At 60.9% G+C, this 65992-nt stretch overlaps 7 protein-coding genes across 10 annotated transcripts in view; 6 read left to right on the top strand and 1 right to left on the bottom strand.

Annotated features, from left to right (window-relative positions):
* The window catches only part of PLCD3 (phospholipase C delta 3), a 12341-nt gene extending 10686 nt beyond the window's left edge, over window positions 1-1655 (top strand). For both annotated transcript variants that reach the window (XM_032134418.1, XM_032134417.1), the window contains exons 15-16: window positions 777-926; window positions 1007-1655. In XM_032134418.1, coding sequence (XP_031990309.1) covers window positions 777-926; window positions 1007-1095 — 239 coding nt within the window. In that variant the 3' untranslated portion in view covers window positions 1096-1655. The remainder of the gene's footprint in view (window positions 1-776; window positions 927-1006) is intronic.
* Window positions 1621-19984, bottom strand: NMT1 (N-myristoyltransferase 1). The gene is made up of 12 exons (XM_032134419.1): window positions 19600-19984; window positions 13441-13555; window positions 12074-12218; window positions 9804-9922; window positions 9208-9299; window positions 8502-8618; window positions 7582-7752; window positions 7118-7226; window positions 5952-6122; window positions 5540-5707; window positions 4991-5128; window positions 1621-3215 (listed from the first exon to the last, which is right to left on the bottom strand). The coding sequence occupies exons 1-12, from the start codon at window positions 19827-19829 to the stop codon at window positions 3195-3197; spliced, it is 1596 nt and encodes a 531-aa protein (XP_031990310.1). The 5' UTR covers window positions 19830-19984; the 3' UTR covers window positions 1621-3194.
* DCAKD (dephospho-CoA kinase domain containing) lies at window positions 19936-29147 on the top strand. 3 transcript variants are annotated; one of them, XM_032134420.1, is made up of 6 exons: window positions 19936-20149; window positions 21549-21654; window positions 23361-23478; window positions 25498-25701; window positions 27504-27591; window positions 28047-29147. In XM_032134420.1, exons 1-6 carry the CDS (start codon window positions 19944-19946, stop codon window positions 28330-28332), a joined length of 1008 nt encoding a protein of 335 aa, XP_031990311.1. In that variant the 5' UTR covers window positions 19936-19943; the 3' UTR covers window positions 28333-29147. The 3 variants fall into 3 exon arrangements, with proteins under 3 accessions (XP_031990311.1, XP_031990313.1, XP_031990312.1); XM_032134422.1 differs by lacking the exon at window positions 21549-21654 and having other exon boundaries at window positions 20044-20149; XM_032134421.1 differs by lacking the exon at window positions 19936-20149 and having other exon boundaries at window positions 21571-21658.
* Window positions 29148-35510: 6363 nt separating this feature from the next.
* On the top strand, window positions 35511-41824 carry C1QL1 (complement C1q like 1). Its single transcript, XM_032091701.1, has 2 exons — window positions 35511-36208; window positions 41115-41824. Exons 1-2 carry the CDS (start codon window positions 35648-35650, stop codon window positions 41292-41294), a joined length of 741 nt encoding a protein of 246 aa, XP_031947592.1. The 5' UTR covers window positions 35511-35647; the 3' UTR covers window positions 41295-41824.
* An 804-nt stretch (window positions 41825-42628) lies between these two features.
* Window positions 42629-52395, top strand: KIF18B (kinesin family member 18B). The gene is made up of 10 exons (XM_032091680.1): window positions 42629-45822; window positions 46341-46718; window positions 47771-47925; window positions 48404-48508; window positions 48761-48871; window positions 49493-49690; window positions 49799-49975; window positions 50313-50440; window positions 50685-50998; window positions 51724-52395. Exons 1-10 carry the CDS (start codon window positions 45792-45794, stop codon window positions 52359-52361), a joined length of 2235 nt encoding a protein of 744 aa, XP_031947571.1. The 5' UTR covers window positions 42629-45791; the 3' UTR covers window positions 52362-52395.
* An 898-nt stretch (window positions 52396-53293) lies between these two features.
* On the top strand, window positions 53294-54538 carry FAM187A (family with sequence similarity 187 member A). The gene has a single exon (XM_032134103.1). The coding sequence runs from the start codon at window positions 53294-53296 to the stop codon at window positions 54536-54538; it is 1245 nt and encodes a 414-aa protein (XP_031989994.1).
* Window positions 54539-59553: 5015 nt separating this feature from the next.
* GFAP (glial fibrillary acidic protein) lies at window positions 59554-65103 on the top strand. Its single transcript, XM_032091681.1, has 9 exons — window positions 59554-60041; window positions 60523-60583; window positions 61014-61109; window positions 61177-61338; window positions 61633-61758; window positions 61954-62174; window positions 62365-62408; window positions 63068-63153; window positions 63460-65103. The coding sequence occupies exons 1-9, from the start codon at window positions 59575-59577 to the stop codon at window positions 63499-63501; spliced, it is 1305 nt and encodes a 434-aa protein (XP_031947572.1). The 5' UTR covers window positions 59554-59574; the 3' UTR covers window positions 63502-65103.
* The last annotated feature ends 889 nt before the right edge of the window (window positions 65104-65992 follow it).

Raw genomic sequence — 65992 nt, 5'->3', positions numbered from 1 at the left:
AGTATGACCGCCGTTCCCCCAGATTACCCCGCCATGGCCCCAGTGTTACTCCCGTTCTCCCAGTATAGCCCAGCCCAACCCCAGTGTAACCGCCATTCCTCCAGTATATCCCATCAGAGTCCCAGTATGATCCCATCCCTCCAGTATACTCCACCACAGTCACTGTACAACCCCCATTCTCCCAGTATAGCCCAGTCCAGCACCAATATGGTCCCATTTCCCCCAGTATACCCCATCATGGCTCCAGTATGACCCCTATTCCCCCAGTATGACCCCTGTTCCCCCACTACACCCCACTGCAGGCACAGTAGGACCCCTTTTCCCCAGCACACCCCATTGTGGCCCCAGCATGTCTCCTGTTCCCCTACTGTGATCCCAATTCCCCCAGTATACTCCACCACAGCTCCAGTATGACCCCCTTTTCCCCAGCACACCCCATTGTGGCCCCAGTATCACCCCCACTCCCCCAGCCTGCCCCAGCCCCCACATCCCCCAGTGCAGGACAGCAGCTCAGCCAGGGCAGGGGCAGTGCACAGGGGGGTCCTGCTGGGCCCTGTGGGGCACTGGGTGGCCCTGGTGGCCCCAGTATCCCTGGTGGCAGCACTGGGGACCACGCCGGTCCCTGCAGGGTGGGGCACTGCCCCAGCATCAGCACGGGGGGGTCCCTGGTCCCCGCAGGGTGGTGGTAGCCCCAGTAGCAGCACAGGGGGGTCCCTGGTCCCCGCAGGGCGGGTGCTGGTCCCGGTGGCCGCACCCACCCCCCGCCGGTGCCGCAGGTTTCAACCCGCGCTGGGAGGAGACGCTGCGGTTCCAGGTGCGGGCGCCCGAGCTGGCGCTGGTGCGCTTCGTGGTGGAGGACTACGACAGCACCTCCTGCAACGACTTCGTGGGGCAGTTCACGCTGCCGCTGCCCAGCATGCGCCAAGGTGGGTGCGGGTGCCACCCCGCTGCCCTCCGGGGACGGGGACAGCCCCCTGCCACCCGCTGAGCCCCCCTCTGTCCCCAGGGTACCGCCACATCCACCTGCTCTCCAAGGACGGCGCGTCCCTGTCCCCCGCCACGCTTTTTGTGCACGTTCGATGCAAGAGCCTGTGAGGTGCCCACAGGAGGGACATCCTCGTGTCCCCAAGGTGCCCATGGGAGGGACATCGTGTCTCCGTGCAGGGGACAACAGGCTCCTCCATGGATGGGCACGCTGCGTGGGGACAGTCTGGGGACACCCCTCACCTGTCTGTGCTGACAGCAGGGCTGGGAGGACCCAAAGGGGTGGGGGCTCCCCTCCCTGTTCCCCAGTGCCACCCAATCTGCTGGTGCCCTGCTCCTCCCCTCCTTGAGGGGACAGAGATGCTGTGACAACCAGGATGGGTTCATTGGCCCAATGACAGCCCAGCACAGCCCCACAGGGGTGACAGGGGTGACATGGGTGACAGCAACCCCCAAATGTCACCAGTCCTGGCCATGCTTGATCTCAGCCCCTCTCTTGGGGTGCAAGGACGGTGCCATCGCCATGGAGTCCCTGAGGGGACCCTGCCACCACACACACTCCATTGTGCCCGGGTGGGGACACATTCCCGACCTCTGCCCTGGTACCAGCAACAGTCACAGATTTACACCCTGGGATCAAGCCAGTCGAATAAAGGTTTTATTTTAACAGAGCCTGTCCCAGTGTCCCTGTCACGCCCCAGGGCCCATCGTGGGTGGATCAGGGCTGAACCCACCCCCAAACCAGTGGTGCCCTGGGGAGCTGCCAAGCACCCATGGGTGCTGCACCCATGGAAGCTGGGGGGATTCATTGGAGCAGCCCTCAAACCTGCCATGGGGACAGGGGAAGGATCCCACTGGGTGTCCCCCACCCGCACCCAGCCTTCCCTAGCCCAGGACAGCAGGGACACAGCAGGGGACACAGAGGTACTTGCATAGGTGACACAGGACCCCAAGCAGGGGGGGATGTGATGGCACTGCCAGGGGGGATGTGATGGGCTCCTGGTCCCCACCGAGGCCCCACAGGTCCAGGCTGGGGTGGGCACAGGCTCTCAGGGTCCTTGGTGCCGTGGGGTGTGACAGGGACACGCAGGGACAGGGAGGCGTGGGAGTGCATAGACGGGGTCTTGGCCTTGGTGTGCAGCTTTGGAAACCTTTGGCTGGGCAGGCAGGAGAATCTCGGAGCTCTGGGTGGACAAGGTTCATGGCATGGCAGGAGGCTGTCCGGGCACTCCTTTCCCAAAAGATCTCGATGGGATGAAGGTTTTCCATGAAAACATTTCCTTTCTCTCGGCGGATCCCACGGCACAAGGTGACAGCGGGAGCTGGTGGTGGAGGCACCGGGGTGGGTGGGGAGGCTGAAGCTCCGGGGTGATGCTGTATCCGTATTTCCATGCTTCCAGAGAAAAGCAGCTGAGCAGAGAGGCTGGAAGTGTGGCAGGGGCAATGGAGCATCCGCCGGTGCCCGCAGCCCCACGGGGGAGGCTGAGGGGAAGGAGCCCCAGGAGTCCCAGCAGAGCGGGGTGTGCCAGACACGCTCCGGAGCCGAATGCCCCCCGGATCTTTGGGCGCTGCTGCTCCTCGGTTCAGCACTCGCCCCGTCGAGCAAGAAGGGTTGGAGTCTCCGTGGCTGGGCAGGAGATGGGACAAGGCATCGCTTGCACAAATAGCCCTTGGAAAGGAATCTCGACGTGCTCCCGAGCCCGCGGGGAGGGGCCCTGTTTAACGGAGTCAGGAGCAAACCGGGGGCAAAGAGCCGAGCAGGGGAGAGCCCGAAGCACTCTCGGGGCAGGTGGGAGGGTTTGGCCACTGGCCACCATGTCCCAGTGCTCCAGCACGCCGGCGCCGCAGCATCAGCCTCAGCTGTCCCCATGCAGAAAAGTCCCGGTCCAGCGGCCCAGTGGTGACCTTCAGCAGCCGAATGCAACTCATGGCAGTTGGGAACAGGAAAGATTTAAAATATATATAATATATACTTTTATTATTCACCCGTGAAATCCATTATATGCCAATCATGATCTAGTTTCAGCAGTTACATTCCCTTGATCATGTCTTTACGAGGATGCAATTAAACCAAACAAGGAGACGGCTGACGGCAGCGGGGGCGGCGGCTCCAGTCCCCCTCTCCCGGCGCAGGTCCAGCTTTGGCAGAATGGATGAGGGCAGCACCTCGGCAGGCCCGGCTCCTCCACGCTCTCCTGGCAAGGGCTCCCTTACTGCAGCACCAATCCGACCTGGGAGCAATGGAAATGGAGTCAGGACGTGTCCTCTGCTCCGATCCCAGCTCCGCGTGGACGCAGCTGGGAGGGCTCAGTGCTGTCTGTGTGGGTTTCCCCACTGCTTTTGGGATATTTGAGAGCAGCAAAGCCCTGGGTTTGTGGCTGAATGGGCACATGGGCCCTGCCCAGCTCTGATCTGGGGAGGTGACCAATGCTTGGGGTGTGACAAACCCCATCAGGTTATGAGACAGCCTTGATTCATGAGCCAAAGATGTTTCTTTCTGAGCTCATGATGAGTAGAGGGATGGAACACCTCTCCTATGAGCTGGGGTTGTTCAGCCTGGAGAAGGCTGCAGGGAGGCCTCAGAGCCCCTTCCAGTGCCTAAAAGGGCTCCAAGAGGGACTTTGGACAAGGGCCTGGAGTGACAGGACAAAGGGCAATGGCTTCTCACTGCCAGATGGGATACTGGGAAGGAATTCCTCCCTGGGAGGGTGGGCAGGCCCTGGCATAGGGTGCCCAGAGCAGCTGGGGCTGCCCCTGGATCCCTGGCAGTGTCTAAGGCCAGGTTGGATGGGGCTTGGAACCACCTGGGACAGTGGAAGGTGTCGCTGCCTGTGACAGGGGTGGAACAAGGTACTCTTTTAAGGCCCCCTCCAACCCAAACCATTTTGTGACTTGGGAGAAGCTGCTTCCCAAGAGCCTGGTCCTGGACATGTCCCTGCACAGGCAGCTGGCACTGCTGGGGACTCTCCAGAATGTGCTGGTGGCTGGTCGTGCGCTCTGACCCAGTGGACCCAGAGGCAGCCCCACCACAGGAAGCATTCCCAGCATCAGGCTCTCCCACCCACCAGCGCTCCCAGGGATTGCTGACACCTCCTGGGGACCTCCCGGGGCATCCTAGGAGGCTCAGCAAGTGAGTGAAGCTGTTTTAGGGCACATAGGCTTGTGCCCAGAGACAGACCTGGCTTCACACCAGGGAATCAAAGCCCTGTGACTGCCATCAAGGCATTAATTAGCTGTTAAGGCATTAATTAGCTGTGATGTAGCTGGGCAGATTCTGGTTCTCAAGCACCATCCTCTGCAAGGTGACTGTGGACTGGAGAGACGCTGAATCACGTCTTTGGGGTGGAGGGACAGTAGCAAGCAGGTGCTGCCTCAGAATGGCCCAGGGCAGGCAGAGCGGGCTGCAGCACAGCTCTGGGAGCAGGTCAGTGGGGAACAGGCTGCTGGCCCTCCAGGCTGCTGGCCCTCCAGGCTGCTGGCCCTGGGGACAAATGACATCCTGGGATCCCGTGGCTCAGCCCCCTGCATGTAGTGGCAGAGCTCCTTTGTCACAGGTCCTGCTCCAGCCTGTCTGTTCTCCCCAGAGGGGTGGCTGCTTCTCCCACCCCACCAGGACACACTGGCACCCAGGGCTGTGCAGTGACAGCCAGGTCCTGTGTGCGATCACAGGCAATTGTCACAACCCCCGGTGTCACATCCCTCTGCTGTCTCCTCTGTGCCTGGCCTCCTTCCTCAGAGAGAAGAGGTTGGTGTGAGGGGAAGGACTGAACCTGCACTAGTCCAGGAATAAAATCAGCTTTGGAAGATGAGCGTGGAAGGATTTTCCCCAGGGACACATGCTCTGTGCAGGCACAGGGGGATGGCACAGGGAGCTGACACTGGATTCACCCATCACCGTGTGCGACACTGCGAGGGCACCGGCTGGGCTGGGAATGCCAAGGTGTGGGTGACACCAAACTCATGTCCCCAGGGCTATGGGGATGAGGCCCCTCTTCACAGCACTGACCTTCTCTGGTGCCATGCTGGGACACTTCCAATTGTACAGGTAATACTGCAGGTTCCCGTCCCCGATCCCGAACTTCAGCTTCTCCAGGAAGGTTTTGTTTTCCATGAGATCCAGTGCATTGAAGACGTCAAATCCTTTCTGCACAGGGAATACATGAAGCCATCAGTTCCTGCTTTTGTGCTGGGGAGCTCCTCCCACCTGTGAGCAGCCTGGCCCCCTCTCCTGCCCAGCTTTGAACCCCAGAAAAAGGGAAGAGCTCAGCCTTGGTGTCCCCAGCCTCAAACCAGCTACTACAGGACTGTTTGCTGTAGGACATGAGTAACACCCTGAGCTCAGCCCACCATGAGCTGCACGGTTCAGAGCACCTCTGCATCCCTCTCCTGGGTGGCAGATCCTTTAGGATTTGGATTTCTACAGCCCTGGGAACAAGCCCTTCCCACAAACCCAAGGGTGGCGAGCCTGCAGCAAGCTGCCCAGTGAGTTTCCTGGTGAGCTCCTGGTGAGCTGCCCAGTGTCCCACGGTGCCAGCACATCCCTGCCATCCCTCACCGACTTGGCGAGGATGAGCGCGTCACTCATGAGGTCGATGAGAGGCGTCTTGGTGTGAACGTTGTAGAAGGAATAAGCAGCTTTCAGGCTCTTGTGAGTCGGGTGGTTCATGATGGTGGAGGGCAGCGTGTAGAAGCTCAGGAAGTCTGTCACCTCTCCCGGGGCACTCTGGAAGGCAGAAGGGACATCACAACATGTCAGGCTGGCATAAAGCCTGGCCAGAGCCTTAGAGGGGCTCTGCCAGTTGGAGTGATGGGTGCAGGGAGACTCAGGGTATCTCAGGATGGAGGCACCATCCTCCAGCAAACTCCCATCCCGGAGGGGCATGGAGCCCCTTCCTGATCACTCCCACAGCTCCAGTGGAGACAGAAGTGCAGGAGAACACCCCTCCCATCCTGCTCCTGCCCCTCACCTCTACCACAAAGGTGTCGATGATGTTCTCCTGAGGTAAGAACCAGTGCTCCACCTCCTCTCGGCTCATCACAGGGGTCAGGTGGAACTGCTTCAGGTACTCGGTCAAGAGCTTGTGCACAGCAGAGATGTCCTTGTGCTCCATGGGCCGCAAGCCGGGAGTCTTGGGAGTCTACAGAAAGTGGGACAAGTTGTTTCGTTGCTTGCACAGTGGTTTTCATCACCCAAGGGCTCTCCAGCAAGCAGCACAGAGATGCTCTCTGCTTAGATCAGCCCATTTTCAGCCCCCCAGCCCTGCGTGCCCAGCAAAGGATGGATGTGATTGGCCGTGACACCGATGGCAAAGATCACAGAGAGCACAGCATGTCCCAAATCCCCAAGCACCAGGTCAGGTCCCACTAATGACACAAACTCTCTGCTTCCCTCCAGGTTCCTGTTCCCCCCCCACAGCGGGCACGGGCTGGGAGATGTGTCCCAGGCTCCACAAGATGTTACTCCCAGTTGGCCTCAATTACTAATCTAGGGTTGGGATGGTTCAGCAAGCCCAGATCCGTTTTAGGGCTGAGTTTCTGTGCAAAAACCAGTAGCTCCAGCCCAGCAACTGCTGCCTGTGTGGCTGTGGGAGGCAGGAGCTGGGAGCTGCCCAGCATGAAAGCAGCACTTTCCACCCCAAGGGGCAGCTCTGGCTGACTGAAAGGAGCCAACAAGGTCGGGGAAGGTGGTGGCAATTTTAATGCATTGTTTGTTTTTTTCTCTTCCATCTCCAGCTGGGGAACTTCCCCAGCAGGACAACTGCAGTGCCAGAACTGATCAGTGTGACTGAAGAATGAGGGACTAATCCAATCCAAGGTCACACCGAGGCTGTGTTTGGACAGATGAAGGCTGTCACATCTGCCTGCTTGTTTAACCAGGACGACAGGCTGTGACTCACCAGCAAACAAAAGCTCACAGGGTCCTCTAACTGCAAGAATTTGCCCTTAAAATGCAGGTACCCAAGCAAAAATACATAAAGATTAAATAAAGCACAACTGCTTGACAGAGTCATTTACTACATGGAACAAACCCTGGCTCTCCAGGCAGAGGACGTGACCTCGACCAGGATGTTTGTGCCTCTCCCCCTGCCCAGCAAGGAGCAATCCCTGAGCTCTGCTCCTGGCTGGCACCCACCTCGGGCAGCCGGTAAAGCTTCGTGGTACGTTGCATAGTCATGTTCCTGCTCAGGTGGGAAAATTTGACCTCGATGAGTTTCCGAGGATTCAGGGAGCGGTGCCAATACCTGCAGAAACACACTGGCAGTGGGAGACTCGTTCTGGGGCAGCGGGGCGGCCACGGGGCACGAGGTTCCCATGGCTGCCGCGAGGGCAAGTGAGAACATCAGGCCAGCAGCTCCCCACAGAGAGAAACACGGTTCTGAAGTGCTTGTGCTGCCAAAGCCTCCTCTCCTGTGTTACATGAGCAGCTTTAGCAAAGCCACTGCACTTAATCCTGGAAGGACAGCGTGGGAGGAGAAACCTGGGCTGGGATCACTCTTTCCTGTCCCGGGGAATCCCACACACACTACTGGCCACACAGGGGACCTCCGGAAGGGAAGGTCTGCACACAGAAATCTTGGGAGAGCCACAGACACTCACCTGCAAGTCCCCACAGGCTTTGGCAGCACCACTCCCGCAGTGTAAACAGCCTGGAAGATCCCCTCCAGATGCACCCTCCTCGTGATCTCACGGATCAGAACCGGAGCCACCCGTTTCGAGCGCAGCTTTTTGTGGACACACAGGAAGTTTATCTCCACCATCTTCTTCTCTCTTGGGCAAGAAACAATGCAGAACATGAGGCTTGACTGTCCTGACCTGGGAGGATCAGACCAACGCCCCGGGCAAGCTACCTCCAAACCCTCTCAAGGGAATGAGGAATCAAGGCCTCAGGGAAGGGGCAGGGGCTGGGTTTGGAGAACCCTCCCTTAAGCTGTTACCCCGGGATTCCCACAGAAAGTGGTCTGAATCTGTGTCAGGGCAGGGTCAGGTTGCACATTAGGGAAAGGTTCTTCCCCCAGAGAGTGGCTGGGCACTGCTCAGGGAATCTCCTGGGAAGAGGCTCCCCAGGGAATGGTCAAAGCCTCAAGGCTGCCAGAGCTCCAGGAGAGTTTGGACAACACTCTCAGGCACTGGGTGGGATTGTTAGGCTGCCCTGTGCAGGGCTAGAAGTTGGACTGGATGATCCTTGGAGATCCCTTCCAGCTCAGGATATTCTATGATCCTCCATCTCCATCTAGCCCTGGATGATTTCTGTAAGCCAGAGCTCTAAGTTAACCTAACTCATTGAGGAAAACATCCTTCACAGTAGTTAACTACAAGATGTTCCTGCCCAGAACCTCCCTGCCGATCTTAAATATCCCCCATCTTCCCCTCCAAGCAGCAAAACATCTCCAAAGCTGAAGGGTGCAGGTCTGGCTGTGGGCTGGGGAAGACAATGTAGCCAGACCCCCTCAGCACTCCCAGAAAGCCCCAGGTGTCAGCAAGGGGCAGGGTGAGAAACGCAGCAGAGCAGCACTCACGTGTCATAGATGTGGATGGTGGCTGGAATCGCGCTGATAAATCCCACCAGCTTCTTGCTGGAGACCACTCGGACCCCACAGTGCCACTGGGGCAGCCAGCCTGGAGGACGCAGTGCCCTGGGGAGGGGACACACCTCAGCAGTCACCTCCCATCCAAGGTCCCTGGTGTACCTGCTCCTGCCTCCCACCCTGCCCTGGGACTCCCTGTGTCCTGCTCGCAGCAAGAGGATGAGAGGGTGACAGTGATGTGACAAGGACTGTTGGGATCTGGGGCAATTCCTCCACCCCACGGCCAGTCCTCACTAGGGACACAGGAGGAAGTCCCTGTTCCTCGATTCAGGAACACCCTGAAGAAACAGCAGCTCTGCTGCAATAGGATTCCAAGGGTAATTGCTGCCAGCTGCCTTCATCCCACAGCTCCAGGGCACTGAGGAACTCCTCAGCTACTGGGATTTTCAAACACTTGAGGGATCAAACCAAAGAGGAAAAAAGTCCACTTTTAAGCTCCCAGATCTCGAAGGAGCCCGAGGCAGGCAGCGCTGGGTGACAGCCCCTCTCACTGTGTCCCTGTACACAGTGACAGATGGGGAAGGGACGTTTCAGGAGGAAGGGAGATGGGATAAGCAAAGGCAGCTGCAGCCCTGTCACCGGGATCAGGCTTGTCAGCATCCCACACCCTCTGCTCTGCACTGCTGGTGCCACTCACCACAGCAGGAACTCGGGCGAGTAATCGAACCGGAACATGTTGTCATCGTCCTCCACGTAGTTCTCGTTGAGCAGCGTGTAGAGCTCCTTCAGCTGCAGCAGCACAGAGCACGGGGGTTAAGGAGGTTACTCAGCCATCACCTGCCCCCAGACAGGACCCTGAACACTTCGTGTGTGGCCACAGCACTGGGGCACCATGTGCAGCCATGTCCCTGCTCCTGGCACATCCCCCTGCTCCTGGACCAGTGCCACACAGAGCAGGGGCAGCAGCAGGACACGGGTAAGCCCCGTGTCATTTTCCAGGGAGGTGGGTCATGCTCTAAAGGGTCTTCCTAAGGGAAAGCTCCTGGCTTCAGGCATCTGTACAGCCCCTTGAAGAAACGAGGCCAAGCTGGCCAATCTGGGATGGGTAAAAGGGAACTGCAGTGGAGGGAATCAGACCCATCCAAGCCCAAGGAGATGGTGTGACAGAGCCAGAGAGTTGCCTGCTGTGATGAAGGACACATTTCCATCCCCAAAACCATCTCCAATAGTCCAAGCATTGAACTGCCATCCGAGACACTCCCAACACGCGCATGCCGAGCTGCCTGTACTCACCACACCTCTATCCCCCAGGTCCAGGGCATCCCAGGTGAAGCCCTGGGGCAGGGTGTACGGCTCCTGGCGGATATTGTCCTTGTCCGGCTCCACCGGACCGTGGGTGTTCACCACTTCTCCTGCAGGACAGAGCACGCAGCCATGAAGAAGTTCTCTACTGCGTGAGGCCAAGCCTCCCCAACACCTCAGTCTGGTGGGCAACGTGCCTCACATCTCCCACCCCTGGAGTGGCAGACAGGGACTGTCACTGCACCCACCCAGTTTGGTATATGACAATGGGCAGGGAATCAAAACTCCTTCCAGGGCAACAGTGGAGCCCATTGGGTGACCAAACACAAGCCATAGCTACACCCTCCAGCTCCACACGTGATCCTGATCTTTCCCCCTCCCCACAATCCCAGCCTGGGCCAGCACTTTCCCGTGAGCCCCTTCACGGGATGGTGATCCCTGCCAGCTCTGGCCACTGCCACTTGGCAAGTGTCAGGGTTTCCTGCCCACTGTGTCTAAAGAAGAGCTGCAGTGAACAACACAACTTTTGTTGTAAAACCACTGACTCCTAAAGGCCCTGATTCAGCCAGGAGATGTCGGCTCAAGCTCCGGCTTTCTCGGGGATGTCAGTCCAGCAGCATCACTTCAGTGCTGCCAAGAAAAGTGAGTTGTGCTAATTAGGAATTCCCTTAAAAAGGCATTGAAAAGGTTTCCAAGCAATGGGGAGATGCTGAAAGCCCAGAGCAAAAACTTCCCCCATCACACCCACCCCAGGCAGCTTCCAGAAACGCTCACCCCTGGCCGCCCTCTCTGTTTTGAACAGGTGCTGAACTGCTCTGAGATCTGGCCCCAAAAATCCCACAGCACTTCTGTTATCCAGCCCTAAATAGCCCCATGTCCGTAACGCTGTGTGCCAGAGCCTGCCAGCACCACGAGGAGAGCTGGGACACGGGGAGTGGCTGGCAGCCAGGCACAGCCAGGGCACAGCCACCACCATGGTGTTGGGAGGAATGAGCTGCTTTGTGCCTCCCACTCCCCAGGAGACACCTTCCACCCTTCCCCCAGGGTTTTCCCAAGCAGAAATGATGTCTCCCATGTCCAGCATGCTCAGAAAAAAGGGCAAATGCAAGACCAGGCTCTGTTGTCTCACATGACCATGTGTGCCATCTCACTGTGATTTTCCCGACTTAAAGCTGAGACTATTGCTCCCAGGAAAGTTTTTGAAACCCAAAAAGGTTTCAGAGTGGTGTGGACATCATGGAATGGGAATAAAAACACTGCATCTCCAGCAAAGAGACACAACCCCATGAGGGGAAATACTGAAAAGCAGCAAATTTGAAGCCATGACCAGTCATGGATAAATCTAGAAAGCGTGGGTTTGTCTCATTCCCTAGTTCCCCTGAGCTCTCGGGGATGGAGATGAGGAGAGACTAACGTCTCTCATCCCAGGCACCCCAATCAGCCTGGGAATGAGCACCTTCCAGCCAGGCAGCTCTCCTGTCACTTCTGCTCTGAGAGCTCCTGCCACGGTGTCAGCAGCAGATCACTGCCACAGGCTGCCAGGAGCAAGAGGAAGGGCTGGAACAAGGACTAGAGCTGGGAAGCACTGCTGGGATGGTCACAGGGGAAAGAGGGGATCAAGAGATGGGGCTTCCCATCCTTAGATGCTCATGGCAGCTTGGGGTAGAGATGCTTTGGTGTTTGTGCTTCCCCTCTCCAGGCTCAGCTGCAGCTCCTGCTTGTGCCAGAGAGGGATGTGAGCCCAGCAAACCAAGGACGTGGCAGCTCAGCACATGGAGCTGCTTCCCAGAGCTGCTCCCATCACCATCTGGCCCCGACTCACCCCGAGTCACCTTCCCCACCAAGGATCCCTGTCTGGGAAACTTCAGCCTCCAGGAAGGGGAGAGCTGGACAGCTCTGAGTCCATAGGATGTGGCAACACCACACGTGAAACTTGGGTACAGGGGGCTGGGGAGACCCAACTCCAAGGCTAAGGACCGGGATGAAGGAATGCACAAACGCAGGAGGCATCAGGTCTGATGTGAGAAGTGGTTCCTTGTCCCTCTGTACTCCACAAAGTGCTTGCACAGCTCTCCAGATCCTCCTCATCCACTCAGCCCATGATGCTGAATGGTGGAGAAGTGGTTTTGATGCCTTTGAAGCCCAGACCAGGCAGGGACTCACTTGGTGGCCACAAATGAGCATCTCCAGGCTCCTTGGAGCAGCATGGGGACCACAAGGCCTCCCCCAGGGCCCACAGGATGTTGAGGGGCTGCACATACCTAGCTTGGGCACTGGCTGTGTGTCCCAGAACTGGTAGCTCCTCTTGCTGGCTTCCTCCATGGTTTTGGCAGGGCCCTGACCTACAGAGAAGAGCTCGATGGCTTTTTGAATCTCCTGGATCCTCTCAGCAGGTAAAGAGTTCACCTGAGGGCAGAAAAAGAGGGTGGAAAGCAAAATGAGTAAGCTGAGCCACCAGGTCTGTATGTGGGCTCCTCATTAGGGGAACCTGGAGCTGATCCGGGGTGGGTGCTGCCAGGAAAGGGAGAGCAGGCAGGAACCTCCCTTCCCACCCTCAATCCTTGACAGAATGGATGAACCCTTTCATCAACCACCTGCCACTCACCCAGACCTGGTTTCTAGGCACTCCTAGGACAAAGGGGATGGAAGGACTTTCTGAAAATGCTTTAAGCTTCAGTTAAGTGGGTGCTGTGAACCCCAGGAGCAAACCTCCCCACCTGACATCCTGCAGAGACAGATGGATCTACCCACACCCAGCACTCGGGATTCCTTCAGTGGCTTTTCTTTCTCACTGTTCAGCTTCCTCCCTCTAATCAGTACCCACAAACTGCAGCTTCCAGAGGAGTCCCTGGACACCACGGACTGGGACAAGGCAGAGAGGTTGAGTCAAGATGAAAGACACTTTCATCCTCCTCTTCCTCAGGGTGGATGGCTCTGCACTGAATTCCCAACCCCAGCTCCTCTCTGATCCCTGAGGAATTTAGTTTGAAAAACGCAAAGCCCCAGTTTAAAGCTCTGCACAGTCGGTTGGACAAAATATTCAAAATATTTGGACGGGAACTGAGCATCAGACAGAAAACAGCCTCTGCTGATGTGTGTCCTCTGCCACAGGACCAGAGGGGACAAGAGGGCCATGTGTGTCCCATGCTGCTTCCCAAATCACTGGCTGCTGGAGAGGATCAGGCAAAGCCCAGAGGAATAAGACAGTCCCTGCTTTCCCCAGCTACTGCTCCTGTGATCATCAAGCAAAAAATCGACACCATCAGATGTCACCCCTGTGCTGCTGCGGGCAGGACTCGGAGCTGGCAGGTGGCAGCTCCTGCCTGTGACAGGCAGCTGGTGTCTGGGAACAATAACGTGGAGGCGCCAGTCTGACCCTGGAACTGCCTGGGATATCCAGCCAAGGACTGCATTATCCCCAGAGTGCTCTGCAAACACCTTCTGCACCAACAGGAATTCCCACACATGGAGCCAGACTGGGAAATCACTCTAAATCTGAAGTTTTTTGAGCAGTCAAGTGCCTAAAACCAGGGCTGGGAACTCTTTCCTTGCCCTAAGTGGCACTGGAGTGGTTCAGGATGGGGCTGGCTGTTGTGGGGGGCTGGGATTCCGGGAAGGGGTCGGTCACCTTCACCGGCTGGTCCTGAGCCTGGTCGGGCTGGTCTCCTCCTCCTTTCTCTTTCTTCCGCTTGGGTTTCTTTTTCTTCTTTTTGGCTCCACTGTCATTTGCTGGACTCAGGCCCCTGGGGAACAAAAGAAACATCATTGGAGCCTTGGGGTTTTCTTTTGGGAGAACATTTGTTTGGTTTCTGAGGCACTCTAAAGAAAATACAGGCTCCCTGCTGAGTCCAAGTCTCCAGGAAGGGGAATACTCCGCGCACGGAGGGTGCAGCCAAGCACCCACCCCACGGCACAGAACTCCCTGTGAGCTCCCAAAAAGGGACCAGCACCAACACCTCCCACCCCACAGGTTTGCTCAGAGGTGAGGACTGAGCCCTGTGCTGCAAGAGATCACACCCCCACTGTCACATCACCCCACTCTGCCACCCACGCCCAAATCCACCCTGTGGAGTGGTGGGATGCCCAGCTTTGGCTTTCTCCCCCTCTCCAAGCCCAAGGATAGATGTGGAAGCAGCAAACACTGGTCCAGCTCCAGGGATAAGGCCCCACAGCAGGTCCTGGCACCACAGAGAGGTCGGTGGCCAAGGACACTGTGCCAAGTGTCACCTCACCTGCAGAGATGATGCTCTACGGAGACGAGGCTGTTTATTGGAAAATTATTATATTGTTATGCTGGAGCTGGAAAATTGAGACTGAGGAGCAAATCTCTGGGAGTGCAGGATGGGAAGTACCTACACCAGGGCACAGCTCCTCCTTCCACAGATGCAGGGCAGCCCTGGACATCCAGATCACGACCATTCCCAAACAGCTGCTGGTATGAAACCCCTCACCGAGCCTGGCCTTTGTTCCAGCAGCATCCTGATGCCAAAACACAGGAGAGATGCCTCCTCCCAGCATGGCAGATGGGATCTCATGATGATGAGCTCATGATCCTGCATGGGATGACACGGCACAGGACAGGCATGGGGGAGCTGGGACACCCCAAGCTCGGAGGGAGCCTCCAAACAAGGCCACAGCCTCCAAGGGGTCAGGGCTCAGGGGGAAATTCAATCCTGGAGAGGCTGGAGCAGGTCTGAGAGGAGGGATGAAAGGTGAAAGGGAGGGACAGGGCCAGGAGAGCTCTGCCAGCTGCCAGCACGAGGGGTCTCCTGCAAAGCAAGCTGGGGGCAGTGGGTGCCAGGACATGGCTCAGCTCTGTCCTGTCCCTCAGAGCTGCCAAGAGGGGTCAGGATACAGCCAGTGCATTTGTACTCTATGACAGAGGTTCCCTTCCTTGCACCCCAAAACAACTCTCACAGAAGGGACAACCCCGCAGATCTGACCTGCCCAGAGGCACTGGCCTGGAATCTCCCCACAAAAGCATTGCTCACTCCCAGAGCAGTTTAATGTCTTTACCAAACACAAGATAGTGGTGAAGAGGGTGGAGCAGGAAAAAAAAGAAGAAACGTGCTGGAAAATATGTTGGAGCAGCATCCAACTATTTATTTCAGCATGGCCAGAACAAGGAGGGGCTGGGAGGAGAACAGAGCTTGAAGAAATGCAAGTGCAAGGTGTCCCTGCCCATGGCAGGGGGTTGGAAGTGGATGATCCTCCAGGTCTCTTCCAACCCAACCATTCTAGGCAATCCCTGGGCTGAGCAGCAAGAAGGTTATGAAACTAGGGAAAAGTGGATGGAGAAATGTTTTTTGAGGGATGAAGCTGGGAGGTGCCTGTGGATGTAGCACAGAAAGCCAACGTGATGGGCTGCATTGTCCTGGGGAGCAGAGAAGGATGGTTTGCAGGACACGGAGCTGCTGGGCTGGGGAAGCTTTTCCTCTGGATGAAACCTGAACAGCAGCAGAGGCTCTGCAGACAGCACATGCTGGGGAAAAGGACTCCCATCTATCAGCAGAGCCTGTGTGGAACACCAGGAGATGGGAAGCACTCCTGGCGTGGGAACAAGCACTGGCTCAAGGTGAGCTGTTCCACAAAAGGAGGTAAAGAGAAGCCCCCACCTCTTCTCCAGAAGAACATGAAGGAGAGCAGAGAGAGGAGCAGGAGCAAAGCCACAGCTCTGAGAACGAGCAGCTCCAAGGAGCAGCAGCTCCAAGGAGCAGCATCCTGCGGCGCTGCTGAACCATCCCTGGAGGGAATCTCACCTTCCCTCCCACTGCCAGGAAAGGGCTTTGCCTCCACCCGGGAGATGCTGCTTGGACATGACAGCAGCAGCAATCCCAGCACAGGGCTGCTGACACCACTATTGATTTTAGTGACAAATGTGTGATGGCTTTTTTAACTCTCTGGGGAGGAGCACGGGCAGATCCTGGCCATGCTGAAGTCCTGGGATGAGCAAAGCCACCTTGGAGCTGCATTAAACACATCCAAACCGTTTCCTATCAATTTTAACACCACAAACTGACAGCACCAGGAGAGTTCTTGAGCATACCCCAAGGGCTGGCGCTGCAAGTTGCCCCTTCCAAAGGAGATGGACACGTGTTCCCAGCTCACCTGCACATTGGGATGCTGCAGGTGTCAGTTGTGACAGACAGAATGCTCCCCTCATACTCTGTCGGCATCGCTTTGCTTCATAAATCAGAGCTGCCAACTCCCAGCTTGGTGCTAATGAGCTTGGCCCAATCACGCCAGGCTCACAGGTGAAAGCGCTGAGAAAATTCCTCCCTGATTTATGAGCAAAGCTGGCGTGACCTGGAAGAAATCAGGGTGGCAGAAGGTGGGATGAGATTTTGTATTCCAGGTGGCATGGCCTGGGGAAGGGCCCTGCTCCAGCCAGGAGATGAAAACCAATCCAGCAGAGGAGTCACCAGCATGTAGGAAAATGCTGGAAAACCCAAAGCTCCCACTTGCTACACCCATAGAAGCAACAATTACAGGTATTTTCTATTTTAAATCTATTTAGGAAAGCAAATATCTTTTTTCTCCAGGGTAACTGCACCTCTCAGACATTCCCCAAATTAATGACAATTCCCCAACAGTGTCCTGGGACAAGCCACCACCATCCAAAATCTCAACTACTGCAGCTGGCCTGACCCATGAAGCCGAGAGGGCTGGAGCAGGAAGGGTGAGCTGCCAGCCCAGCTCACATCCAACAGCCCACGGCCTTCCCAGCTGCACTTAACGCCTTTTTCCTCCCATACCCCTTTGCATTCTGAGGTGCTTTGAGAGGTGAGGTAGCTGGACAAGGGTGCCCTGGCTGCACTTTGCAACACACCTCCCAATTCCCTGTGGGATCACCATGGTCTCTTTTCTGGCTAAGGAAAACACTTTTCCCTACTCCTGGGAAAGGCATCCCCACATCATGGCCATTCACAGCACTACAATCCCTCCTTTCCATTACCAGGCAGCTCCTTGAGCTGAAAGCAAAGGCTCCAGCACCAACCACTGCCCAGAATACAACCCCCATAACCTGAGCGATCTTGAAAACTGATTTTTGGAAGCACCTAAAGACAGCGGCTGGGCTTGTTCAGAGTGAGACCTGCTCAGACTGACTGTGCTCCACCAGCTCAGCCCCTCTAGAGGCTGAAAAACACCAGACACATCCAGCAACAAACTGGTGCTCAGCACCCACTGATCTATCCCCTGGATCCATGGGTGTTCCCACCGTATTCCCAAACTTGAGGGAGGAAGCACAAGGGGAACAGCTCCAGCCCTGGGCGGTTCCCTCAGCCTGCTGGGAGGCTGAAAGGAGTCAGATGAGCAGGAGTAGATCCCTGCTCCGTATTTAGGTGCTGGAAAATCCTTCTGCCAACCCGGGGGCTAATCAGGCACGGTGCTTAGGCTGTAATCTCTGTAATCTCGTTAGGGGCCGTGGCAGGGAGGGAGGGAGGGAGGATTTCCAGATGGCAAAGCTCAGCTCTCGGAGCCCAGTGTGCCACCACTGTGCTCCCTACACCTACAACTGAATCCCACATGTGGGAGCTCAGTGCTTGTCCCAGGAACACCTTCTCGTGGCTCACTGCAGGCAGGGATCACCACATCGACAGCTGCCCCTCTGGAAAAGCCCCTCTGCCCCCTCACACCCCATCAGGCAACAACCCAGCTGTGCCACAGGGCGCTCCCAAACTCCTTCTGTCTCAAACAGCTTCCCCAGATGGTTTTGACAACAATGGAACCGTTTCACAGGACTGGGACGCTCCAATCCTTGGTGTCACCGCTGCTCTCGATGCCTGTGAGGTGACAAATCCCACCAGGCTGAGCCCATGCAATGTTCCTGCCTCTCCAGAACCAGGGAATAAACCCTCCCCAGCCACCAGGGACACAGTGGAAGCTCCCTCCACACAAAGGGAAATATGAAAAATAACGAAGCGGGCTTATTTTCTTCGGAAAATCAACTTGGATAGCCACAGCAGAGAGCAGTGCAGCCACTTCCCAGTGCTGACACATGACTGAGGCTGAGGAAATTCAATTCCTCTTTCCTGTCCTTAAAAGGAAAGGAAGTATTGCTTTCACTCAGGAATACTTTTATGTTTTAAACCTCAGTGCCAAGATCCAGTGACTCCCAGCACAAACTGGCACGGGCAGGGCTCCGAGTGTGGCTCTACAAACCCTGGCAGCTCAAAGCCCTTCCCCTGCCCTGTTTTTGGGGACAGTGTCACTGGCGTGACCGGAAACACTCCCGCACCCCAGTGTAATGAGATGGTATGGAATCAACAGAATTAATGACTGTGCATCCAGAAGGAAAACCATCCTCTTTCCCACTACTTGGTCTCTCCCTGGTGGGTCCCTGCTGGGTTTTGGCGGTACAGGAAACTTGCCAGAGAGCTCCAAAGCCTCCCTGCCTCACGCTCCTTATGGCTTTTGGTGTTATTGCCCAAGATATCCACACTATTTCCTACTGGATAGTCCCCAGTGCTTGTGGTATTCCAGCTCCTCGAGATGGCCAGAGTGATGCCCACGCCAGGATCTGAGGAGGGCTCCCAAACACGCCTTTTCCTGGCAAAGGGCAGGAGGAACCGCTGGGCTGGGGAACAGTGGTGATTGAGCACCGCGTCTCCTCTGCTCGGCTCTGGCTTCCACAAACCTAATCATGTCAGAGGGAAAGAAAATAAAAATCTCCCCCAGCTCGGCTAAACCGATTAAACTGAGACACGGTGCCACACCCGGGAGGCAAATAAAATATAAATGGGCAGCTGTGCTGTCATAAAAAAAGCCTCTGTGATATTTCTTGTGTGACCTTTTATTCGCTCCGGTTCCTGGGCAGGCAGGATTGCCTATGGAAAGCTGCTGATAGAGGGAGAAGGGCTCTCCAAGCCCATGGTCTCTGCTCTGCAGGGGTGGGCAAGCAGCACCAGGTGAGCAGGAGGAGCCCAGTGAGGCTCAGGTGCGGGAAGAACAAAGTGCAAACCCTTCAGAAACCTCTGGAAAGCCACACGTTGACATTCCCATTCCCAGACGAAATGAGGATGAAGCCTCTCCCGCAAATCCCAGGCATGGGGAGGCAGCTCTGCACCGTATTAATTAACGCAGTGAGCAATGAGGGTGCTACGTTAAGCATTCCAGCTCTTCCCTACTGAGATAAGGACGTGCCTCGCTGCCTGTGCTCGCTCCCTGCCTTGTTGTTGTTGTTATTCCACCATTCCATACCCCTGGAGGCTGCGCTCCTCCAACCACGAGACAATGTAGGCAGAGCTTTGCAAAACCCTGGGCTGCGTTTAGGATAACGACGGGATGAGTGTACAGAAGCCCGGGATTATTCCAGGGCACGGGGATGCCACATGCTCCGGAAAGCAGGATCACGCATCCAACCGTGCCATCACCCTGGGTGTCACCGCGGCGACGGAGATGCCAGGAATGGGCTGAGGCTCGTGCGGGAGGGCAGAGGGAATGTGGGGAGAAACACCCTAACGCAAGGCCGCGAAGAGCTGCTCACTGGGCTTATTTCTGCCCAGAAAAGGCGCTCGCGGCCCCGTCCCGGCCGCCCCGCAGCCGTCACCCATCCACGCCGCGGCCGCGCCCGGCCCCGCTGAGCTCCGGACACGCTCCCGCACCGGGCGTGAATGGGCACCGCCCCCCCACCAGACTGACGGGCGCCTCGACCAATCGCTGCCCGGGATGCTGCCCAGCGACCTATCAGCGCACCCGGGGGGCGGGGCGCCTCGCACTTCCCGGCCGCTCCTCGCCTCAATGGGCCCGGCCGCCGCCGCGGCACGCGGTCCCGGCCGCCACTCACCCCCGGTTGGAGCCATGCTCCGCCTCGTTCTCGCAGTCGCTGCAATGCTCGTGGTCGTTCTCCTCCGCCGCCGGCCGCGGAGGCCTCGCTGGTGGCCGCCTCACTGCTGTCTCACTGTCGTCCGCCATCTTGAACGGGGCCTCCGCGCGTGCCGCACCCCCGCAACAAAGCGTGCCGCGATTGGGCGGTGGGCCGCGGGGCATGCCGGGAGTGGTAGTCTGCGTGGGCATGCGGGGGCCGGGCTGCGCCGGGGCTGGGACTACGATTCCCGTCGATCTCTGGGGGTGTCCAGGGGCGGGGCGCCGGTGGCGGGAGGGTCCCCTCACACCAGGGCAGCCGTGTGGATGCCCCGACTGGCGGAGAGCCGCCGCCCGTCCCCGCGCTCGCCCGTCCCCCGAGGCCGCGGTGCTCGCCTCTCCGCCCGCTTCCTGCTTGAGGGGGGTGGGTCGAGTCTAATGAGGGCGGCGCCGATTGGCTGGGAGAGACGCCCCCGCTTCCCGCAGCCAATAGGCGCGCGGGACACTGCGGCGCGGGTGAAGCCGGGCGGAGGGTGAGTGGTGAGGGCGGCGGGAGGGGGCCCGTGGTGGCCCCGGCACTCCGCGGGATGGGTCAAGGTGGTTGTGGCGGTGGCTCTTTCCCCGCCAATTAAAGATGTATTTGGTGATTCTTGCCTTTAACTGCAGCCTCCTCGAGGCAAACACCAGGTCTCTCAGCCCCAGCCAGAGGCGAGGATGGGCTCAAGAGGAGGGCCGGGTGTGGGATGGTGCTGGAGGACACGCTCTAGGCTTCATCCCCAATCCCTGTGAATGGACGGATTGAGGCTGGCAGCTTGTGCTGTGCTCAAAACCCGCAGGAGTTGGGACCCGGGAATTTTTGGGTGCTTAGTTCTTTAAAAAACAGTTCCTCAGTGCCCTGGGTGCATCTCCCCATTCCTCGCTGCAGGAACAGCTCACCGAGTTTTCCAGCCTGAACAGCCTCTGTGGCTCGTGTTCTGGTTTTCCCTATGGCTGGTTTAGTTGGCACAGGCCAAATACAAACCCCCAAAATGGTGTATTTGGGGGAAAACTGGTTCTGGCTCCTGCCGGTAACATCTGCAGGAGTGGGCTGGCCTCTCCCCTCGTGGGCAGTTCAAACCCGAGCTCGTTAAATATTGATGCCTGAGATCTGTGCAGGCCCTTGAACAGCACAAGTGTTCAGATCCCCGGCTGGCCCTGGTTTCCAGGATAACCCTTCCAAGGGCTGCTTTCCCCCTGCAGTAATTCCTGTGGTGGAGGCATGCGACGGAGGGACAGAAATAGCAGGGATTTTGGGAGCAAGTCCCAGCTGAGGCTGGAGGCCAGAACGCTGAGGTTACTGCAGTTAAAGGCCTGTGTTTACATGGGCAGGAGAGCTTTTAGAGTACTTTTACAAAACAGGCACATGGAGCCTCCGCTGCTGTGATCCGGATCCTCCTGGTGCAGTGTTGCCCCTTGCAGGCTGCTGCAGTGGGAAGGCAGATTTTAACCTGCTGGGATAAATAAACAGCCTCTCTGTCATTCCAAGCCCCCTGTAACACCAGGAGAGGCTCCCCGTGGGGTCCAGGTCCTGCTTGGGAAGTACATCAACCTCCTCAAAGCACTGCTGTTTACTATTATTATTTTGGCCCTCTCTGATTCCTTTTGGATCCTCCCTTGTTGCTGCTGGAGCCATTCCCATCTGTTTTCCTGATGTCTGGGAAAGGGAAGGAGCACGTGGTGCTGCTACAGGCTGGCGTCAGCGCTCGCTGGAGCTGCTGCATGAGCTGCTGGCAGGGGCTGCTGCTTCTGCTCCAGCTCTGCTCCTTCCCTCTGCTGAGCTGCCTCCAGCTGCCACAGGACTTGCCCTTACCCTTCTTCCCCCCAAACTGCGGGTTTGGGTCCTGTTTGTAGGACTGAATTATGACTGAAGTGTCTGGTTTTGTTGTGTTCCAGCCAAAGGGACGCAGTGCTGCATCCTCAGCCCCCCTGCCCCGTGCTCCCACCTGCTGTCCTTGGGTGCCAGCGGGACGGGCCCCTCTCGCTGGGGACAGTGCGGGCAGTAGGTACCTGGTTCCTTTATGTGCAGAGTTTTTGGGGAGCTGGTGCTGTCTGGAGGGAGCGGGGAGGCCAGAGCCAGGTTAGGCAGGGAGATGGTGGCTGAGATGGTTGGGGTTCCAAGAGGGAGGGAGCAGGATCTGGGCGAGGGGAAGCTGAGGGGTGACTACCAGCAGCCTGTGGCTCCTGGCCAAAGGTGATGGAGCCAATTCCTCCTCAGATGCAACAGCCACAGGCTGAGCTGTGGGAGGCTCGGCCCCTCACCCATGGTGTCACCCTGGATGAGGTGACAGCAAAGGCACAGCTGCTGTCCCTGGGGATTTGCACAATTCGCTTGCACAAAGCCCTGGACACTCTGGGCTGGGGCTGCAGGAGGGACGCTGGGGTCTGTACCCAGCCTGCTGAGGCTGTTGTGGTTTTGGGATGTGGATACTCACAGTAGTCCCCTCAGCTCTCCAGAGCTGCCTCTGCGTGGCTGAGCCGTTTGGTTTTGAGAGCACACAACGGGATTTAGAGGATTGCAGGGTTTGGATTGAGCAGGGAGATCTCTGTGCAGGAGCTGTGAGAGCAGCGTTACCAACCCCCTCCCGGCCTCGAGGCCAAGGGCAAGCACAGATCTGTGCCCAGGGCCATGTTTGGCAGCTCATGGACACCAGTTTGCTGCTCAGAGCTGTGATTTCCCTGTCCCTTGGGCTGCCAGAAGTGTGGGAATGGGATTCACTGAGTGCCTTGTGGGCTCTGGGTCCCCATGGTGTCAGAGGTGGCTGAGCTCTGATACCTGGCTGCAGGGTTTCAGCAGGGCTCTCCCCCTCAGGCCTCGTGTGTCCCAGTCCTGGCTGAGATATTGTCTGAATTCTGCCCTTTTTCGCTGCTCCTGGGTCACCCTCGACAAACGTGCCAGAAATTTCCTGATTTCTCTGAGCAGGTCCAGAGGAGGCCACGGAGATGCTCCAAGGGCTGGAGCCCCTCTGCTCTGGAGCCAGGCTGGGAGAGCTGGGGGTGCTCACCTGGAGAGGAGAAGGCTCCAGGGAGAGCTCAGAGCCCCTTCCAGGGCCTCAAGGGGCTCCAAGAAGGACTGTGGACAAGGGCCTGGAGTGACAGGACAAGGGGCAATGGCTTCTCACTGCCAGATGGGAGATTGGGAAGGAATTCCTCCCTGGGAGGGTGGGCAGGCCCTGGCACAGGGTGCCCAGAGCAGCTGTGGCTGCCCCTGGATCCCTGGCAGTGCCCAGGCCAGGCTGGATGGGGCTTGGAGCAGCCTGGGACAGTGGAAGGTGTCCCTGCCCATGGCAGGAGGTGGAGCTGGATGGGCTTTAAGATCTCTTCCAATCCAAACCATTCCATGATTCCGTGACTCAGGGTGCTGTAGATGGACCTCTGGTTTGATGGGTGGAGATGCTAAAGGGGAACGAGTTGCTGGAGCTGCAGATAAACCAGCTGGAGGAACTTAGGGCTGGCTCAAGTGGCACATCCAGAGTTAGGGGGGTCCAGAAAAGCCTCATTTAATCCAACACTGTCCTCCAGCCTGTGAAACAGATACCCAGCTCAGAGGATGCCAAAATCCTGCTGATGTCTCAGTGACGCCCTGAGAAAGTATGAAAATGAGCTTTGAATGAAGTTGCCTGTTTGGGGCTAAATATTTGATGTGCTCAGCATGAACAAAATGGCCCTGTCCTGGCGCGTTTTCCAGCTCTTCTCTTTCCCTTCCAGAGCACGATGTTCCTGGTGGGACTCTCGGGTGGGATCGCGTCGGGGAAGAGCACGGTGGTGGCCGTGCTGCGGGAGCTGGGCTGTGCCGTGATCGATGCCGATGTTATTGCCAGGCAGGGTGAGTTTTCCAGAGCTGATCCTGCTCCCCGAGGTTCCCCTGACAACCGGGATCGCTGCCGGGAAGCGCTGACGGCAGAGGGTGCTCTGGGTACATCGGAGAAGCGTTTCCCTCCCGCTTCCCAGTCCGCGAGGCTGCGGAGCAGCTGCCCCGGGGGCGGGATTGGAACTAGGATATATTTTTAATAAAGAAAAGAAGAAGATCATGACCTAATAAACACCCTGGGGAGATTGTGCTCTGAGTTTTCCTCCCCTGAAGTGTGATGCTTCCCAGCTTTGAAAGCCAAGTCTGGGCAAAAATAAATGTGGTTCCCCGTAAAGTGGAATCCCTTGGCTAATCCCATATGCCCCCTGAGCCCCAGGACACCCATCCTGTCACTCAGTTACGTTGGGTGGGATCACTAACACAGCTGAAAGAGAAAGCCCCTCTGTGCTGGATGGAGTTTGTCTGCTGATCCTGAGAGATCAGACCACAAAATCATTGTGCTCAAAAAAAGGAAAAAAAAAAGAGGCTCCAGAGATCCCAGGCCAGGGGGAATTTGGTCTGTGCTCCTGCAGTGCACGCCTGCCTCTTGCTGCTCTCCAAACGTGCTGCTCAGGCTGGAGAAAGGACCCAGGATCCCAGCTCTGTTGCCTCAGTAGGACTGGAGCTCACCTTGTTTCCCCTGATTACCTGTGAGATGTTAATCCCTTCACCCCACCAGGATAACGAAGAGAGCAGAGGTTGCCCAGAGAAGCTGTGGCTGCCCCTGGATCCCTGGAAATGTCCAAGGCCAGGTTGGATGGGGCTTGGAGCAACCTGGGATAGTGGAAGGTGTCCCTGTGCATGGCGGGGGTGGGACTGGATGCTCTTTTTCCCCAACCAGTCTGGGATTCTGAGGGCTGTGGTTCCTGCATGCAGCAGGTTTGGGGTCTGTGGCTGAGTCATGGCGCAGTGGTGCACATTTGGAGGTGCCTGAGCTTTTCTGTTTGGTGAAGAACTTACTGTGTAGCCACTCAAAGCTGTGATGCTTTAACGTTTTATTGCACTGTAATTCCCCTGGAGGTGCAGGAAATTTGCTGGAGGTGCTAAAAGCCCTCAGAGACAGTAGGAAAACACCACAGATACTCTGTGGAAGTTTTTCTGCCAATCACTTTATTTTCCACCAATTCCTTTTTTATATGTGTTTGTTTACTATATGGATTTCACCCATCCTGAAACTGCCTCCGTGTGATATTCCATGGGAGAAAAAAAATTGGTCTTAAAGACTTTTATGAGGTTGGCCTGAGGTTACAACCTGTGGCAATGTTCCTGGATTTGGGAGAGATGATTATCTGCGGTCTGTCCTTCGCTGTGGTTACCCTCAGCTGGAGCTTAATTATGGTTTTATTGCTTCATCCCTTTTGTTGGGGATTTTTTTTTGGTGGCTTTAAAGTTATACACTCCTGTAACATCAGAGCCCCTGCAAGGGCTGATTGGGGATTGAGCTTTTAGAAGGTTTTTGTATTCATTTTCCTGAAGAATTTAGTGACTGACGTGAAAGACAGTAAAAAAATCCACCTCAGCAGCAGCCAGAGCCAAGTTGCAGCAGTGAGTATCCACATAGTGCTGAAGTTTCAGCTGGTCCTGATCCTTTTAGGATCTCCCTGCTCAATCCCTGGCGGGAATTGTCTGAGCCCAGTTCCTGCCCCTGCCTTGGCGTGTGGCCATCACTGTGTCCTCCTGCCTGCCCTGCTGACTTGTCACCCCGAGCAGCAGCATGTGCCGGCAGCGTTGTGGTGCTGAATTAATGCCTGCAGGACTTCGATCTCCCAGGTGTCAGCCCTCAAAGGGACCTTGGGCTGGCAGGGCTGTTCTGGCAGGAGCTGCCAGGCCGTGCAGCTGTGGTGCCAGGACAGATGAGCTGGAGGCAGATGTGCTGCCACGGGGAGCATCAGCTCCGTCAGTTAATGAGCAAACCCCATCTGAGGGCAATTGCTGATGCAAACACCGACTGTGCTGTAAAACCGGCTCTCACCCCCGGCTGTTTGATGTTCTCAGTGGTGCAGCCCCACTCCAAGGCCCATCAGCAGATCCTGCAGCACTTTGGCACCGAGATCCTCCTGGAGAATGGCGAGATAAATCGTGAGGCTCTCGGAAACATTATCTTCTCTCAGCCGGAGAAACGGAGGCTGCTGAACTCCATCACCCACCCTGAGATCCTGAAAGAGATGCTGAAGCAGGTCCTGAAGTACTTTGTGCTTGGTAAGAGGTCATGTCCGGCCTGCCAGGACTCCTGCTTGGGCAGGAGCCATCCCTGATCCCTCTACCTTTAGTTTGAATGTGGGGAGAGGAATAGGGAAAACAGAGAAAGGGAAGGGACATTGAGTGACAGCCTTTGTGCTCTGCCTCCGGTGGCCTTTGGTGTCTGTTTGGAGGATTCATTCCTGATTCACTCCTGCCTTTCACTGCTGCCCTTCACCGCTTTCCTCTGTGGTTTAAAGTGTATCTGTAGGGCCCGGGAGCAGCTTTGCTGAGATTACCCACCAGATAATGTCACACTCCTGAAATGGCCAAATATCCCTCCCTGCCCCCAGCCTGCTCCAGCTTCAGTGGAAGCTGTGGAGCCCTTTGAGCGTCGATAAGGTGAGGAATGGGCTGACAGCTGTGGCTTCCAAAGTCCCGTGTTCCCCCTGATAAATGGAACAAATGCAGCTGTCAGGCCGGGCTGGGGAAATGCCAGATAAGATCACCAGCTGTTCCAGAGGTCTCCATGTAGACAGACGGATGCCTTAATGGAGTCAGTCTGGATTCGTGGTGCTTATCAGAGCTGAGGCCTGTGAGAGCTGAACAGGCTGGGGCACCGCGGGGCCGAGCTCTGCTGCGGGGTGAGGAAGCACAAAGGAAGCAACAGGCAGGAATGCCAGGAGCCAGAGATGGAGTCTTGAACTCGGGGCTGTGGGCTCAGGAGGCGGATGCTGTCCTGGCCTTCGGCGAGAGCGCTGTGTGGCTTCAGCAGGCTGCCTTGTCCTCATTAGTCAGGATTTAATGATTTGGGATAGCTGGATGTTGTCTCTGAGGATCGCTGTGTAAGGAAAGCTCTGATCGATCAAATCAGAGGGCAGCGAGAAGCCTCTCAGGGCGGAGATGCTGGTGGAATGGTGGCTCCTTGGATGATGATGTCTTTGTCGAGGCATTGCTTGCTGTGGGCAGCTCGGTTTTAGGGGGGGTCATAAAGAGGGGACACCAACAAACCTGGAGATGTCCCCTTGGCTGGGACCATGCAGGGGAATGAAGTCCTGACTTGGAGCTTTCTCCTGCCCTTTTCCTTTCCCCCAGGCTCAGCAGGGCATCTCCCACCTCGCCAAACACTGGCCAAGGGCAGAGGCACAGGGAGAACCAGGGGGACAGCGATTGACTGTGACAAGCTTTGCTCCCTGTGATGACAGAGGTTTTAAACCAAACTCAGCCAGTTTTGGTGAGGGTTCAGCCCCTGGGCTGTGCCTGGAGGCTCCCCCATGTTTCAGTGTCACAGCTGCGGGAGGTCTGCAAGGGTTTCCTTGCTCCCCTTGATAAAATGGAGCTGTTTAGCCAAAGCTTTTTATGAAGGGAGGAAAGCTGAGCTGGGAAATGTTGGCTCAGATGGCTGCAGCCTGGTAAAGTCTTGGACAAGAGAAGGAGTGGAAAGCAGATCCTGCTGTGGGCACTGCTTCCCGGGAGAGGCCGGCACGGCGCGCAGCTGCTGCTCTTGCCAGCCAGGCACTGCTGCTCCTCATTTCAGCTCCTCGTTTCAGCTCCTCATTATATTTCTGCAGTTTCACCTTTGGTCTGAGAGCAGCCAGGTTAGGGTTGGTTTTTTTTTTCCTCTGGAAACTTGGAATGAAACCATTTCCTCCCTGTGAGAGGGAGAAGGGCCAGCGGGCTCTGCTCTGCTCGGCTGTAATCATGGAGCTGTAGAGCTCCTGCTTGCTTTGCTTTTCCTAGCCATGGTGTGTGTGCAGCATGAGGAATTTGGGAATGGGGGTTAACAGTGTTCCCTTTTTTGGGGAATGTTGCCATTTCCACAGGCTACCGCTATGTGATCCTCGACATCCCTCTGCTCTTTGAGACCCACGGATTGACCAGGTTTATGAAATACACGGTGCTGGTTTATTGGTAAGTGCTCTGGGAGCCATGAGGACAGGGACAATGCCACCTCTCTCAGAGGGGACCATCATGTGCCTCCACTCTGGTGAAGGTTCAGCCACAGCCCTGGTGTGAACCCCACTGAGAGAAGCAACACTGCCTTTATAGTGCATGAGGGCCTTCCTGAGCTTTCCCTGGAACCTGGCACCATCATAGAAGGGAGGTCGCTGCCTTTGGGCCTTCCACAACCTGTTCTCGTGCTCCATCAGGGCAGGATTTGGGGCACTGTTACAGGCTGTGGGAACGCTGAGCACAGCCCAGGCAGCGGCGGCTCTGCTGATCCAAGTGCAGGCTGACTGTGTCAGAAATGACAAGGGGCACCTCTCTCATTCCCGTTTTATCCCAGTGATTCCCCCTGGTGCCCGAGGAAGGCAGATCCCCCGTTCCCTCCCACCCCTAGCTCAGCCCCGTGCTCCGCCCGGCAGTGACCCCCTGACGCAGCTGGCGCGGCTGATGAAGAGGAGCGGCTTGGGCACGGCTGAGGCCGAGGCTCGGATCAGCTCCCAGCTGCCCCTGGACGAGAAGCGCAAGTGGGCAACGCACGTCATCGACAACTCCGGGGACTGGGAGAGCACGCGCCGGCAGGTCCTGCAGCTGCACGCCCGCCTCGAGGGTTCCCTGGATTTCCTCTGGGCACGGCTGGCAGTGGGCACGGCTGTTGCTGGGCTCGGAGGGCTGGTGTTCCTCCTCCTCCGGCATTTCATCTCTTAATTCACCTTTTCTCTTAGTCAGGGAAGGGGCCTGAATTTCCCAGTTTGAAAAGGGCAGTGAAAGGCCACCTCTGTTAATGAGCTTTGCCAGCTGAATGCAGACAGCGGCATGAGGCATCTCCTTGCACACTTCCCAAGGTGAACACAGCCAGAGGTTTTTTCAGGCACGTTCTCCCTGCTCAGGTTCTCACCCACCAATTGTGCCTGTGGGATGAGGCCCTTGTCCCCATGTGGGTCTCTGTTGTGGGACTTCAATGAGTTGAGGCACTTTAATTTCGAACAATCTCACTTTAATCAAGCACAATTTCACTTTAATCGGGTACAATTTCACTTTAATCGGGTATAATCTCACTTTAATGTCTTCCAGGACAATCTTCTCCCTGGGGCTGGGTGGCTTCTCAGTACCTGTCACCGCCTCCACTGTCCCTTGGGTGATTCCTCATAGCTCAGCCCTTTTAATCCAAATTTACACTTGGGATTTCCCCTCTTTCATGTTGATTTAATGGAAACCTGTTAAATCAGCGAGGGGGAGGACAGCACCTCATTCACATGGATCGAGTGTTCAAGCTGGCTGCTCCTCCCTCTTGCCCTCTGTTTCTGTGGCCATCACTCGTGGGTCACCTTTGGCTTTGGATGCAAGGGTCTGATCCACCCTGGAGTAGTCTGAGACCTGGGCTCTGCCTCGTTCAAACTCATTTCCTGCTGTTTGAACTTCCTTCGGCGGCGGTTTCCTGGTGGGAGAGCTGAGCCTGGGCGAGGCGGGTGCTGGGTCTTCACTTTTGTTTTAATAAAACACTGAACAGCAGCTGCTCCGCATCCCACGGCTGCTCCCGCGGCTCTTCCCAGCCTGCTCCCAGGTTGTTCCTATGCTGGGGCACGGCTGCGCTCTGTAAAGTTCAGCACACGCAGGAAGAGCTGCCGGGCGCTCCTGCTTTTCCTGGTAAACATCCCTGAGCTGCTCCAGGAGCTGCATCAGCCCTCCTGTGATCTTCCCTGGGAGGCTGTGGTTCAGTGTTGTCTCTGGGCACCCCACGGGGTGGGTCTGGCTTCCAGGGATGTGATCCTGAACCTGCTGTGGTTCTCAGTGGCCAGCACGTTCCCTCTGGGGTACCCCGGTCCCCACTGCCACCCCTTGTCCCCACACTTTGAGAAAGGTGGATGCTGCCAGCCCCTGGCCTCCTTCTCCCTGCTCACGGTGATCCCTGGGATCCTCCAGGATGCTCCCACCCTCCTGCCTGGGCTTGGTCCTTGGAGGCAGGGTCCTGCCCATCCCCTGTGCCATCCTTTAGGCTCTGGGACCTTCCCAGGGTGTCCCCAGCCAGCACATGCTCCTATTTGGGGCCGAGCACTCTTCCACCCCCGTCGTCCCCTGAGCCTCACTGTGCACACGCCAGTGCCATGTCTCACCGACCTGGAGAAACCTGGTGGTCCCTGTGCAGCCCCAGGGAGCATCCCTGAGCTGAAGCGTCCATCTGGCTACCCCAACTCTTCCAGCCGTGCTGGGGGAGCCGTACCCGAGCGCTGCCCCACCCCTGCTCTAAATGCTCCGTAATTGCGCCGTGCCGCTGGAGTCCCTCGCAGCCAGCCATAAATCAGGGCCGGAGCGGGATTTCTCGGCCGAGATAAGCACCGGTTCCGCCTCCCTCCCGCCCGCCTCCGCGATAAATGGGGCCGGGGGTGGAAGCAGGGAGCGAGACGGGGCCGTAATCGCATTTGGCGCTTCGCTGCCGCCCGGCTGACGTTCGCCCGCCGCTAACGAGTTTAGCGGGGCCGAGGGAGCGAGCGGTTCCAGGGGCATGGTGAGGCACAGGGCTGCCCACGGCGCTGGCGTGGCCGGGGGAGCCTGGTGTGGGGGGCCCTGGGCTGAGCTGGGGGCTGAGCCCCCTGCGTGGGCTGCGGGCCCGGGTGTTGGTACCCACGGGGGAAGGACTCTGGAGCTTGGCCACGGAGTTGTACCCATCCGTGGATCCCCAGGACTGCCTCAGCACCCCCAGTCCCACTCCTGCCCATCCCACGCCCCAGCCAAACCCCCTCGGGGACAAGCCCATGGCCACCTGTGGCCGTGGCAGTGACCGCATGGCTCAGCCGTCCCCTGCCGGTGACAGATGGCTCAGCTCCCTGGGCTGGGTAGCATCGGCTGTCAGTGGCCATGGAGGGGGCCCGGCTGAGCGGGCTCCACAAGGGCTCCCAGGGCCCGTGGGTGCTGATGGAGGATCGTGGGTGCTGCAGCACGGCCCCAGCTCCGGCCCAGCCCCAGTCCCGCGCGCTGAGGCCGCCCCAGCTCGCCGCACGTCCCACCATCGATCGCGGAGCAGCCGCCACCGTCACCGCGGGCCCGCGCCCACCGGGGCGGCTCGAGCAGAGCCGGCCCCGCGCCGCGAAGCCAAATATTTGACTGTGCAAATTGGTGGCCGGATCGATTCTGCTGCGGCTGGTGGGGGCTCGTGACAGACGGACGCTCCTCCTGCTGCACCCCCTGCTCCTGCACCCCCTTACGAACCGGAGCAGCCCTACCTGGAGCACTTCCTTCCCCAGTGCACCCCCTTCCTGGGGTACCCCCTCTCCGCTGCACCCCTTCCTTAGAGCATCCCCTTCCCCAGTGCACCCTATTCCTGAAACCTCCCTTTCTTGGAGCACCCCATCCCTGGAGCACCCCCTCCGCAGTGTCCCCCTCTCCACGGTGCACCCCCTCCCTGGGGTACCCCATTCCTGGAGCCCCCCTTCCTTGGAGCACCCACCATTGGACACCCGCTGGGGCAGGGGTTGGGGAGGGTGGGGGCAGATGTCCCCCCACGAGGCTGCAGGTACAGGGTGATGTCCCCCAGTGGGGAATGTCCCCAAGTGTGAGCTGGGTGGGCGCCTCAAAACCCACAAGGCAGGGTGGCCTGAGTGTGGTGTCACTACATGGCACTGGTGTCACCAGTGTCACTGCATGGTGTCTGTTGTCACAGGTGTCACTGTCACTGCATGGCCCCCAGGGTGTGGCACAGTGTCAGTGTCACTGCACACCTCCCTGGGGTGTGACACAGTGTCACCATGGCTGCACAGCCCCACTCGTGTCACATGGAGCTGCTGCGCAGCCCTGCGGTGTTGCACAGCTTCACTGTTGCTCCCTGGGGTGTCACATGGTGTCACTGTCACCGCGCAGTGCACAGGGTGTCACTGTCACTGTGGGGCCGCCGGGTGCCACGCAGTGTCACTGCAGCTCCCGTGGATTGTCACACAGAGTCACCGTCAGTGCCTGGTGCTGGCGCTGTCACACAATGCTATGTCACTGCGTGGCCCACGGGGTGTCACCCACTGTCACCGTCACTGCCAGCCCGCAGTGTATCACCCAGTGTCACTGTCACTGCATGGCCCACGGGGTGTCACCCACTGTCACCGTCACTGCACAGCCTGGGGTGCCACACACCGTCACCGGGCGGGACACTCCCCAGTGCCACCCCGGCATACTCCATGGCTGGCACCCACTGTCACTGCCACCCCCTCCGTGTCACACCCCGTCCCCACCGGCCGTGGGGCACCCCCGGGACAGCACAGCTGGTCCCAGCAGCCCAAATCCCCGCTACTCCCACCCCATGTCCCCCTGGGGGGACACGTCCCCGAGCCCGTCCCCTCCGCCGGCCACGCGGCCGTCACCTCCCAGCACTCACCGCTGGCGCTAATTAACTGCCGGTGATGGCAGCCCTTAATTGCCGCGCGGTGGGAGGGTGACGGGCCCCGCCGTGTCCGTAATGAGAGGCAGCGTGACGGGGACAGGGACGGGGGATGTGCCATCCGCACCTTGCCCCCCCCCGCCTGCGGCCAGGCTCCCCCCGCTGGGCAAGGGAAAGTGCCTGGTGTTGGGCTGGGACACGCTGGGATGCTGCTGTCCCAGGGGCCAGGGCCGACCCAGCTGTCTGGCCAGCTAGCCAGCCCATGGATCAGCTGGCTGGCCACCAGCCAACTGGTCAGCTGGCCAGACAGGCAGACAGACAGCTGGACAGGCAACCAGACTGGTGGTCTACTGGCCAGCCAGCCAGGCAATCAACCAGCCAACTGGCCAGCTAGCCAACCAACCCACCAGCCAGCCAGCCCACTCCCCAGCCGTCTACCCATCCAGCTGGCGAGGTGGCCAACTGGCCAGCTCACTGCCACTGAGCCAGTTGGCCACCAACCACCTAGCTCACCAACCAGCCATCCAGTTGTCCTTCAAGGCCACCAGCCAGCTCTGTGGCTAGTGCAGCAGCCAACTGGCCAGCTCCAGGGTCATCACCTCGGGCTGGTCCAAGGGTCCTTCCCTCACTCTCATGTTGATCCATGCTGGAGCCACATCTGCCCTCTCTCTGCCCACAGCTGAATGTCCCCCTCCCATGGCCCCTTCCAGATCCCATTCTGGGGACACAGTGGGAATTTGGGGGACAGCATCCAAACTCCTCGGGGCAGTCTGCAAATGGCCACTCCCTCTCCAGGCTCGTCATCGTGGGCCGACATTGGGCTCATTGGTTGTGTCCAGCTCTGTCTTAATTCCAGCTGAGCCACTCCTGGGCTGAGCCCGCCTGGGCTGAGCCACAGCTGCAGGACCAGGTGGCAGGTGCGGGGGGCACAACGTCCCTGTCCCCCTGGCCAAGCGTGGTCCTATAGGCAGAGTCGGCCACAATGCCGGGAGGGGAAACTGAGGCACAGCACAGCGCCAGCCCCATGACCCCCCTGCCCCGGCCCAGCCATCCTCACCCTTCCCCAAATCCTCCTCCACGAGTTCCACAGCAAGCAGAGGGTGGGGAGGCACAGCCACCCCCCGGCCAAACCTGCTCCCCTGGAGCATTGATTGTCCCCCTCCTCACTGCCGGCATCCCCAGCACGGCCCACCCGCCCCCGCACCGCGCTGCCAAAGCAAACAGCCGAGGGCTCGGCCGGCATCGATTCTGCGGGAGCTGCTGTTTGCTTAACCTTTGCAGAGGAGCGGCGGGCGTTGAGCGGAGCCGCAGCCACCGCCACCGCCGCAGCCACCGCCGCAACAGCTGCAGCCACCGCAGCCACCGCTGTCACCACAACCACTGCAGCCACCACAGCCACTACTGCCACCATCACTGCATCCACTGCAGCTGTGATGGCCACTGTTGTCACCACTGCAGCCACCACCGCAACAGCCGCAAGCACTGCAGCCACCACTGCCACTACAGCCACCGTGGCCACCACCACAACCACTGCAGCCACTGCTGCCACTGCTGGGGCCACCTCCCAGCGTTGTCCCTTTCCCAACTCCTGCACTCCCAAATGTGGCCCTTTGGAGCTTTGCTGATCCGTTCCCTGTGTCCGGGTGGATGGAGCTGGTTTGAGGGGCTGCACTGCACCTCCTCCCCATGCAGGGCTTGGGGACAGGGAGCACCTCAGGGGCTCCAGCCAGTGTCCCCTGGCGTGTTGTGCCCCCTCACACAGCGCTGCTGTCCCAGGGCAGTGTTGAAGCTGCCCTGGCTCTGCAGCCAGCCTGTAGGGCCACAGCATGGGGACACGGTGGCCAAGGTTGGTGGCCGTGCCATGGGCCCAGGGTGATGCAGTGGCCCAGGGTGGTGGCCATGCCATAGGGACACAATGTCCTGTGGCAACAAGGTGACCTGGGGCCATGTCCCCACCGCAAGGATGCAGTAGCCAGGACCAGGGATGTCCCCTGACCCTCCAGGTGAGACGAGTGCCCTGATGCAACCAGGGTGGCCTGTCCTCCCTCTGTGTCCCCGCCAGGGCCACCCCATCCCCACACAGAGCCCCCTGCCCACCCGGGCTACCCCATCCCCGTGCTGGTGGTGACTCACGCAGCCCGTGACCTCGTAAGGCGTATTTTTAGGCACTTGTTAAAACAGAAAGATAATGAGGAAGGGGGGGGGACGACAAAAGTGATGGAGAAAAGAACCAGGGAAGCAGCTGGTGACATAACGGTGACAACTTTGAGGGGGGCATACGGTGCTGGCAACATCCCCATCCCAAAATACTCTCCCCCTCCCCAGCCTCGTTAAGCCCCCAGGAATAATTGCCTCCTTAAAGGCAGCTAATTGATTTCTGCTCGCTGATTAAAGCCTCTGCGGGAGCCGGGGGACATGCGGGGGCGATCGATGGCTGTCAAGCGTCCCCTTGGTCCCCCCTCTTTTGGGGCGGGGGTGGGGCTTGTCCCCTGCGTGTCCCCTGGGGTTTGGGGTCATTGCACAGGCGGGAAGGGCATGAGGGGATGCACTCCCAGGGTGTTCTTTTGGGGACAGGGGGGATCGTGACCCTACGGACCTCACAGGTGCCCCCGAGGTTGATGCCACCTCGGTGTTGTCACCCGGGGCCACCGAACCGCTGTGGCGGGCGGCACTGGGAGCGGTCCCGGGCTGCTCTACGCCTGTGTGTCCGTGTCCCCCTCCCCCGTCCCCGCGTCCTTCGCTCACCCCCGGCGCTGGCGGCGCCTGTCACTTGCCATCGCGTCCTGCTGTCCCCGCCGAAGCTGATGGAGATGGCAGGCGACGGAGCGGGCGCAGCCGCGTGTCCCCATGTCATGAGCCCGCCGGTGCTCAGCCCCCGGGGACGGCTCTTTGGCGTGGCCCGGCCATGCCCGCGGTGGCACCTGCGGGTGCCCCGTTGTCACTGTGGCCTCTGCCACCAGCGGTGACATCCCCTCCCGCGGACCCACGATTGACCGCGATGGGTGCTTGACCGCGATGGGTTCTTGGCCACGTGGGTGTCACCTGGGCTGTCCCAAAGTGTGGTCCCTCGTGGGAGGGGAAGCTGAGGCAGGGAGAAGGGGCAGGCCCTGGGGACCATCCCCCAGGGGTGTCCCCAGCTCCACGGGGACGCTCGGAGTTCTCGGGGTCGAGGGTGGCATGGCGTGGGGACAGGGCGTGGCTCGGGTGACCACGCGGGGCGGGGGCCACCGAGGGGTCCCGAGCGCTTGGATGGGGCGGTCAGTGGGGCAGCCGGGGCCGATCCCACCTCCCTGCCTCAGTTTCCCTCCCCCGGAGAGCGGGGGTCGCGGGTGGGCGGGGCGGGGGCGTTCCCACGGGCGTGGTTAATGCGGCGGGGGCGTGTCCGGGGTGGGGTGGGCGTGGCGAGGGGCGTGTCCGGCTGCGAGGTGGGCGTGTCCCGGCGGGGTGGGCGTGGCCCGTGCGGCGCGGGGCGCACCGGAGCCAGCGGAGCGCAGCGGAGCCGCCGCCGCCGCCAGCCCGAGCCCCGCCGCCGCCGCCGCCGCCGCCGCCCTGCTCCCCCCCGCCGGCACCATTCCCTCCCCCGGGCGCCAGCGCGCCCCGGCCGGGCGGCGGCTCAGCCTGGGCCGGAAAACTTTGCTGGCGGCCGCGGCGGGGGTGGTGATGGTGCTGGTGCTGGTGGTGCTCATCCCGGTGCTGGTGAGCTCCGCCGGTACCGACGGCCGGTACGAGATGCTGGGCACCTGCCGGATGGTCTGCGAGCCCTACGGCCCCGCCGCCCCCCCGCAACCGGCCGAACGCGGCCCCCTCCCGCCGCCGTCCACCCTGGTGCAAGGTCCCCAAGGCAAACCGGGGAGACCGGGGAAACCGGGACCACCGGGACCGCCCGGAGAACCGGGGCCTCCGGGGCCGGTGGGGGCGCGGGGTGAAGCAGGAAGACCGGGACCCCCGGGATTACCGGGACCGGGGGCTACGGGCGCGGTGAGCGCAGCCACCTACAGCACGGTGCCGCGGGTCGCCTTCTACGCCGGCCTCAAGAACCCCCACGAGGGCTACGAGGTCCTCAAGTTCGACGACGTGGTCACCAACCTGGGCAACAGCTACGACGCCGCCTCGGGCAAGTTCACCTGCGCCATCCCCGGTACCTACTTCTTCACCTACCACGTCCTCATGCGAGGCGGCGACGGCACCAGCATGTGGGCCGACCTCTGCAAGAACGGGCAGGTAAGGGCTGCCCATCCCGGATCCCTCTGCGGGAACGGGAGCTCTGCTGCCCCCAAGCACGGGAGAAGGGCTCTGGGTGCTTCCTCGGGGTGCCCCGTCCTTTTCCTGGCCTCGGCGATGCACCCTCTGGGTGTTCCATCCTTCTCCTGGCCCCAAGAATGCACCTCCAGGGTACCACATCCTCTCTGTGCTGATGATGGACTGTGGGTGCTTCCCCGGGGGCCCTGTCCTCCTCCCGGCCCCAGGGATGCACCCCCAGCGTGCCACATCCTTCTCCCAGTGCTGATGATGGGCTCTGGGTGCTTCCCCAGGGACCCCATCCTTTTCCCAGCCCCAGAGATGCATCCCCAGGGTGTCACATCCTTCTCCCAGTGGCAATGATGGGCTCTGGGTGCATCCCTGGCGTGCCACATCCTTCTCCCAGACACGGACATGCACCCCTGGGGTGCTTCATCCTTCTCCCAGTGGTGAAGATGGGCGCTGGGTGCACCCCCAGAATGCCCTGTCCTTCTTCTATCCCCAGGGATGTACCCCTGCGATGCTCTGTCCCTCTCTCAGTGACAATGATGGGATTTGGGTGCGTTTCCAGGGTGCCACATCCTTCTCCTGGGCACGGAGGTGTAACCACAGGGTGCCCTGTCCTTCTCCCAGTGATATGATGGACTCTGGGTGCACCCCCGAGGTGCTCTGTCCTGCTCCCAGCTCCGGAGCTGCATTCTCAGCGTGCCCCATCCTTCTCTCAGTGCCGGAGATGCTCCCCCAGGATGGTCCATCCTTCTCCCAGTGGCAATGACGGGCTCTGGATGCGGCCCCGGGGTGCTCCGTCCTGCTCCCCTCCCTGAAGGGGCACCACTGGGGTGCCCTGTCCTTCTCCCAGGGACAATGAAGGGCTCCGGGTGCACCCCTGGGGTGCCCCATCCTCCTCCTCCTCCCATTCCCAGGCTCTCCCCTGTGTGCCCTGTCCCTCTCCCAGTGCTGGGGACAGCCACCATCCGACCTGACGTGTCTCCAGGGGTTCCCTCAGCTCTTTCCCTGGTCCCGGAGGTGTGCCTTGGGGTGTCTCGTGGTGCCTTGGGGCACCCCCCCCGCGCCCCTCGGGTGCCCTGTCCACCCCCCCACCCATGCCACTGTCCCCGCTGGGGTCCCTGTTGGGGACAGGGCTCCTCCGCAGGGACAGTGTCCGCACTGGCCTCGAGGGGGGCAGCGTCTGCCCCGCTTTTGGGGGGCTGCACCCCCAGCCCGGAGCCGGCTCTGCTGCTGCTGCTGTGTCGGGAGGGACGTCCCCATCCCCGGCCGGGCTGCGTGGGGACACCGCGGGGGACTCACACCCCGAGGGTGGCTCCATCCTTCTTCCTCCCCGCTCCCGCATCCCCCCGAGCCCATCCCGCTGGAACCCTCAATGCCAGGACTCAGCCTCGCCGCCCCCGCGCTTTTCGGGTGCCCCTTTTCCACGCCATATCCCCCTCCCGGCCACGACTCGAAGGACAAGATGTGGCTGTGACCCCCGGCATGTCACCCGAGCTCAATTCCCCTGGATGTCACCGCAGCCGGCATTCCCGCCGGGATCCATCCACCCCGCTCCCGCTTCCCATCGCTTCCTCCGGCATCTCGCCCCGCGCTGCATCCTTGTCCTGAGGATGCAGGACCCCGAATTAACCGAAAACTGAGTTACCACCCCAGAAACAGCCGGGGTGTGAGGGAGGGAGCGGGAGCCTTGTCACGGCCACCGCGCTTCACCCCCCGGTTCTGAGCCCTTCTGAGCGGGAGTACAGCAGGAGCCGCTCGGCAGCTTTTCTCCATCCAAACACTTCAAATTTCCTTTTATTGGGATTTTTTTTGTCCTCCCCCGCCCTCTAGCCCTAAATTCTGGGGGGTCCCAGCGCCGCTTGGCACGTCTGGCTCTTTCTGCCAAGCAGCATCCGTGTAACTCCGGACTGAGCACCCCAAAAACTCACCTCAGCCCTTTTGCCTCCCACAAAGTATTTTTGGGGACCACCCCAAACCTTTCTACCCCCCAGCTCTGCGGGGCATCGACATTCCTGGATTAATTTCCAGAAGATGTGGAGCCCCTTGTCAAGAGGAGCTGCGCTCGGGCGGGTGATGCAGCTTAATTAACTGCTTGTTAATTACTAACAAGGCATCGCCGCATCGATATCTGTAAAGAAGATCCCCCCCCAATGCTCCAAATAATTTTAAAAATGGGGTTATTTAGGGGGTTGCAGCCCAAAACCCTCCGTCCCTGGCATGGTGTGGGGTTCCCGGTGGATAAAGGTTGATCCTGGCATCTTCACAGCGAGTCAGAACTTGGGGGGCCCCCCCGACCCCCAAAAATCCCCTGGGTGCTGCCGGTTCGGGGGCAGCCCATCACCGTTGGGTCGGGGCTGGAGTTAATGAGAGCCAGGGGAGCTGCTACTGGTGGTTAATTAGCATTAATTATTATTTTTATTAGCCCGTAGCTGAGACGAGGGCAGCGGGAGGGGGAGGTGGACGGACGGAGGAACGGATTGATTGATTGATTGATTGATTGATGGATGGACGGACGGACGGACGGACAGGGCTGGTACCGGGTGGTTTTGGGGTCCCGGTGGTGTAGGAGGGCCATCCATGGCTCAGGGAGGGTCTCAGCCCCAGGGGTCCCTGTTGGGGACGGTCCCCAAGGGTACACAAGAACCTGCTGGGGGGTCCTGGGGGCACTCACTGCCCTGTTTGGGGGTCGGGGGGGCATCTGCTGATGCACCCAAGGGCCCTGGGGGGCACCTGCGGCTGCGCCCAGCGGGATCTGAGGGGGGGCACTCAGGGGTGCTGGGAGGGCGCCCTGAGCTGTGCCCGAGGATCCTGAGGAGCAGCTGCCACTGCATTTGGGGGTCCTGAGAGGCAGCTGCCGCCACGCCTTGGGGGTGCTGGGCCATGGTGGGAGTGGGGCACATGGTGTCCCAGATGCCCCGAGTGTCACTGCACATGGCAGCGCCTGCTGTCCCCTGTCCGCCTGAAAGCTCTTGGGTGCAGCCCCCTTGGGGACCACTTCAGAGTGTCCCCAGCATTGTCACTGAGGGCAGGGACAGCGGCTGCAGTGGAGTCCAGGCTGGGGCCAGGCCACCCCCATGGCTCCCACCTCCCGGCTGTGCCATAGGGAAACTGAGGCACAGAACCGGACAAGGGGGTGAGGCCATCGCGGGGGGCCGTGGTGGCAGCCCCCCCTCCTGTGCCGCTGCGGTGCCGGGAGCGGCTCAGCCCGGGCCCAGCGCTGCCATTTATCTTCCCTGGTTAGCGAGGGCTGGCGGGCGCGCGGTGACGAGGCGGCTCCCTAACGAGGGAAGACGGATGGCACCGGGCAGCTCCAGCTGTGGCGGGGGGGACAATGGTGGGAGCCGGGCGCCAAATGGCTTTTCCTGGTTCTCCTTCCTCACGGCTTCTTCCCCCGCTCCTCTTCCTCAGCAAAACCCCGGGAGAGGCAGCGTCCCCTGGAGATTGAGGCACTGTGACTGACGGGGATTCAGGGTCCCCCACCGGGAATGGGGACTCTCGCGGTGGCAGGGTAGACACAGAGGGACTTTTAGCAGGGTGACAGTGCTGCTGGTGGCACGAGGGACGCGGCTGCGTGGGTGCGAGCAAGTCTTATGGGATCACCAGCCTGGCTGTCAGTAGGTTCCAGAGTTAACAGCAGCTGACCCCAGCACCGCAGGCTGCCGGTGGGCTCGGGGACGTGCAGCTGCACCCCAGAGAGCAGTGGTCCCCTGGGACCCCTGTCCTGGGGACAAAGGACAGGACTGCGCGGGGCCAGCCGTCCTTCCCCCGCCGCTCCGGGACACGGCAGCGGCTCGCCGGTGCCTGCCCGCCCCGCGTGAGCCAATTAAGAGCCGATTCTCGTCGATTGTAATTAGCGGCACCTTCTCCCGGCGCAGCGCTTCTGCATTTCACTTGGGATTTCACCAGCTGCCTTGTCACTGTCACCCAGCGCCGCGATCTCCCCGCGAGGCGCCGGCGGAGATTTGATTACCCAAAGAATTCTGCAGCGGCAGCGGGCTCCAGCCACGGGGCCGCTTCTCCAGGCGGTGACGGCTCCTCTGGCTGTGCCGGCACCCAGGAAACCTTCATGGGCGTGCGAGTCCCTGCGAAGGGGAATTTGAGTTTAGCCCTCGCCACACGCTCACGGTCCCTGTGCAGCTCCTGGGAAGTGCTTGGGGATGCGCTGCGTTCAGTGGTTTGGTTTGGGACTGGGCTGGGAGATGGGGTCCTGTGCCCCAGGCATGGTCCCGTATCTGAAGCCAGAGACAGGGTCCTGTGTCTGAGCTGGAGTCCTGCATCCAAACCTGGATCTGGGGTCCCGTGATGGAGCTGTGGTCCCACATCTGAGCCGGGAGCTGGGGTCCTGTATCTGAGACATTATCCCACATCAGACTCTGGAGCTGGGGTCCTGTATCTGAGGTGGGGTCCTGCACCCAAATCCGGAGTCAGGGTCCTGTGCGAGAGCCGCAGTCCCATGTCTGAATGTGGAGCTGTGGTCCCTTGTTGGAGCCGTGGTCCCATGTCTGATCCACGGTCCTGTATCCAAACCTGGATTTGGGGCTCTGCGTCAGAGCTGTGACGGTATCAGAATGCAGAGGTGGGGTCCTGTGTCTGGGCCGTAGTCCTGCACCTGAACCCAGAGCGGCAGTCCCATGTCTGTTCCATGGTCCTCCATCCAAACCCAGAGCCGCGGTGCCGTGTCTGTGCCAGCGGGTCAGAGAGAGGCTCTGGAGGAGCCGCCTCCAGCCGGGACCCGGTCACCCACGGGTGGGGATCCAGGGCACCCCACGCTACCCCGGGGCGGGTGGATCTGATGTGGGTGAGGCGGGACCCGGCGTGTCCCGTGGGATCCACGGGCCGAGGCGTGTCCCGAGCCGATCTCGCGGTGTCCCCTGGGCAGGTCCGGGCCAGCGCCATCGCTCAGGACGCCGACCAGAACTACGACTACGCCAGCAACAGCGTCGTCCTGCACCTGGACGCGGGGGACGAGGTCTTCATCAAGCTGGACGGGGGCAAAGCCCACGGCGGCAACAACAACAAGTACAGCACCTTCTCCGGCTTCATCATCTACTCGGACTGAGCCTGGACCCGCGGCACCGCCCCCGGCACCCCCCGCAGCCGCCCAGCCCCGCGGCATCGCCCCCGGCATCCCCCGCAGTGACCCCCCAGCCCCACGGCGTCCCTGTGCCGTGGTTCGGTTCCCTGCTGCCCCCAGCTCCCCTCGCTCCTGCCCAGCCCCACGGCATCCCCCCCTCCCCGCGCTCCCGGCTCCCTTCGGTGCCCAGACCCCCCCTTTTCCCGGTAGCTCACACCAAGGCTGCCAGCTGAGGGCTTGGGGCTGCAGAGGCTTGGGGGGTGGCAAGAGGCTGGGGGTGCTCCCCGCGCTGCCTCACGGCACCCCCATCCCCGGCTGTGCCCCCCCCTTGTCCCGCCCCTGCTCTCTGCCCGCCCCGGGGCGGTGCCGGGGGTCTCGGGGGGGTCCGGCTGTACAGACGCGCGGTGTCCGCACGGCCCCGGGCGGGGGGGCTGTGCTGGGGCGGGGGGAGTCGCCGTCCTGCCGCCCCCTCCCCCGCCGGGGTGACAACATGGTAAAGCAGAGCTGTGATCTCTCCCCGTCTGCTGTCTGTGTCCCCGACGTCCCCCACCCTGAGGACGGGGTCTTCCTGCCGCCGCCACCCCCCCACCCCGACGCCGCTTGGTTTATCGAATCAGCCCATCCCCCCGTCCCTGTCAGTGGGGCCGCTTGGGGTGCCACCACTACCATGGCCCTGTCCCCAGAGCCGGGGTGGCCCCATGTGGGGGTGTCCTCTGAGTAACACAGCATTGCCACTGTGAGGGGAGGGGCACGGTCAGGCCACACAGAGCCACCGGGACCCTCGGGCACACACGGCCGTCACCGCTGCCTCGGCACGGGCAGGACGTGGCCCAATTAGAGGTGACAGCGGGTGCCCGGGGCCAGCAGCCGCCTCCGGAGTGGCTGTGGTGGGATCAGAGAGTGAGAGCCCTGGGGACACGGAGTGGCCTTGGGGACAGGACGGGGCTGGGTGTCCTTCTGGCTGTGTGTGTGTGGTATGTGTGTCCCCAAGAATGTGTGTCCATGTCCCCAGGTGTGTGTGTGCGCGTGTGTGTGTGTCCCAGGGGGTTGCGTGCGTCCCCTCAGAGGGGAATGTGTGAGTGTCCCAAGCGTGTCCCCCCCCGGAGGAGTGTGCCCCCAGGTCTGTATGTGTGTTCCCCCAGGTGTTTGTGTGGGTCCCCAGGGATGTGTCTGTGCCCCAGGGCTGTGTGTCCCTCAGGTGTGTGTGTGTTCCAGGTGTGTGTTCCAGGTGAGTGTGTCTGTGTCCCACGTATGCGTCTGTGTCACAGGGGTGTGTGTGCCCCCAGGTGAGTGTGTTCCAGGTGTGTGTGTGTGTTCCAGGTATGCGCTCCCTGCCCCAGCTCTGTGTGTGTGTGTCCCAAGCCTCGGCGGATCCCAGCGCTGCTCCCCAGCATCGCTCCCAGCTGGAGGCGGCGGCGAGGCCGGGCTGAATCGCAGCCCCGAGCAGAAGGTCCCCGAGAACCGAAGCCCCGCCCGGGGACCCTCCCGGACCCTCCGGGACCCCCAGGACCTTCCAAGCCCCCTCGCCGCCGGGGCTCGGAGCTGCTGCTGCTGCCACGGGAGCCGCCGGCAGGGGGCGCGGGTGGCGGCGAGACTGCAGCTCCCATGGTGCATCGCGCGGGGCTCCGGACTACAACCCCCATGAGGCACCACGCGAAACGCAGCCAATGGGAGTCGGAGGCGGCGCGGGGCCAATCAGGGGGCAGGGCGGGGCCTCGCGGGCAATTTAAAGGCGGCGCGGCGGCGGGAACCCGCCTGGAGCGGAGCGAGGCGGGAGCGGGGCCGGGAACGGGGCACGGCACGGAGTGGGTGCAGGGCCCTGTGCGAGGGGTTTTGGGGCCCCAAAGAAGGTGCAGGGACAGTGAGGAGGCCGTGGCTTAAGGGGGCATCAGATCGTGAGGGGCTGAGCGGGCAAGAGGGGACAGTGTTACCGCTGTGGCGTAAATAGTTACAGGAGCGGTTTGGAGCCGAGGAGCCTCTCCCCGCGGATCGCCCTGGATCCCCTTCCCGAGGAGGCTCCGTGAGCAGCACCAGCGTTCCCAGGGACCGGCTCGTTCCACGGGGTTTGTGCCCCAGCGGCCACCGCGGGCGGCCTGGGAGCTGCGCAGGAGACCGCGATGGAGGGGCCTCAGAGCAACCACCGCGCACTAAACGCAGTGTCCAGCACATGCTACAGGACAGGATCGTCAACAGTTTCCCACTTCATCCTTTAAAACGCTGAAAGGACTCTGGGCTCGCTCTTTCCCCCCGAGCCCAGCTCGGATCCTGCTCCCCTGCAGCCGCAGCAGGCGCAGCCCAGCCCTGTACCGACCCACTGCAGTGACTGCACCGAAGGAGAGACTCAAACCCGCTCTTAGAATTTATGTGGAATCTGCTCAGGGAATTTTAACACTCTCCCTTTGTTTCCTCCCTGCTGCAAAGATCCCAGGTGAACTCACGCAGTGCTGGGAGTTGGATGTTTGGAGAAGGAAGATGGGCTGGGATCCCATATGGCTTAGAAATTGTTCAGGAAACTTCCCAGCCATCCATCCCAGAGCTCCCGTGCCAGTAACACTCCTGCCCCTCCAGGCTGGCACTGAAGCCCCTTTGCAGCAGCAGCTCCAGAGATTCCTCAACAGGAATTCCTCCCTTGCTTTTAGTGGGGCATTCCTGCTAATACACTCAAAGGGAAAAGTTTCAAGGGTTTTAACACTGCCCTGACACACAACATTATTGCAGTTACCAAACAGAACAGAATTAAGGTCAACAGAGTTGCCATAGGCCAGAAATTATTTCCGATATAAAATCACAAAGGATTATCAATATAAAATCACAAAAAGTGGGTTGATCATTCTCTACCTATTGACATACTGGTCAGTCACCTGGTGCTGGCAGTTGGATGTTTGCAGAAGGAAGGCGACCTGAGGTCCCATCTGGGTCAGAAACTGTTCAGGGAACTTCCCTGTCATCCATCCTGGAGCTGCCCTGGCAGCTACACTCCCACCCCAGACTGGCACTGGTGGGGCCGAGGCCCTCAGTGGCTCTAGTGTCCCAAGGGGCCCTGTTGGCTCCCCCACACCCCATCCCACAGTTTCTCCTGGTTTCCTCTCCAGCTCAGCCCCAGAGCTCCAAGAGTGCAGTCCCAGGCTCTGGTTTCTTTACGGAATTTTATTGTGGTGCAGCAGCTCAATAACAGCTTGAGATAGAGCCTCTGGGGAGGGACCCCAACAAAGGACCCCCCAGGCTTCCATCCCCTCCCAGTCTGTGCACCTGGCAGTGGGGTCTTCCTGCTGTGTCCGAGTGTCCAGTCACCTGCCCGGTGCCGCAGGGCCCTGGGCCCTTTGGGTCATTGCCAGGCCCTGGCCCATTGCCAGGGGCTCTGGCCATTTCCCCTGCAGAACTAACCCTGGAGCTCCCAGGGCAGCTGCCTCCTGAGCTCTCTGCACTAAATGCGCACCTCAACACGAGGGACCCTCATTACACATCACGAAGTGCGACAGAGCAACATCCTCCAACACCCCAATCCACAGCTGCACCCACAGGCTGGAGCTTCCTTCATCCCCTTTAAAAATCCAGCACACAAGACACGGTCCCACAGGACATCCTCATCCCTGAACTGGAGGGGCACGGGTGTGAAGGGTGGGCTGTGAGTGGGTGAGGAATTGGCTGGCTGGATGCAGCCAGAGGGTTGTGGGCAGTGGCCCCATGTCCTGGGGGAGGCCGGTGACCAGGGGACCCTCAGGGTTCTCCGGTGGCACCAGGGCTCTGCAATCCCTTCCTCACTGACACGGACAGTGAGTCAAGCCCACCCTCAGCACGTTCACAAAGGTGACATGAAGCTGAGTGGTGCAGGTGGCATCCGGGGGCCCTGGACAAGCTTGAGAAGTGGGACCAAGAGAACACGATGAAGTTCAATAAAGCCAAGTGCAAGGGGCTGCACCTGCACAGGGACAATCCCAGACACCAGCACAGAGTGGGAGAAGAGCTGGGAGCAGCCCTGTGGAGAAGGACTTGGGAGTTCCAGTGGAGGAAAAGCTGCACCTGAGCCAACAGTCAACACCAAACGCCAAACTGCAGCAAAAGAGGAGTGGCCAGAGGGGTGAGAGAGGGAGGGCTGCCCCTCCACTCTGGGGAGCTGTAACGAGATCATCTTTTCGGGTCCCGTCCAACCCAAACCCTTCGGTGACCCCTGTGGTTCCACGAGAATGAATCGTCGGGGGTGCCGTTGGTCCCGGCACAGTTCCACGGCCGCCAGCGGCACGAGCGACAGCGTTCCGGGGCTGCCGGGCACCGGCGGATTCCTGAGCGCGAGTGACAACGGCCGGGCTGTCCCGCGGCCGCCGCTCCCGGCAGCTCCGGCCGCGCTGGCATCGCTCAGCTGCGCTCCGGTCGCTGCTCTCCGCACGGAGGCGATTGCAAAGCCCCTTCTCGGTGAACGTGGCCGTGCCTCGTCCCTGGCACACTGCACACGTCTCCTGGCACTGCCGAGCCCACGCGTGGGTGATGCCGTCCCCGCTGGGGACGCGGTCGCTGGGTCAGTTCTGCTGGGCTGGGCTGGGGAGGGGCCGGGGGGCGGAATGGGGACACGGGGGTCTGGAGGGAAGGGAAGCCGGGCTGTGGGAGGGGGCTCTGAGTGGACCAAAGGGGTGATGGGGTTGTGAGAGGGGCTCTGGGGGCCAAAAGGGGGGGAGGCTGAGTGGGCTCGAAGGAGGATGTTGGGGATCCTTGGGGAGGCTGTGGGAGGGGGCTGTGTCCCAAAGGGACTTAGGGTCTGTGGGGAGACTGTGGGGACCCAGGGGAGCATGAAGGGGTTTGTAGGGCCGTTGGGTATCCAAGGTCACCCGAAGGGGGGGCAGGGTTTTGGGAGAGGCTGTGGGAGCCTGAAGGAGGTTCAGGCTCATGGGGGGCTCCAAAGGGGCACCGGGCGGGGTTGGCACAGGGAGGGGAGTGGGCGCAGACGCCAGGGGAATGGGGGGGGGGCTCTGAGATGTCACTCAACCTGGGGATCTCTCTCCCCCACTGCACCCTCCAGCTGAACCTATTTCCCCCCAGACCGCATGAGGACCCAAATCCTTGGATCAGGAGCCGTGACCCCCAGCAGCCCCATGCTCCAGCCCCAGGTCCCTGTTGGGGCGCAGACCCCGCTGCCCCAGGAGGGCTCCGTGGCTGTGGTGCTGCGTGTGCGGCCCCCCAGCCCCCGGGAGCGAGCTGCACCCCCCGTCCTGCACGTCCTGAACCAGAACGTGGTGCTGCTCAGCCCCGAGGAGCCCGGCAGCGCCGGCGGCACCGCCCGCAGCCCCGGCCGCCGCCGCAGGAACCTCCAATTTGTGTTCGACCACGTTTTTGACGAGGGGGCCACGCAGGAGGAGGTGTTCCAGCACACCACGCTCCCTCTGCTGGACACCCTCCTCGCTGGCTACAACTGCTCCGGTAAGTCCTGGCACACACCTGTGATCCCTGCAGGAGCTCCTGCCCCATCCATTCCCAGGCTGAGTGGGCTCAGCAGAGCCCTGGATTTAATTTGGAAGCTCCCATGCATCTTTGGGAATGGGGTGACATAACAGCAACCCAAAACTACACAGCCTGAAGCTTGTTGGTTCCAGCAGTGCTGGGCCCTCTGGGAGATGGGGTGGAGAGGGTGGATGTGGGGTCGGGGTAGAGGTGAGGCTGGGCAGGAGCTGTCCAGGCATTTCGAGGGACAAGGATCACTCGCTCTTGTCTGTCCTGGGTCATGAAGGATGGGAAGAAATGTGGTGGATGCATGGGGAAAGAGCCGCTTGGCTTTGCCATCCCTTCCCACCCTGAATGGCTCCGTAGAGCCGGGTGTGACCGGGCCTGGCCAGCCCCCACAGCCCCTCGCTGCTGCTGCAGCCCCTGGAGCCGTTCCCAGCTGTTGGCAGCCGTTGGATGTCACAGGCACAGCGTGGGAGGAGCCCAGGGCTCTCCAGGCTCATCCTGTGCCAGGTGCTTGGACCAGGGGATGCTGTTCCAGCTCTCGGTGGTTCCTGAGAGCCACTGAAGGGCTGCCTCTGTCCCCAGGCCCCAGCACTGAGTGCTGCCTATGGGAGAAGGGCTGAGGCTCCAGACCAGTGTGTCCCACCCTGATGTGGAGGCTTCAAAGGAGGTGTTGAAAGATGGGGTAAAATAGAGGAATGACAAGGTCTGGAAGCAGAAATGCCTCGTGGGGAGAGCTGGGGGAAGCAAGGCTGTCAGCTTGTCCCAGGGCAGGGTCAGAGGTGATGTGAGCATGGGAGCAGTGCTCATCTGGGGACTCGTTGTGTCCCTGCACTAGAGAGGCTGAAAGCAGGGAGGAAAATTGCCCTGAGGAGCAGTGGGGAAGGTTATGAGTTTTGCCTCGTGTCTTGTCTGTGTGGGGAGCTCCTCTGCTCTGCTCTGCTCTCCTCTCCAGCCAGGACCCAACTTTCGGCTGCACCAGGTGAGGAATTATAGATCATTTCACCACCCACCCCTTCTCCTTCCAGTGTTTGCCTACGGTGCTTCAGGAGTCGGGAAGACCTACACCATGGTGGGCTCCAAGACCAGCCCCGGCATCGTGCACCTGGCCACGGTGGAGCTGTACAAAAGGCTCGAGGCCATGAAGGACAAGAGCTGGGAGGTCCTCGTCTCCTACCAGCAGGTTTGCTGTGGCCCAGCATGTCCCCTCCTGCCTCAGGGTCCCCAGGGAAGAGATTTGGGGTTGATCCAGAGCCTGTAGTGCCACACTCAGGGTACCTGCAGTGTCCCCATCTGTGCGCGGGGTCCGCAGGGCAGCCTGACTGGAAGCAGGATCCCCCACCCAGTGGAGTGAACTGGTGCTGCTGGTTTCTGCCAGCCGGAGTGCGGGGCTTTTCTCTTCCTTGCCATGCTCCACCAAGCACTGAGGGCTTCCTGGCTGGAAAGGCTGGAGAGGAGCGGGGTTGGGGGAACTGCTCACCAAAACTCTGGGAGCTGTCCCTGCCTTCCGAGCCCCATCAGCTGCTCCCAGGGGAATGGGGTCTGGAGGTGGGGTCAGGGGGGACCCCCAGTTGTGCCAGATCCTGCAGGGGTACCCAGCTCTTCTCCCAGCTCTCTGCCAGAGAACCAAACCTCAGCCTGACCTCGATTTCCTGCTCCAGGTGTACAAAGAGCGTGTGTATGACCTGCTGGAGCCCCGGGGCCCGCTGAACGTCTGGGAGCAGCCTGGGAAAGGAGCCGTGACACAGGGTCTCTCCTTCCACCAGGTCTGGGCACAAAAAGGGCACAAGGGCTGGGACAGACTCATCTGCACCGGTGCTGAGAGGAGCTGGGAGTCCTGGGGACAGGGGGGTATGGAGGTGCCTCCTGGCTCCTGGCTGGCACAGACGTGGCCTCGAGCTGCCACGGGCCCGCAGAGCTGCCGGGTGCCTCGGCCCCAGTGCCCGGGGCTGCTCGGCCTCGGGGTGTCCGGCTGCTGTGTCCAGCGGCTGATCCGGCCCCTGCCCGTTCTCCCCCAGCCCACGTCACCAGAGCAGCTCCTGGACATGTTGGCCAAGGGCAACAAAAACCGGGCCCAGCGTCACACCAAGGCCGACGCCACCTCGTCCCGCTCCCACGCCATCTTCCAGGTGAGGGCTGCTGCCTCTGGGATCGCTGCCATTGCTGCTGGAAACGGGGCTGCGAAACTGCCAGGACCAGCATCCCAGGGCTGTCCCCCTGAGCACTGAGCTGGGAATTTCGCTCCCCAGGGGCTCTGTCCATGTGCTCTCTGGTTTCTCAGTGCAAAGCTGCCAGTGGATTTCAATTCCAGCCAGGCCCTTGCCCGAATTCGCAGGGCTGTCACGGCTTCCTGGCAGACGGAGGCTCTGGCTGTCACTTCAGCCCAAGCCTGGTGCCTCGGCCCTGGCTGCTTGCAGGGGAGGAGCTCAGGTGTCTGGATGCTTTTCCAGTCCCTCTGGACCTGACCAGCCTCACCCGTCTCTATCATCGAGCGTGGGAGATGCTGATTGTTCCCATAGCTGTCCTTTCCTGCCAGATCCCTTCCCTGGCTCTGCTCCTCGTGTCATCACCAGGTGTTTGGCTCGTCCTCACGACATGCCAGGTTCCTCTCCTGCTCCTGCCTCATCTCCCCACAGGAATCACTGTCCCTTCCCCTGGAAACACAGAGCCCTGTCCCTGCTGGGGAACAGCCCTGTCCCTGCTCCAGCAGCTGTGTGGAGCCACAGCCTCAGCCCCCTCTGTCCCCGCAGATCCAGGTGAAGCAGTGGGACCCTGCTGGCGGCCCCGCCGGGGATCTGCGCCTGGCCAAGCTGAGCTTCATCGACCTGGCAGGCTCGGAGCGAGTCTGGGACCCTGCGGGCCGAGGAGAGGGGCTGTGGGAGGGCACCAGCATCAACCGCTCTCTGCTGACCCTCAAAACCGTCATCCGTGCGCTGGCTGGAGCCAAGGTGAGGCTGCTCCCGGCCGGGCCCCGCCGGGCTCTGGCTCTCCGGGACGGGTCCGGGAGGGTCTCCCCGGGGCCCGGAGCTGAGCGGAGCCTCGGTGTCCCGGCACAGGGCGGGCAGAGCCACGTGCCGTTCCGGGACAGCAAACTGACCCGCCTGCTGAAGGACTCGCTGGGCGGCAGCTGCCGCAGCACCGTGATCGCGGCCGTGAGCCCCGCGGCGCCCGCCGGCCCCGACACCTGCAGCACGCTGCGGTTCGCCAGCCAGGCCCGGCACATCCTGCTGCCGGTGAGCACCGGGAGGGGCTCGGGAGCTGCTGGGTGGGAGGCAGGAGGGTGCGTGGTGGGTGCCTCCCGTATCCTGCGGGAATCTCCCAGCCCGGGGCAGGAGCAGCCGATGGAGCTGCAGCAGCGTGTGCCCACTCTGCTGCTAAAGCTGCTAAGCCCAGGGGCCCGCGGGGCTTTAGCCCATGGCACCAGGTCCCTGAGCACAGGTCCTGTCCCCTGCAGTCATCCGGGGCTCCCGGGGGCCCTGGAGCCTGGAGAAGGCTGAGGAGCTGCCCTTCTCCAGCCTCAGAGATGGGCCCGTGCTGCCCCATTGTGTTTTAACCACTGCCTCATCGCAGGCCCTGCAGCTGCAGCGCACCGGGATGTCTCCCCGCAGCCCCAGAGTAGCCTCCCTGCCTGATCTGCAGTTCCAGGCCAGGACACCAAGTCAGCTTCTGCAGGAGCTGTCTGGGCACCTGGAACAAAGGTGAGTGTCCTTGTGCCCTCCCCACATCCTGCTGCCTCTCCTCATCCTGGCCAGACTGGGTTGTCCATGGTCTGGATGGACGCGGGACCAGGGCTGTGCATGGAGATGGTGGCCTGCCCCGTGGGCCCCTTGTCACCCACAGGTGCACATACCTTGCATTTCAGGCTCTCCAGGAAGGGATTTAGAGCTTGGGAATATCCCATCTTCCAAATTTAACTCTCTTACCCCAAAACTCTACTCATAGCCTCTGCCCTGATGAAATGACTGCAAAGACAGAGGAGGTGGAGGTCCTGGCACTGGAGGAGTCCATCGGGCTGGAGGAGTCCGTAGGGCCGGAGGAGTCCGTAGGGCCGGAGGAGTCCGTAGGGCCAGAGGAGTCCGTAGGGCCGGAGGAGTCCGTAGGGTCAGAGGAGTCCGTAGGGTCAGAGGACTCCATTGGGCTGGAGGAGCCCATAGGACTGGAGGAGTCTGTAGGACCGGAGGAAGCTGCAGCTCCCAGCAGCCCCACAGAGCCCAGTGAGGCCGCTCCAGCCCTGGGAACGCAACTGAGCTGTGACGGTGAGGATTTGGGATGGGGACAGTGGGGACTGGCCCCTCTTCTGGGTCTCGGTGGGTGCTGGAGGAGCTGGTGGTGGGACACAGCTCCTGGCTGCGGTGGGCACAGGGCAGAGGAACGGGCGTGTCCCCAGGTGTCACCAAACGGGTCGTGCCCGGCATGGCTCCGGCCTCACTGTGCAGAGCGATCCGAGCTGGGCAGCACCTCGGGCAGGAGCTGGGAGCGGCCCTGGTCTCCGGGGAGCTCAGCTCGTGTGTGCGAGGCAGCTCCCACGGGAGGGATGTCCCTGCCCCAGGAGCCCAGAGCAGCAGTTCTGAGCCGCGTTTCTCCCGTCTCCGTTACTCCTCCCTGCTTCCCCTGCCCAAGCCAGCCGCGGTGGAGCCTCGCAGCCGGCAGCCGGCTCTGAGCAGGGCTGAGCTCTTCCTCCTCATCCTCCGTGCCACGGCGCGATCCTGGGAGCGGAGTTGTGGCTCTGCAGACCCCGTTTGCCGGGGACAGAGCAGGCACTGCCCCGGGGCACCGGCCATGGGACCAGCCCGGCGCCTGCGCCGGCTCTTTTCCTCTGGGTTGGATGCACTTTGATGGAACGGCCACTGGCAAAGGGCTGCTGCGGGCCTGGGAGAGCAGATCTGCACTGAGCTGGGGGGCACAGGGGGTGCTCCGGGGCTTGGGGGTGTCCGGGAGCTGCAAACAGGGAGGTGACTCTGTTTCTTCTCTACTCCTTTAGCCGAGGTGCCTGTCACCGTGCCCGATGCCCCCGTGCCCAGTGCCGACCCGGAGTGTTCCCAGGAGCTCTCTGCGTGCTCCAGCCCCAGGCCGATCTCTCCTGGGCCGGTTAAGAAGGTGCTCGAGTCGAGCAGCGATTCCCAGTCAGAAAATTCCCGCAGCTCCCGAACACGGAGGAAGCGCCAGCGGAGACATGGGAAGGCAGCAGAGATTCCCCGGGCAGCGCAGAGCCCCGCGCAGAGCCCCGCCGTGTCCCCGGGGCCCCGTAGTGTCAGCCCCCAGCCTTCCCCGCCGGCGGGCACCCAAAGCCCTGGCACCCCGGCGCCAGCGGCCGCACGGACCCCCAGCCCCGTTCCCGGGCCGGCTCCAGAGCTGCTTCCCCCGAGCGCTGAGCAGCAGCAGCAGCCAGAGCCCCGGGCAGCCCTCCCGCATCCACCGCCCGGCGCCCCTCCCAGCGTTCAAACTCCAAACGCCTTCAGCTCCTCTCTCTTCCGTTCTTCCTGCAGCCTCCCGAGCATCCCCCCCTGGCCCGCAGTGCCCCTCTGCCCATGGTTCCAGCTGCGTCCCCGCGTTTGTGTCCCCGCTGTTGGCTCAGTCCTGTTCGTTTGTTTGCAGGTTATGGGTGGGTTTAGGAAATAAGTTGTTGTGTTTTTAATAAATTGTTCTGTTCCAAATCCAAGGGCCAACACGAGGCTGTTCCCTCCTGCCTGCCCCTCGTGTGGGGAGCCTGGAAAAGGCTCTTGCTCTGGGGTTGGGGCCCATCCCCCTTCTCCACCATCCCAGGGCATGTGGGTGCCTCTGCACCCTTTGCTATGGGGGGTCTGGGCCCTCTGCTCAGTGTTCCAGAGCGCAGGTGAGGGCACACACGGCCATGGCCATCCATGCCAACATCCCAGGCGTGTGAGCTGTCCCACTGTGTCTCTGTCACTGCAGTGTGATCGTGGCCCTGCCGCTGCACATCCACATTTCTAGTTCTTTTTTGCTCCTCGTGCTGTGACTGTTTGGCACTTCAGAGAGGGGATCCAGAAACCACGTGGGGTGTGAGAGGTTTCACCACAGCCACACACACCACTGGTGGGGCTTGAGCCAAGGAACATCAGGCTGCACTGGCTGGCCTGGTCTCCTCCCCAGGAGGAAGCAGTGGCACAAGCATTGCCACTTTGGAAACCACTCCCCAAGCCTTTCCATGTAAAGCCCCTCCCAGCAGATGGGCCAGCCCATGGTCGAAGATTCTCTTGCCCTCTCTAACAGGCCCCAGTCATCAAGGCACAGCCCACCGCCCCAAAAGCCAATACCCTCCTGACGGCACCAGCCATGAAGATGGTGATCTGCACTAGAGATCCTCTCTAAGTTCCCATCCAACTCAAACCACGATGAGATGTTGGGGGTTCCACTGTTCCCAGCTCAGCTCCATTGTTGCCAGGGCCATGGGTGACAATGCTCCAGAGCTGCTGGGGACAGGTGGGTTCCAGAGTGGGTGACAGAGGCTGGGCTGTTTCAGGGCAGGATGCTCCCAGCAGATCCCTGGCTGGGCTGGGTGAGTTCTGCTGGACCAGAGACCACCCGGAGCAATGGGGACGAGGCTACTGGGAGCTGCCATTCTCCTCTCCCTGGTGGTTGTTCTCCAGGCCTTTGCCATTGAGAAGAAAGGGGATGTGTTCAAGAAGATGGCATGTCCCGCCTTCCTGATGTTCGAGAATGCCGCATACTTGGCAGACATGACCTTCGAGCTGCCCTGCAGGTGCAAGCCCGAGGAGGCCTCCTCTGTTGTCTGGTATTTCCAGAAGAACCTGCACAGCCATGAAACCACGGTGCTGACGGACTTCAACGGCACTGTGGTTGTGGACTCGAGCCACGTCCGCGCGGGCAGCGACCTCCTGAAGCGCTTCAGCATTCGCATGTTCAGTCTGATCGTGTTCCGAGCCCAGGTGAGGGACTCGGGGCATTACCTGTGCGGCACCAAGGAAGGGCTCTTCTTCTATGGCTACGACGTGGACGTGCAGCCCACCAGGCAGATCATAGTGGCTTTTCTGGACAACGACCAGCATGTCCAAAAGGACTACACAAAGAAGGAATTCACTCTCTTCACCACCTTCTGGGACTGGACCAGCTGTGACCGCTGCGGGGTGCGGGGTGAGCAGCGGCGGATTGGGCTCTGCTATGTGCAGAGTGCCCAGCTGAACCCCCGGTACCGCACAGCACTGCCCAACGTCACCTCCTGCGGCTCCAGGGCCGTGCCCGCACACTTCCGGCGCCTCATCCACCTCCGCAGCCCCGAGGTGGCCATCCGGAGCTGCCTGGCCCCTTGCCCAGAGAAGGAAGTCCCCGAGGAGGGTGTGCAGTCCATCTCCAACATCGTGTACAAGCTGGGCAAGAAGCCCCAGCTGCCCCGTGTCCCCATCCAGTACCACAGGCAGCCCTCCCAGAGTGACCTGGTCATCACATGCCCGGGAGCACGGCCTGAGCACGCCGTGGCCTGGGACAAGGGCTCCGTCCGGCTCTACCGCTCCCACTACCTCGTGGGGGTCAGGAAGCACATGAGGGTCTTCATCGACCACGGGAACCACCTGCACCTCCAGCGAGTGAGCAAGAGGGACAGAGCCACCTACTTCTGCTGGCGGGAGGGCGAGCTGGTGGCCGGCTTCCAGCTCAGTGTCACCTTCCAGCCCCGGCGCCAGAGGAGCCCCACTGACCCCGAGTCAATCTTCGTCATGAGGGCTGTGGGCATCAGCTTTGCCGTCATCACCGGCATCTTCTTCCTCATCCACGTGAGCCGCTGCTGCTGTCAGGCGTTCAGGAAACCGGCCAGGTTATAGCAGCTCCTCCACAGGACACTCGGACACCTTGGATCACCCTCACATTGGGAATTTCCAGTGTGAAGTTTTCATATATTTTGGTTTCAACTTTTTTTTCAACGTTTGGTTTTGGCTTTTTGAAGGGAAGAGAACATTTTTTCAAATTAATCTGGCAATTTTCTTCAGAAATGTCTCTGCTTTTGAGGTGTTTTTAACTCACCCAACTCAGCACAGAATTAGGAGTTAGTGTTTGTGCCTGACAGAGTTATCTTGCAAGTCTCCCAAAGGTGATGGCATCTCTGCAGGGTCCCAGCAGGGAGCAGGATGTGCCCTCCAGGCTCACCTCCTTTGTTTGAGGGTGTGACTTGAGGATTTCAGCATTCCCAGGAGAAATCCTGCTGTCCAGGAGGGCACTGTGGGTCCCAGCAATGCTCCAGCACTTGAACCATGTCGATGATGGTGAGCCAAACACCTGGAGATGATGGTGAGAAGCAAAGTCAGGAAGGGAGGCAGGAAGGGACAGAGCTATGGAAAACAATCTGCATCTCCCACACTCAGAGATGGAGCAGGGTACAGCTGGTTGGGTGCTTGAAGGGCAACAAACGCACCCAAAGCCACAGCATGAGCCGGGATGGGCTCACGCACAGAGGCAGCTCCAGGCCTGACTCTCCCTGTGGATTTTGCCACTGAACTCAGCCCCCAGACAGAGCCTGACAGTGTCCCCAGGGAGGCGCCAGCTTGGCTGTGGGCGCCAAGCCCAGGGCTGGTGCAGGCCAAGAGGGACACAGGCACCAAGACTCACCTGGCAGCACTGCTCCATACCTTCTCCTCTGAATCCCTAAAAATCTCCAAGTAGAATCAAACGTGCTTCCCCCACTGCCCTGTAATCCCCTCAGCCCCACCAGGAGCAACCCCTGCACGGACTGGAGCTGCCACAGAGGTGCTGGAAGCTGAGGACTGCTCCTGTATCCTCTTGAGCCTGTGGTTTTCTTGTTGGGAGGCAGAGCTGCCAGTGGGAAGGGCAGATTTCCAGCAAAGCTCAGGGATTCGTGCAGGCAGGAATCCAGGACCCAACAACGAGCCCAGCTGGGAGCTGGCTGGAAAAGCATCCAGACACCTGAGCTCCTCCCCTGCAAGCAGCCAGGGCCGAGGCACCAGGCTCGGGCTGAAGTGACAGCCAGAGCCTCCGTCTGCCCAGGCAGCCGTGACAGCCCTGCGAATTCGGGCAAGGGCCTGGCTGGAATTGAAATCCACTGGCAGCTTTGCACCGAGAAACCAGAGAGCACATGGACAGAGCCCCTGGGGAGCGAAATTCCCAGCTCAGTGCTCAGGGGGACAGCCCTGGGATGCTGGTCCTGGCAGTTTCGCAGCCCCGTTTCCAGCAGCAATGGCAGCAATCCCAGAGGCAGCAGCCCTCACCTGGAAGATGGCGTGGGAGCGGGACGAGGTGGCGTCGGCCTTGGTGTGACGCTGGGCCCGGTTTTTGTTGCCCTTGGCCAACATGTCCAGGAGCTGCTCTGGTGACGTGGGCTGGGGGAGAACGGGCAGGGGCCGGATCAGCCGCTGGACACAGCAGCCGGACACCCCGAGGCCGAGCAGCCCCGGGCACTGGGGCCGAGGCACCCGGCAGCTCTGCGGGCCCGTGGCAGCTCGAGGCCACGTCTGTGCCAGCCAGGAGCCAGGAGGCACCTCCATACCCCCCTGTCCCCAGGACTCCCAGCTCCTCTCAGCACCGGTGGAGGCACAGAACAGTTTCAGGCTGTGTGTTTTGGGGTTGCTGTTGTGTTTCCCCATTCCTGCAGCTGCTTGGGATGGGGTCATGGAGCTGCCAGAGGACACGGCTCCAGATCCAATGGTCTGGTTCCTCATGCACTCCTTGAGGTAGGGGTGGGCTCAGCTGGAGGGTGCAGTGGTGGAGAGAGATCCCCAGGCTGGGAGAGGCCTCAGAGACCCCCCTGGGCTCTGCTTCCTCCCCTCCCTGTGCCAACCCCGGGCAGTGCCCCCTTAGAACCCCCGTGAGCCTGAACCTCCTTCAGGCTCCCACAGCCTCCCCTACAACACTCTCCCTTTTCTGCCCTCTCACAACCTGACACCCCCTTAAACCATAGCTTCCCCAATTATTCTGCACCCCCTTTTGGCCCCCAAAACTGTCTTACAGCTCGCCTTTGGGCTCCCACAGGAGTTCCCATGTGGGGAACTGGGGTTCAGGAGCAGCTCCCAGCGGAGCTGGCCCAGAAAAGGCTCTTGCTCTGGGGTTGGGCTCCATTGTGGCTTTCCCACATCTCCATCGTCCCTGGGTCCTGTGGGTGCCTCTGCACCCTCTTCTGGGCACCCTGCTCAGTGTCCCAGAGTGCAGGCGAGGGGTGGGGGAGCCACCTGCCCTCCTGGTACCTGGCACTGTACAGTGATGGGGGAGAGGTTTTGTTCTGTCTTTCCTCCCTGCTCCAACCCCATCACTGCCCCCCTGGTGACACCCCCACCCTGGGACAGAGACCTCCAAGCACCCGACCCAGGGACCAGTGTTCCCACCCCGCCTGTGACCCCCTTTGCTGCCGAGCCAGGGCACCTCTGGCACTGCCACCTCTGGTTCCCTGCACCAGCTCCTCACAGCCACCCTCGGTGGTGACCACGAGTGGCAGGAGCAGGGCCGGGACCGGGACAGCTCCGCGTGTGCTGCTGTCCCACGGGGCCGGGGTCACCGGCTCCTCCTGGCTCCTTCCCTGCCCGGCAGCAGCTGATCTCACCTTTGTCTCCTTGAGCCTGGAAGCTCCCAATTAGAACTCCCAGCCCGCTCCCAGTTCGTCTCATTAAGGGGGGCCGGGTAACAGGAGGAGGAGGAGAGCCCAGCTCTGCCTCCCGCCGCTGCCGGCAGTGGCAGCTTCCCCTGCTTTGATCCCGCTGCGTGGGAGCCGGGACAGAATCAATCCCCGGGGAGCAGCGGGTGCCCCCACAGGACCCCAAAGCTCCCCAGCCCCCGCTCTGTCCCCCCTGCACCCCGCTGGGAGGGAGGGAGGTTCCCTGTCACCAGAGCTGTCACACAGCTCGTGTCTCCAGGGATGCCACCGCTCTGGCTGGGGACACAGGAGTCCCGAGGGGATGTGTAGGTGCCCCAAACCTGGAATTTCTGTGGGCACAACCCCTGTCGCTGGTGACACCAGCACAGGACAGCCGGGGGGACACGGGGCTGGCTGGGGGCAGGGAGCTTCTGGGGATTAAAGAAGGACGTGGCAGCTGCCCCAGTCCCACCAGTCCCACCAGTATGGTCCCCAGTGGCTCTGGGTCTCCCCAGATTGCACCCACAGGGACACAGCCGTTGCCACAGCCCTCCCCACTGGCCACTGTTGGTGGCCCAGTGCTGGTGGCCGTGGTCCCGCGGGGTGTCCCCGTCCTACGGCAGGCAGGAGCCTTTCCCGGCCATCGGCTGCCATCTACTGCCAGCGGCGAGGCCAGTGCCCATCCCTGCTCCCGTCCCTGTCCCCGCAGCAGAGTCCCAGGGACCCCCCTGTCTCCCAGCTTCACCCCAGCTGCCTCTCGGGGCGCCCACCCTGGTGCCACCACGTGTCGCTCGATGTCCCCATGTCCCCACAGCACCCCCATCCCCTCCCCGGGCCGTGCCCAAGACCCATCCATGCCCCAGTTTGTGGCCTTTATGCTGTGACTGGGAGGGACAGGGCTGGCGGTGGCCCCGTGCCCGCCCCTGGATCCAACCCCCGGTGCTTCCCGGCAGTGCCGTGCCCTGGCACAAAGGTCTCTCCCGGCTGTGCCACGGCTCTGGCTCTGCACAAAGCCCCTTTCAGCTGCTGTGGAAAGCCCCTGGCACCCAGTCCCGGCCACCACCGCCCCCTGCCATGTGCCACCAGGGGCAAAAGGCCCCCCAAACTCAGTGGATGTGTGGCCAGTGACCCGGCCATGCACACTCAGCTGTGTAGGACAAACACCTATGCGGATTTGGGATGGGGACTGGGGCTCCAGGGCCACCAGCCAGTGCTTCCACAGACCCCTTGGGATGGGAAGGGCTTAGGAGGTTCCAGCCACTTAATTAACAGCCAGCCTTAGTTAGTAGCCTGCCTTCATGGCCAGGCTGGGGTGATGGGCTCTGGGGGCTGGTGCTGAGCTGTTTGTGCCAGGGCTCATGCGGGGGGATACACGCTGTCTGTGTGTCTGTACACGCTGTCTGTGCACGCTGTGTGTGTCTGTGCACACTGTGTGTGTGTCCATGCACGCTGTCTGTGTGTCCGTACACACAGTCTGTGCACTCTGTCTGTGTCTGTGCACGCTGTGTGTGTGTCTGTACACACTGTGTGTGTCTGTGCACGCTGTCTGTGTGTCCGTACACACTGTCTGTGTGTCTATGCACGCTGTCTGTGTGTCTGTGCATGCTGTGTGTGTCCGTGCATGCTCTGCGTGTCTGTGCACACTGTCTGTGTGTCTATGCACGCTCTGTGTGTACACCCGTGTGCACGGGAGGCACCTGTGTGTGTGCCCTGCATGTGGGGTGTGTGTGCACAGGGCAGGGAGGGCTGGGTGCGTGTGGGCATGGCCAGAGACGTGTGTGCATCCCTGCAGGTGTGTGTGTGCTCGAGTGGGGGTGTGGGCATCCCTCCTGTAGAGCCCTCTGTGCGTCTGTCTCCATGATCTACACGTGTGTGGATCTCTCTGTGCAGATCTCTCTACAGGTGTGTAGATCTCTACATGCAGGTCTCACAAATATTCTGTGTGCAGATCTCTCACCCAGCATCCCCAGTGGCCCACGGCATCGCACCCAGCCTCGCACGCAGCCCCCACCCACGGGGTGCCCGTGGCCACCGCTCTGTCCCCAGCCTGGCGCGTTCCCCAAACCCCGCAGTGCCCGGTGCGGGGGCCAGCGGTGGGCAGGGGCTGTGCCGCGGTGCCCGGGCTGGGCGCCAGGGCACAGCCACCCCGCCGGGCGCCACAGCCTGGCGCCGTGCCGGCCCGCTGGCTCCTGGCCGGGGGCCAGCTCCGGGCAGCCGGCGGGACGGGGGCTCCCGGGCTCCATAAAAACCCCCGGCCGGGCACATCGCGCCCATCCCTGCGGCATGGAGAGCCGGCGCCTGTCCTCCTACGGCCGCCGCTTCGGCCCCTCCATCCCCGTGTACCGGGTGCTCGCCGCCAGCCCCCCGGGCCGGCTCCGGGCACCCCGCAGCACCCAGCTGAGTCCCCGCCTGGGTCCCCGCCTGGGCTCGGGCAAGATGGACTTCTCGCTGGCCTCGGCGCTCAACTCGGAGTTCAGGGAGACGCGCACCAACGAGAAGGTGGAGATGATGGAGCTCAACGACCGCTTCGCCAGCTACATCGAGAAGGTGCGGCTGCTGGAGCAGCAGAACAAGGTGCTGGTGGTGGAGCTGAACCAGGCGCGGGACCAGGAGCCCTCGCGCACGGCCGACATCTACCAGGAGGAGCTGCGGGACCTGCGGCGCCGCGTGGAGCAGTTGGCCACCGCCAAGGCCCGGCTGGAGATGGAGAGAGACAACCTGGCCGAGGACCTCGGCAGCCTTCAGCAGAAGTAAGGCACTGTCCGGCTTGGGGTACCCTGGGGACCAGGGTGGCCCACTTGGGATGGGGTCAGGGTGACTACCAGGACCAAGGTGGCCAATAGAACTAAAATGGCAACAGAGACCAGAATGGACACCAGGATGGTGACCAGGATCTTTCTGGTGATGGGAACCATGGTGGTGACAAGGACCAGGGTGACCCTTGGGACCAGGATGGAGACCAGGGTGTACCCAGGGGTCACAGTGGCTACTGAGACAGGAGCAGGGTAGCCCTGGGGCCCAGGGACAGGCGTGCACCAGGATTGTGATGAGAGTATGGGTGACCCCTGAGAACAGTGTGGGATGGTGAGGGGTGTGCAGGGTGGGCACACAAGCTGACCTGGGTTTGGGGGGTGCCGGTGCTGTGGGGCTGTGTCAGCCCAGGGGCTTCTGCCCATGGGCTGTGCCCAGCCATGATGCCAGATGTGCAACTGTGCCTCTGCTCCGGCACAGGCTGCAGGATGAGGTGACCCTGAGGCTGGAGGCCGAGAGCAACCTGGCTGCCTACAGGCAGGTGAGGGCAGGGGCCAGATCCTGCATCCCCCAACCTGCACCCCGGGGGCTCAGCTCCCAGCTTGGCCTCCCTGGGGAATGGGCAGGGATGGGGTAGGGATGGCCAGGGAGGTAGCAGGGACAGGAAGGGATGGACAGGGATGTAGCAGGGATGGACAGGAGCAGTAACTGAGGGACCTGTATGTGTTACAATGGGCAGGTATGGGACAGGAATGGAGCAGGGATGAATGGGGAGGGCATAGATGGACAGCTGTGGAGCAGGGATGGGCAGGAATGGCAAGAGGAGGCAGTGAGGGACTGGGATATGCTGTGATGGGCAGAGAGAGGCAGGGCTGGGTGGGAGCGGGAGGGAATGGACATGACCGGGCAGCTCAGGACAGAGCAGACCCGGTGGCCAGCTGGGACAGTCCCTCCTGTCCCCCCACGGACAGGACGTGGACAATGCTGCCTTGGCTCGCCTGGACCTGGAGCGGCGCGTGGGGACCCTGCAGGACGAGATCGCCTTCCTCCGCAAGGTCCACGAGGAGGTAACCCCGCTCTGGGGCCGGGGGTCCCGGGGTTCAGGGGGCTGCCCTGACCCCCCTGTCCCCACAGGAGCTGCGGGAGCTGCAGGAGCAGCTGGCTCGGCAGCGGGTGCACGTCGAGGTGGACACGAGCAAGCCGGACCTGACGGCCGCCCTGCGCGACATCCGCAGCCAGTACGAGGCCATGGCCGCCAGCAACGTCCAGGAGACCGAGGAGTGGTACAAGTCCAAGGTGCAGTGGGAGCTGCTTGCCCCACGGATGGGTGGCCTGGCTGCCCCCTCCCAGGGTGTCACCATCTCGGGGCCGGGGTTGATCACCCAGGGGTTGGGTGGTTCTCCTCGGTGGTGTGCGGGGTTTGGGAGCTCTGCTGTCCCCGCTTGTGCCAAGCATGTTTCTCCTTGCCACGTGTTCCTGGGGCCATGTCCTTGCTGTAGAGCAGAGCAGGGTTGTGTTCCCACACTGTGTGCCACGGGAGCACAGCCCTGCCCTGTGGTCCCACCCCATGGCACACATCCCCTGTCCCAGTTCGCGGATCTGACGGATGCGGCCGCCCGGCACGCCGAAGCCTTGAGGCTGGCAAAGCAGGAGGCCAACGAGTACCGGCGCCAGCTCCAGGCCCTCACCTGTGACCTGGAGGCTCTGCGGGGCTCGGTAGGTGACAGCCGTGGGGTGCAAGAGAGCGGACACGGCCTCAGGGAGCTGCCACCCCCAGGGGGTTCCCTGGCGGGACCACCACCCAATGCCAGGGGTCCCCAAGGGTGGGAGATGGATGGGCACTGGGGAGAGCCCCCAGCTCCCGGGAGGAGGTGGCCATGGAGGGTGTCACGGCTCCCTGTGGCCCCCCAGAACGAGTCCCTGGAGAGGCAGCTGCGGGAGCTGGAGGAGCGCTACGCCCTGGAGACGGCCGGCTACCAGGACACGGTGGTGCGGCTGGAGGAGGACATCCGCAGCCTCAAGGAGGAGATGGCCCAGCACCTGCAGGACTATCAGGACCTGCTCAACGTCAAGCTGGCCCTTGACATCGAGATTGCCACGTACCGCAAGCTGCTGGAGGGCGAGGAGAGCAGGTGACGGCTCCATCCTGCCCCTCACCCCAGCCCAGCCATGCCCCAAACCAAGCCCAAGTCCTCGTGGTCCCTCTGGGGTGTCCGGCTGGGTTGGGGACCATCCTCCAGCCCTGCTGCCACAGCCTCGGGCAGGTGGAGCTGGGGGGCAGCAGGACCTCATGCTCTTCCCAATGTTCCCGGTGCCCCACAGGATCACCATCCCTGTGCAGAGCTTCTCCAGCCTGCAGATCCGAGGTGAGGCTGTGCCCACGCGTGGGAAGGGGGAGCAGGATGGTGGCACAAACAGGAGTGGTTTCTGAGGGCTCTGTGGCAGGAGATGCCACCTTGGCCACCCCTGCCCCATTCAGAGGGATCAGGAGGTTTTTCTCTGAATCTCAGGGAACCAGGGCTCCTGGGTTCTCCCAGGGTGGGGGGAGGAGGGTGCCATGGCCATGTCCCCAAGGCTGAACATGTCCCCAAGGCCAATATTGTCCCCAAGACTGATCACATCATCATGTCCTCAATGACAACCAAATCCCCAAGGCCAACTGTGTTCCTCAGTGACAACTGTGTTCCCAAGGACAACCCTGTCCCCAAGCTCAATCACATCCCAAAGCCACCTGTCCCCATGGTCAACAACATCTCCAAGGCCAGAAATGTCCCCAGTTGTCCCCACAGCTCAACTGTGTCCCCAGGAGTCATCAGATCCCACAGCCTGCCACATCTCCAAGGCCAACCATGTCCCTGAGGCCAATCCTGTCCCTGAGGCTGGTTGTGTCCCCAGGGCTTCTGTCTCTCATGGGTCAGGGGTTTCCAGCCCAATCCATTTCCTTTGGGCGTCTCCTCTTGAGTGTGGCTGGAAGGGCCATACCCTGGGCAGGGCGTCACTGCCTTGTCCTGCCCATGTCCCCCAGAGACCAGCCTGGACACCAAATCCGTGTCAGAAGCCCATGTGAAGAGGAGCATCGTGGTCAAAACTGTGGAGACCCGAGATGGAGAGGTGGGAAATCCTCATTTGTGTCACCCACGCTCCATCCCCACCTCCCCACAGGGTGTCCCCAAGGGACTTGCACATGGGGCCACCACCCCCGAGCCCCACGAGCAGCTCAGGCAGGGAGCCAGTGATCCCTGAGAGCACGGCATGATCCGGCTCTGGGTCATGGTAGAGCTGAGGTTGGCAGCTCATAGCGAAACTCGTCCTGTCCTTATCCCTGTCCTTGTCCCCAAGCTCGTTCAGAGCCCAGGCAGGCTCAGCCGGTGGCAGAGCCCGATCCCGGGCTGACAGTCCCTCTGCCTCCACCCCCAGGTGCTGAAGGAGTCCAAGCAGGAGCACAAGGAGGTGCCGTAGGGCGGGGGAGCCGCAGCCGCGCCGGTCCCGCCCGCTGCCGCGCAGGAGCCCCGGGCCGGGCACGGGGCAGGGAGGGACCGGTGCCGCTTCGGCGGGGGCACCTCCCTGCCGTGCACCCCTCGCCTCTCCCACCTGCCCCCGTGCCCAGAGCCCGGTGGCACCCCGGTAGGGGCTGGCAGCCAGCAGAGCACCCGTCGGAGCGGGCAGCACCCGGGGAGTCCAGCGGGTCCGGGCGGAGCCGAGCTCCCCGCCGGGATGCTGCCGCATTCCCACGGCACGGGGTGAGCCGTTCCTGCCGCATCCTGGGTCTCCAGGGAGGGAGTCTGTCCTGTTTCGATCTCCGTGCACCGTCAGACAACACGATGGTGCCAAGAGCATCTCCCTGCATCCACTCTCTGGTCTGGGAGACCTCCCCGGATCTCCCCAGTGCACCCAGTCCCTGAGCACTCTTGGGTGGGGGGGATGCAGGGTGCGAGGTACCGGCTGGAGAGGGACATTTCCCTGTCACCAAGCACTGGGTGAGCTCAGCTGGGAGGCAGGGGCAGGAAGAAGAGGAGCATGGAGAGGCAGGGGTGGAGGAAGAGGAGGGGGGTGGAGAAGCAGGATGATCTTGGGATGGTGTCAAGGGGTGACAAAATGAGGATCAGGAGGGGTTCCTGAGGGTGCTGGGGTGTTTGGGGTGGGTTGTGGGGGCTACACAGTGGCCTCAAGGACTTCTCCTGGCACAGAGCCACGGGGCTGTCCTGATCCCACTGGGTGATTGTCACCAAGGTGTCCCCAACACTGGTGGGGAAAAAACAGACCTGAGTGGCTCGTGGTGAGGGTGACCCACGGCCCTGTGGCTGGGGAGTCCCACGCAGGTGAAAATGGACAGGAGAGGGGTGCAGAGGAGGAGGAGGAAGGTGTTGGGGCCCCTGTGAGGGTCTCACAGCACGAGGTGCCACCTGCAACCCAGGAGTGACAGGGGAGTCTCGTCACTTGGGGGTCACACTGGGAGCCAGGGGCTCTGGGGACTGGGGACTGGGGCTGCCCCAGCCAAGTCCCTGCCCTGTACAGAGCCTGAGCCCACCCCCTCCATGGGCATTCAGGATGGGATTGGAAGAAATCCCTTGTCCCTGGGCTGCATGTGGCCCTGTCCCCCACTCGTCCTCCCCCAGACCAGCACACGCCCCCAGGGCCGTTGCCCAGCCCGGTGCTCGCCCGCAGCTCCGTCCCCACCTTCGCCTCAGCCACTGACCACGAGCAGGACCCGCCTGATGCCACCTGACATAGGAACAATGACCCAGCAGCACTTCCCGTGCCCTGCCAGCCTTTGGGATGAGCACACAGCTGCCCTTGGGTGCCATCCCCTCGTCCCCTCTGTCCCCTCACCCCCTGGGTCAGGCGCTGAGCAGCTTTGCTCTGACTCCAGAAACAGCACCCAGTCCCACAGCTGCCATTCCCAGGGCAGGAGGTGTTATGGGAGCCCTGGGTGGTGCCCAGGGCGGGAATGCAGGGGGATGGTGCTGGGCTGGGACACCAGGAGCAGCCTCCCTTGCTACTGAATTAATGCACTAACACCGCCGCAGCTCGGGATGAGAATAAAGCTAATGAACACACTGAGCTTCCATGGTTGTGCCTGCATCCACCTCTCCACAGCCAGCACCGTGGGATTTGGGGATTTTGGGCAGTGGGGACCTCTGGGAGCCCAAACCAATCCTAATGTTGCAGGGGGACAGGGGGATGTGCTCAGGCCAACACCCACGAGGGACTGAAGGGTGAGGAGAGGTGCAGGGATAACCTCCCACAGCCAGCAGTGGGGTGGGAGAGAGCCCCTTCCCGGGATGGGAACCAGGGAGCTGCTCGGGGTTCTTCACCCTCAAACCCAGCTCCTTCCCCACACAATCCCAGGCTGCAGCTCCTGGGATTGGCTGCAGCTGTTGGGGCTGAGGGTGGATTTGGGGTCCTGCACATCATTGACACGGTTCAAGTGCCAGAGCATCGCTGGGACCCTCCATGCCCTCCTGGACAGAGGGATTTTTGTTGAAATCCTCAAGCCACATTCTCAGAAAAAGGAGATGAGCCTGGAGGGCAGATCCTGCTCCGTGCTGAGGATGAAGTGTCATCGAAACCTTGCAGAGATGTCACCACCTTTGGGGGATGTTCGAGACAACTTTGTCAGGCACAGACATCAACTCCCAAATCTGCGCTGAGTCGGGTGAGTTAAAAACACCCTGAAAGCAGCCATTTCTGAAGAAAATCACCAGATTAATTTGAAAAATATTTTTTCCTTCAAAAGTAAAGAAAAATACTTAAACAAAAATTTAAAGGTTTGCTCCAGCTGAGGAGCTCAAAAGGAACACTGAAGGGTTTGGGACACACAGTTCTCAACAAGGAAAACAAGGCAAAAAAGGGTGAGAAAAGCAAGTATTAATTGGATCAAAATAGTTTGGTGGATGTTTTTAGCAGCCTCTTAGAAAAACAGCTAATAAATCACTGGTGCGGATGAAGA

The sequence above is a fragment of the Corvus moneduloides genome, chromosome 26, assembly GCF_009650955.1.
Source record: "Corvus moneduloides isolate bCorMon1 chromosome 26, bCorMon1.pri, whole genome shotgun sequence".
NCBI classification, from domain to species: domain Eukaryota; kingdom Metazoa; phylum Chordata; class Aves; order Passeriformes; family Corvidae; genus Corvus; species Corvus moneduloides.
The sequence above is the reverse complement of the archived record's forward strand: the minus strand, read 5'-3'. Positions and strand labels throughout refer to the sequence as shown.

Excerpts from the sequence above, each read along its gene's own strand:
- NMT1 (XM_032134419.1), bottom strand. The coding sequence starts at position 19,829 with ATGCCCACGCAGACTACCACTCCCGGCATGCCCCGCGGCCCACCGCCC. Across the intron at positions 12,219-13,440 it reads CTCAGGACCAGCCGGTGAAG|GTGAACTCTTTACCTGCTGA; the intron begins GTGACCGACCCC and ends TTCTGCCCTCAG. Across the intron at positions 9,300-9,803 it reads ACCTGGGGGATAGAGGTGTG|CTGAAGGAGCTCTACACGCT; the intron begins GTGAGTACAGGC and ends GTGCTGCTGCAG.
- DCAKD (XM_032134420.1), top strand. The coding sequence starts at position 19,944 with ATGCCCCGACTGGCGGAGAGCCGCCGCCCGTCCCCGCGCTCGCCCGTC. Across the intron at positions 20,150-21,548 it reads CGGGTGAAGCCGGGCGGAGG|CCAAAGGGACGCAGTGCTGC; the intron begins GTGAGTGGTGAG and ends GTTGTGTTCCAG. Across the intron at positions 25,702-27,503 it reads CCTGAAGTACTTTGTGCTTG|GCTACCGCTATGTGATCCTC; the intron begins GTAAGAGGTCAT and ends CCATTTCCACAG.
- C1QL1 (XM_032091701.1), top strand. The coding sequence starts at position 35,648 with ATGGTGCTGGTGCTGGTGGTGCTCATCCCGGTGCTGGTGAGCTCCGCC. Across the intron at positions 36,209-41,114 it reads ACCTCTGCAAGAACGGGCAG|GTCCGGGCCAGCGCCATCGC; the intron begins GTAAGGGCTGCC and ends TCCCCTGGGCAG.
- KIF18B (XM_032091680.1), top strand. The coding sequence starts at position 45,792 with ATGCCGTCCCCGCTGGGGACGCGGTCGCTGG. Across the intron at positions 45,823-46,340 it reads GCTGGGGACGCGGTCGCTGG|ACCGCATGAGGACCCAAATC; the intron begins GTCAGTTCTGCT and ends ATTTCCCCCCAG. Across the intron at positions 50,441-50,684 it reads TCTGGGCACCTGGAACAAAG|CCTCTGCCCTGATGAAATGA; the intron begins GTGAGTGTCCTT and ends CTCTACTCATAG.
- FAM187A (XM_032134103.1), top strand. The coding sequence starts at position 53,294 with ATGGGGACGAGGCTACTGGGAGCTGCCATTCTCCTCTCCCTGGTGGTT.
- GFAP (XM_032091681.1), top strand. The coding sequence starts at position 59,575 with ATGGAGAGCCGGCGCCTGTCCTCCTACGGCCGCCGCTTCGGCCCCTCC. Across the intron at positions 60,042-60,522 it reads CTCGGCAGCCTTCAGCAGAA|GCTGCAGGATGAGGTGACCC; the intron begins GTAAGGCACTGT and ends GCTCCGGCACAG. Across the intron at positions 61,759-61,953 it reads TGGAGGCTCTGCGGGGCTCG|AACGAGTCCCTGGAGAGGCA; the intron begins GTAGGTGACAGC and ends GTGGCCCCCCAG.